Raw genomic sequence first — 72,089 nt, forward strand, 5'->3', positions numbered from 1 at the left:
CCTACTCCAGCTTCCTCTTGTTCCTCCTCCTGTTTACTCTTGCTTGTATTTCTAGACTCTTTACAGCCCTGTCTGCAGCCCGAAGGCGTTCCTTGTCTAAAGCAAGCATCGCTCGTACCATGTTAGAACCTATCTTCATTCCCATATTTCTAAATACCTTGTACCTTACAATGTTGCCATCATTAAAAGTCGCAACAGCATCATACACACCAAAGTGAAGTGTTTCTATTCCAACAAATACAGTCTTGGGGATTCTCGACCATATAACACTATTTACACTTTCATTGGGATTTTGAGTTTTTCCGTGAATACACTTTTTCAACAGTTCAGGTGCTGCTAAGTCTCTGAAAATAGGTTTTATCACCTCCATTATTGCATGAGGCAGACTATGCTTATGAGTGTACACTTCACCAGTTAGCAATCCTTTGTTATATTTACACCAACTGTCTTCTTCTTGGGACACAAGCTATGTTGGGGATTTTCATCGGTTGAAGAAGTATGAAAAAAAAGAGCCCAAACAGCCTTCTTCATTTCGTCGACACTTTGTGTATTTTGCCTAATAGCCATTCGATAATAGTTCTGTATTTTGTCAATTACACTGTCAGTTAACCTTCCCTTCCCATCCAACCGTTTACCATCACTGAGTTTTTGTTTTTTGTACGAAGCTTTCAGTCACCGAAGTCTTGTTCCCATTCGCTTCTGTACGTGTCCAATACACTCAAATTTCTGCACTACAACATCATCACCATAGGGCTTCAGTCCTTGAACATGTTTGAAACTTTTAGAATCACCGTCACCAAGGTAATTAACATATCGCACTTTATCACACGCCTCAGAACGCTGGAATATACTGGCAACACCAGCCACTTCCATTCCTCCACTACTGCCACTATAGTTAGCTTTGCAATTATTTTCATGTGTACCTTTATATTTTTGTGGACATCTACAATAATTTGATATTGCTGCTACATCTAAAACTTTCCCTGTATACGTACTGGTGGCAGATACTACACCATGAAGAGATGTGTGTCCCCGTTTATGCCAGGTATCATCGAACGCTGCAGTCAAATCTCTGTTACCATTATTTTCCATTACTGCCTCTTCCACAGCGTTCTTCATAGATTCTATACAGACATCTACTTTAGACCCTATTAATTTATTATAGGTCGTAAACTTGGTTGGGGGATTTGGAAGATTCATGATGCCACAGAAAATTGCACCTGCAATAGCACCCTTACTAACTGAACGCAAGGAATAAACAAATCTAATGTTGTGTTCGTAGATTTTGCTACCATTTTCTTCAGTTGCAGTTACTGCAACACTGTTCCAAAAGGTGGTCATGTATGACACTTATCACATTTCAGTTGTATTTCACTAGCAAGTCCTACGTGCTTTATTATGGAAAGTTCCAGGCCAACTTCACTACAATGAATACATCTTACACAGTTTGAAAAAATTCCTTTGAGAACCAACATATAAAATATTTCATTCACATCCGATTCGCCCATAAAACATTCATAGTTTTCACTCATTGAACCAAGCTTCTTCTGTGAAGTATTTTCTTTCCCACTTTGACTGCTATGGGCAGGTGTACTTGAGAGGTTAGGTTCACTCACTTGGTTATCGTCTTTATTGTTTACAGTAATAACACATACCTTTGGCTTTCCAACATTTCTCCTTTTCTTAAAAGCCTTCGGAGGATTTCTAATAACTTTACTTTTACTCATTATTATACTTCAACAAAACAGAGACTCAAGAAACAGAATTAATTACGAATATTTTCGAGATAACGACAGAGTAAATAAACATGAAACAATCAACAATCACACCAGCGATATATATTGAACCATCACAGGTTAGCCACAACACATACTTTATCTCACATCACTAAAATGTACCTGATGAACACGGACGTTAATAATAACACCATTTGACAGCAGTTTAACAGCGCCACAGTGGGTCACGCCCATGTAGAACACATTTCAAAAAAAATTTAAAAATAGTTGTAGTCTTCGGAATTGAATAAATTATATATCTATTAAAAGGTAATAGTCTGCAGATTCAGAAAACCCAAAAAAGTAAAAATTGAACTTTTCATGATTTTGAGCCTTTCCGGAGCCCCTTAACATGGTGGTGTTGCTGTCAGGGTTTCTCCGATCCATAACCCTAGGTAGCGGTCATCCACTGCAGTAGTAGCCCTTGAGCGACCTGAGAGAGGCAAGTCATCGACAGTTCCTGTCTCTCTGTATCACTTCCATGTCTGAACAACATCACTTTGGTTCACTCAGAGATGCTTGGACACTTCTCTTGTTGAAAGCCCTTTCTAGCACAAAGTAACAATGCGAATGCTATCGAACCGCGGTGTTGACCGTCTAAGCTTTGTTGAACTATAGACGACACGAGCCGTGTACCTCCTTCCTGGTGGAACGACTGGAACTGATCGGCTGTCGGACCCTCTGCGTCTAATAGGCGCTGCTCATGCATGATTGTTTACATCTTTGGGTGGATTTAGTGACATGTCTGAACAGTCAAAGGAACTGTGTCTGTGATACAATAACCACAGTCAACGTCTATCTTCAGGAGTTTTGGGCACCAGAGTGATGCAAAACTTATTTGATGTGTGTAGATGGTTGAAAGGGTGGCGACCCTATATGACCAAAAGAGCTTCAATCTTTATCCATATGTTGTTTACTGTCACTGGGTCAAATAATCATAATCGTGTGTTTAACATATGTATACCAAAGAAGACATATGGGAGCGACAGGTGGTAAATACTAAGACAGGTCTATGTGAGGTCTAAAACACGACATTCTGGGGAGTTAAGGTAGATATGGGTGACGTGTAAACAGTCTCATGTATTCCTGACAGTCAAGTCGGCTAACCGGCTATAGAACTGTATCCCTACGGTTTATGGTTGTTTCTCTAGCTAATCTAGACCATTACCTATTAAAGTTTTTCGTATATTTATCCCTAAAATCATTCTCGATCTTTTTTACTGGAGGGGGCGGGGGGGGGGGGGAGTAATACTAGATCATATCCTGAAGTCTTTTCTGGTTATGAGCTCTAAAATTGGAATACATAAGTGTGACATTCTTAGCCAGCTCTGTATATGGTGAGGAAGAGGGTACTTTTAATGGATTATTCGATAGTGCTTGGACGTAATATCTCGATACTCTTCTTAATAAGGGGCAATCAGGAATTATAATCTTTTACAGAACAATGCACAGTATATGTGGTATTCCATACTGCATATCCATATGATCGTCTGTTCGTCACAAACAAATCCGTATGAAAAATTCTAGTGAGAGTAGATCTGAGAAAGCAAAGGACAACTACACGTCTGCTCTGGAGGGTCTGGTTGGCTGCGATGGAGAATAAATTATGCGCTTCCTGATTGACTTGTAAAATTCGGATACATCTTACGTCTTTTAGATAAATGTGTACATGCTGTGGAAGACTGTTGTTTTAATAGACTATTCAGTAATGGTAGCAAGCAGTACCTTGATACTCTACTTAAAAAAAGACAATTAGGACCTCTAATGGCTTATCAAAAAAATCACAGCTTTTAACGTGAAAATCGATAACACAAAAGACCTATACTGGTGTACGAACTAATGGTGGAATTTAGAGTTAGTCAGCGGGATGACTTAAATCATCTCATCTGCTCACGTTATTTCCTATAGAATCAAGACTGGTAGACTAGCTTTCTTATGCTCTCGCAGATATTGTTGACAGAAACATCGTCTTTCCAGATGTGTCACGGTTGCAGTTCGCAGTTCTAATGTCAATATTGTGGTAGATATGACTAGACTTCGAATCAATAATTATTAATCACGTACATAACATGTATGTTTAGAATTACCGTGTTGTCTTACGTCAAAATACAAAAAACAAGAGTCTGAGACCTTTAACAAATTGGTTTAATATCTGCAAGCTACAACTATCGCAAGAGCTACTTCCATAGAAGTCTGTTTTGTACTGAGAGTCCAGAGCTTACATGCGTGTAATTCCAAAGTAATATTAGACATAGAAGAAGTCATCCGCTTAGTAATGAGTGCGTTACAGTGATAGTCGAGTCACTGTTACGAAAGTCGTCAGCAACCTCATAAATCACAATGGTTGATCATAACTCTTTTTTGTTAATAAGAAAGAACAGCCCCCCTGCAGTCACAAATGGTGATTTTTATTAAATGCACGATGCATTTCGAGCCCTGGGGGTTCATCTTCAGGTGTTTTGACAGTCTGCATCAACTTCACATTGCGTTTAACGCTGGACCTGGCAGGATCACATTTTTATATTACAAAATGCTACATTATGAAATATAATTTATAAACTATCATAAATCGAAAAATAACTTACTGTTTCTAGTAGTAGGTGCGCCGTTATGGAGAATGTTTATGTTCAAATATACATTTTCTATGAAACAGCACATTTGCAGGAACATTTTGACACGGGACATTTTCGAAGACTATTAAAAACCAGTCAAAGAACTTCGACCGTGAAGATGCTGCATTTTTACAAATGCACTGATATTATTTAGGTGTTACATTATTATTTATGTAGATATCCGGCAAGGTAGCCGAGAGCGCTAACACGCTGCTTCCTGGAGTCGGGTAGGCGCACTGGCCCCAGATCGAATCCGCCCAGCGGATTAACGGCGAGGGCCGGTGTGTCGGCCAGCCTGGATGTGGTTTTTAGGCGGTTTTCCACATCCCACTAGGTGAATACCGGGCTGGTCCCCACGTTCCGCCTCAGTTACACGACTCGCAGACATCTGAACTCGCTCGCACTATTCCGTTAATTACACTCGATGCAGACAGTAGGGGTGCACTAATTCCGTCTCGGGGGGTACGGGGTGGCGGCACGAAGGACATCTGGCCACACCTTTCTACTAACCTTGCCAAATCCGTTCCTAACAATGCCGACCCTTCGTCATCGCGGGACATGGCACCAGTGAAAGAAAGATTATTATTTACGTAGATGTCCTTAACATTACAAATATTTGAGAATGTGGTAAATGTGCCTATATTTTATGAAACGATCACGTTATTAAATACTAGTTTGTGTAGGAAAAAATAAACTTTTAAATGTACTGAAAAAAATTGTGACTGCTTTATAACATTTGTCCATTCAACGAGTTTTCAGAAGCTTTTTGCTTATGTAACGTTATTTCTAACTGCTGTAGCAGATCAATTTTCCTTACCCTTGTTTTTCATATGGAGTACAATTAAGCTGTCGTGGACGTCGCTTAGCCTGTGTCTTCTCTTCTCTTCTCCGTGGGTAACAGTGTATGAGTCTGTTTTGTGATACATCAGTCGTAATGTAACACTACATACGTTGTCAATGAGTTCCATCACGATGGCAAACATGACTCACCTCACTGCTTATTTCTCTCAGGCCGTTTTCCCCTGCACAGTGGACTTCTTGGCGGTGGGGCGCGGCTACGGGGAAGCGATGCCCCGACTCCTGCCGGACGCCGCTCACGACTCGACGCGCTCGCAGGTAAACGGCTGCAGCCTGAATATTCCCGCTCCATCTTCCGGCTTACGCTTCGCAGGTAGCTTTCCAGGGGATATAGCGCGTGCGTAAGTGTTTCCCGCGCTCCCTTACCTCCTGCGGCAGCTGTGCGCGGCGGAAAGTTTGAGTGGTATTTGGCGGAATCGTTACTGCAGCTCACAAAACGGACCTAGCAGCCACGACCAGCGTGCGAGAGAATATGTCGGAAAAAAATACAAGACAGGCAGATTTAGGTTTATCGCAAGACAATCCGTTTGCAGTGAAAAGCGTAAGCTGGATAAATTTAAAGATACTTTCTGGTGACGTGAAATGTTCAACTTCATAATAGATGTTTATATTGAAGATCCGTGGCAGTTTAATTATGCGTTAAGTATTCCGTAATCTATTTGCATTGCGAGTTTGCAGTAAGTTGTTGGATTTATGTTTATGTTGATGATTTGTAGCAGTGTAATTACAGACTGAGCTTTTCGTGGTAGTATTGCACATGTGTGCGAAATTTTCCCAAAATTAAATGGTACAGTTCAAATTTCACATTACCCACAACATTGCAGTCCCAGCCCTGCTGTAACGCCGGAAATGCATATCCTCCTATTTCCATCTATTGTACTGTAAATTTGTTTTCCTTATTTTTGTTACCTGAATATATGACATTTCTGTGTCTTTACATATATATATATATATATGGATTTGCGTCATTGTATAATTGGTTTGTTTCGTAAGTATTATTTGTATTTTTACGCTGGGTCTTGCCTAGGGAAAACTGTTATCGAACGATTACATCGATAGGTCGTGTGAAGAATCAAAGTCTGTAGGATCTTTGGTGGTGTCAACTTGGCCGCGTGGAGCGCGGGCAGAGGGAGTCTGGCTGGAGTAGCGAGTGGAGCAGGTGTGTTGTGTGAAGCTCGCGCGAGTTGCCGCGCTTTCTGGGTTTGGCAAAATGTAATTGCGCTCGACTTTCGATGATAGTTCCTGACATGGTGTCGCGGACGGGAAGCATTAGCTGGCGCACGTCAAGAGCCCGTTTCGTCTGGTAACCGTGTCGAGAAGAAGACGCGCCAACATCCAGCTTCTGCAACAGCGACGGCCGACAATGAGTGACTGTCGCCACCTCCTCCATCGACGGCTTCAAACCTTCAGTCAACCAACAAGGAAGACTGGAAGCACGTAAAGTTTTAGAACTGTATGGCAGACCTCAGCTTTTCAAACTTTTAAAATTGTTGCATCGCAAAATTACAGCAACTTAGCATGAACCTTTGTTGCTCGTTGTCCCATTGGCATTACCAAGCAGGGTCCCTCCCTTTTCCGGAATGAACCCGAGTGTCGTCGAAATTCAAACGCCAGCATCATTCCATTTCACTGCTTTAATTTCAAAGTTCAGTTAAGGTATTCATAGCTGGCTACACTATTTAGATTACACAGTCACAAATTAAGAGTGCGAGTTCTGTTACCGTATTTTAGCTTACCTGTGACTGCAGCTGAGCTTGGTACGTACTAAATTTTACTATTGCTAATTGTTCAGAATCATTTAATTCAAGATCAAAGTTAAATCTCTTATTTGTAAATTGCGTAGATTCAAGTAGCTTTTGAAATGATTGTTGAGGTAGTCCAAGACTAACCATATTTTACTGAATTTCGATGTGCCTCAGAAAGAAAGCTCACTATTAACTTCACTCACTAAATTAACTTTCGATTTTCCGGATTTATTAATTCTTTTGCTAAATTAAGTCAGATGTAGCGAAATCTATTACTTCTGACAAACCTTCAGTTTTCACACTACACGTGTCAACCTTCAGTTGCCACGCTTCTAGTGCTAATTACATGTGTACTAACCTTTCTTTTTCAGTTACTATAGTAATTGTCCTTAGGACTGGCGACCGTAATTTCCCCCAAATCTCAAATATCTAATTACCGCTAGTTAATTGTTAACGTAACGGCTGCACATTTACTTTCTTTATTAACTTTACCCCTTTTCAAAATTAATTTCCACCAGTTTCATTAGCACATTTCCTTTCATTTAGATGTAACCCTTTCCTCCCTCTTTACCGACAGATTAACTTCGGTGACGATTGCTTTTCCCAAATTTCCATTAGGTACACGCGGTTTAATTTTTCACTGTCATTAAGGTCGATAAGCGAGGGGGAGGTTACACTGCCTCTAAATTGATTAAATAAAGAATACGGGAATTGAATTGTTTCTTATGAATAAAAAATATATTATTATTATGTCCTCTGCTATGTAATCAACACCAAGCGATTACTGCAGGAGGCATGCAGTCCTGCGGTAACCCTTCAGTGGTCCTGGGGGAGAACAGCAATGGCGTTTCTGTTCGGAGCTATTAGCGGACGGTGTCTGAATAACCAGTGGAGATCGTGGAGCGGCCTACAGTTGTAGTTCGGTCGACACAGTAGCCATGTACATACCTGACGCAACGAACTGTGACAAATCGATTACTTCAAGGACAGCCCCGAGCCAGAAGCACTGTAACTTGCCGGTTGTGGTATGTGGGTGCTTGTTTATGATCTCTAGGTGAATTTTAGATGAAGCTTTTTCATGATATCAGCTATATGTTTGGATTTGTACGTGTGCATATAGATGTTTATGATTTTTGTGAATTGGCTCTGAGCACCATAGAACTTAACTTCTGAGGTCATCAACCCCTAGAACTTAGGACTACTTAAACCCAGCTAACCTAAGGACATCACACACACACCCATGTCTGAGGCAGGATTCGAACCTGCGACCGTAGCGGTTGCGCGGTTCCAGCCCAGAACCGCTCGGCCATCCCGGCCGGCTTTTGTGAATTATCTGTACATAATTAGGGCATGTACCAACAGGATAACACCTGCACTTTCCGCACAAACAACCCGTTTATCCTTTCTATGGGTAACTACGACCGCAACCATAGATGGAAACATAATAGACCAAAGACACTATTAGCAAGAAACTGAACACCTATGGTCCATAGCACGTGGAACCGCGCGACCGCTACGGTCGCAGGTTCGAATCCTGCTTCGGGCATGGGTGTGTGTGATGTCCTTAGGTTAGTTAGGTTTAAGTAGTTCTAAGTTCTAGGGGACTGATGACCTCAGAAGTAAAGGCCCATAGTGCTTAGAGCCATTTGAACCATTTTCCATAGCACGCTAACACTTCAGTACTGGCGAGCCCCTGCAGCACAGCTACTACTGGCAACCCCAGATGCTCGACCCACCGATAAACAGTCAATCGCAGGGAAACAGTACTTAAACAGCACGCAAACCAGCCACACACACCCATTACACTGTGAGCTGATCTATGACCGATCAACCACTGATGTATGCCGACTTTAAATTGTTACATGGACGCAGCAGCTGCAGCAGGCCCTACAACGAGCACCCGCAACGACAAACGTAACGATGCAAGATACCTCGCACTAACATAACCACACCTTGCACGCGCTGTCGCAGCTAGCAAGCCGCTACTGCCCTTATTACCATTCCTACTGTCACAGAGGTTTTTTCCCCTTGGCGCTTGCCTTTGCACTTTTTCCCTCTGCCCTTACAAACCGTTACCCTTCCATCGCTATCGTCCACTTTTTATCTTCTGATGGACCATGTCAATGAGTAATCCTATCCAGATGCATGGACAACATCACAGCCTGCATCCTGTGACTCACGATTTACGGAGGTGACAGTAGAACTTTTAAGTTTGGTCACCACGTTGGTGTGGGCGTGAAGCAGCCCCATCCTTTGTTAAGAAAAATCATTTTTTCCGGCCGATTTTCGAGAGGGAAAAGGCCCATGACGTCACAATTTTGAGCACCCTGTAGTGGTGGTATTGTGAAAGAGACGTCCTTACACACATACACATGCTCAAGCGATTTGAAGGAATTGCGTGTGGGGGGCTGGCGGGAAGTGGAGATTGTGTGTGAAAGTGTGAATCCTTCTTCCAACAGGATAACACTTGCACTTTAGCCAATTAAGGAGAAATAACTACCCTATATCCTTCTGCAACTCAGACTGAATGTTTCCTGACAAGTTCTAGATTTGAGCAGTGGAAAGTGGGGGTGGGCATGGCGAGTGGTATTGTCAACTAGGCCCCTGCTCAAGTCTCAGCCGGTATTCCACACTGTTATGCTAATACGCCTGACAGGTTTGAGTTGTCAACTGGCTTTTGTCAGATGGGATGGGGAAAATCCATGATGTTGAGCACCCTTGATGGCAGTACTGTGAATGGGCCAGTCAGGTTTACACACGTCAAGGCGAGCACACAGAATCTGGAAGGAGGTGAGGAGTGGGGGGCGGTGGAAAGTAGGAATGGGCTGGTATTGGAATTCTTCCAACAGGATAACACCTACGCATCCCAAAAACGGTGAAATAAAGAATATACCAAACTTTGTCCTTCCACACCAGTAGGTCAGCGCAGATTCAGCACTTCCTTCCAACTCTCAGTTGGGGGAGGGAAGATGATGGAAAGAGGGAGGGGTGGGAGTGAGGGGAAACTCATGACACCACTATTTTAAGCACACTCTGGTAGTAGTACAGTGAACTAGGTCAGTAAGTATATTTCCTATATAACCGTCACTCTAGAAACCGACGTTAGAGATTATATATTGGCACTCAATGATGAATCGGTTTAATTGGGGAAAACTGCTGTCAGTACCACACTGTAACAAGGTCATCTCTCACGGAATGAGACCAATTAAGCTGCATGCAAGGCTGCTAAGGACGAATTCGTGCGACAAATTACTGTAAGGTACGAGAAAACTGTGAACATAGGAACTGATTTGCAGGTAAACTTGTGTTTGAGCTACTGAGACATCACAAAGGTATTTCCTTTATCTGCCTTAGTTACAATAACTGTACCTACTGCCATCTTAATATTTAAGCTTTTTGGAATATAAACTTGATAATTTAATTTTTGTTGTTGTTTTGTTTCTTAATAACTTCTCTGGTTTGTAAGACTCAGGGGTAAACGTTGTGTGAATTATTTTTACACTCCTGCGTACCTTTACTCAAACTACTTATCAAAGAGTTAGTTTTATTACATTGTCTGTTTTCAACGACATTTCACAAGAGATTTTTTCTTTTCATCTGTAAATTTGAACAACATGAAAAAATTAGAGGTGAAACTTGATTACTCACAAGCAATTGCATAGTATACATTTAGTTAGCTGAGATATCTTTTGCTTCATAAGTCTCTCAAATTCCAGACTTCATCCAACATAATCTGTTCCTTCTTTGAACAGCAAAAGCAACAGGCAAATTGACCACAATGTTGATGTTGGCATTACATACTGAGCTAGACATAGCTTATTATAAGTAACTACTGAGTACTGGGTAAGATTTTAAGGGAACCAAGCAGCTCAGAAGGGAAACAATGTACCTTGTCTGACTGCGTAGAGAGTAAAGTAAGAGGTGGAGCATAGGGACCAGCCCAGCATTCACCTCGTAGGACGTGGAAAACCAAGTAAAAACCATATCCACGACGGCTGGCACACCGGTCCCTTGTCATTAATCTCTAGCTGGAATACCTCCCTGTCCCGGAAGGGGTCCCGTTAACACACGTGACTGCCCGGGAAGGTATATTGAAACTAATTTCCATATTTAGTTTCATGGTTTTAGTCCTGATCCCTCTGATAACGTTATTCGAAACACAGTGATCTCTATTGAAATGTAGAAGAAATAAGTATTATTGATCAAAACAAAATATTTTTAAACATTTTTAATGGGAACTGACTGCACTCTTGATGATCAGCATCGAACAATTACATGTCAATGAAACGTAAATAACAATTTCATTGGAGGCAATAAGGAACAAAAAGAGAAAAGTCATAATGACACATATAATAAAAGTCACAATAACGTACAGAAAGACTTATAACATAAACAGTGTACAGAGACACCAAGCAAAGCTCGAACGTAACTCAAGACACACACTTGTCGAATGCTGAACCGTGTAGGAACGCTACGCACAAAATAAGTGAAGCTTCACTCATTGTCCACTACATGTCCACAGAAGGAACCAATAAGGCTAGTCTTATGATAACAACGTATGAAAAAGCTTAGAGTAATCAAAGTATGCATTATAAAAGAAAGAGGGTGACAGTTTAAGTTCGTCAAAATTATCTGCTATAACTGTTAGTTACATTTGTAGAAAAAGTAATTAAGAAATAAATAAAAACTCAATGAAGATCAGACATAAGAATATTAACTGCTACCTATGGACAGTTCATGGAAATAGCAACAAAGGTGCAGAAGCGTCACTGACGCAAAGTTGAACGTAGACAATACCATCTGTTATCATGGAGATGGGTGGTGTGGAGTTCATCGATAAAGTTCATCTGTAATAAGGTAGATGGCAAGCCAATGATGTATTGGCAGGAAATAGGTAAGACTGTTGTAACTAATACAAACCAAGGGAATACCTTTATGACCTCTAGAAAAGAAGAGTATGGAACCAAAACCCTTCAACTTTTTTTTAAGAAAATGGCATCAGTGACGTTAGTAAACTGGAGAGTTTCAAACTAAAATTAAGAAGTTAATCGATAATAAGTAATTTCTTATTCCTGAGAAAAGAAAAGACTTCTTTAAGACCTCTTTAAAAATGATGAACCTATAATTAGCAAAGTGTAGATCATGCACTCGTACTTCAAATGATTACCAACATAAGTTGTCCACATTATTAAATTAATAGGTAACTTAATGATATTTTCAAATCTGTATGTATGAAAAGAAATTTAATATTAAGAACAGCTTTGAATTTAACTAAGCAGTTTGCAGTATACATATTCCAGAAGGCACTAGGTTCACCTCAGCAGATGTTAAGTACCTGTACACCATCACCTCAATTAAATATACCGTAGGTACTATTCAAAGTACTCTGTTAACACATAAAACAAAGAATCCAGGGAAATAGTAGAACTTATTGAATTGTTAGAAAGTACTCTTGTGTTTCTTTCAATAATAAGGTTTATGATCAAAACGATGGACTATGGGAAATTCTCTACTTGCGATTTTAGCAGACATTTTTGTTAAATAAACTGAAACGAAATTCTTTACGGAAAGTTCTGGAATTAGCAATAAACAGGAGACATGTAGATTATATACTGTTGCTAAAAAAGGGGATAGAGGCTTTTGCTGAAGTTTAAAATAATGGCCATCTAAAATTGTTATTTACTGTAAAACATGAAAATGACAAAACATTTAATTTCTTGGACCTTACTATTAAGAAACATGGTAGCAGACATTACTTTGCTATTTACGGAAAACCAACAGAAACTGTTGCTATCACAAAAGCTACGTCATGTCATCAACAGAGATATAGAAGACCATTCATTGTCTCAGGGATTCACATAATGTTAAAGTTCCCACTACATTTAGATGAAATTCAAAACTGAACTGCTATCACCAAACAATTAGTTAGGGTTAATGATTTTAATGCACATGAGACTAATGTTTCGTTCACCAAGTCAAAACAAATATTTCCAGATCCTCTTGCCACAACTACTTCAGAATTTCTTAAAATTACTCTGCCGGGTAATCTGTTTGATAAAATAAAGAAATAGTTTTAAAAATACGGTCATAACTGTACTATTTACCACAAATAATCTCCACAAACGAAGTCAAACATACAGCAAGTAGTCAGGTTAGGAAAAATTCTGGTGTCTCCATGGTTATTTGTAATGACTGTAACAGACAGGTCGTAACTTTCTCATCCAGTTCAATGAGCGTACAACTGTTTCTGCTAATAATAAATCACTGTTTGTTTAACACCTGATACAAAACAGCAATTCTGAAGGGTTCATCCAAGAGAACTTAGATATTTTACATCATACCCCTAAAGAGCACCTGTTGAATACCTCTGAAGAAATCGAAATTTATGCAAATTATAAAAAAACAGTAATTTAATTTACTAAATGAGTATTTGGATTTTAGTGAGGAACGTTTCTGCGACCTGTTTGATGATTTACTATAGTACTGCTCTTTTGCTCTTTTCTCTCTAATTTTTAATATTTTTATTCTCCATTTTGTTCTTCTTCTATATTTATGCATTTACTTTTCAAGCATTAAGATTGTGTATGTTTAACATCTGCTTTTCAGGCATTAAACTTGTGTATGTTTATTGGTCTTATTCTGTTTCAAGCCCTTTGAAGCACACCACTGAAAAAAAATTTTTGCCTCTTCAGTACTTATTATTAATATTTTAATAAGCCATCTCGGGGCATGTGGGGGTTGGGGGGGGGTTGTTTGGGGGGAAGAGACCAAACAGCTAGGTCATCGGTCTCATTGGATGAGGGAAGGACGGGGAAGGAAGTCGGCCGTGCCCTTTCAAAGGAACCATGCTGGCATTTGCCTGGAGCAATTTAGGGAAATCACGGAAAACCTAAATCAGGATGGCTGGACGCGGGATTGAACTGTCGTCCTCCGGAATGCGAGTGCAGTGTGCTAACCACTGCGCCACCTCGCTCGGTCGGAGCATGTGATCTAATATTTCGTTAAATACTTACACATACAATATTAGTCATTCTAACAGCAACTGATGTGGTATGTCACTTGACAAAATTTTTTCCCCTGATACGTTATTATCATAGAGTTCTAGGTCGACTACTGAAGCGACAGACACAGGTTGGCTCTTTGATGTTCTTCTCTTCATGATGATCAATGCCTTCTTTTGCCAGTACATCTTTGGCTCGTCTATGTTCTTGCCTCCAAGGTGACCGACGGCATCCGCTGCCAGTACATCTTTGGCTTGTCACCTGCCTTACCACAGGTAACATAACAACTCATGGTATCAGCTACATTCATCTTTGCATCGATCACGCTTCGATACATTACTGTTACTTCCATGTATTGCTCATAGGTGGCAGTTATGATTCCGAAAACCGATCTTTACAAGCTGTCTATGTATTTATTAATTATTTTGTATACAAATGTAACTAACGTTTACAGTGGATAATTCTGAAGAATTTTAAACTGTTACTTTATATTTTCTTCTTTTATAATACACCTAAACTGGTTAGTCTTGCGGTACTATCGTAAGACTAGCCTTATTGGCTCTTTCCAGTCTCATGCAGTGACGATAGGGGAGCTTCACCTATTTAACGCTTAGCATTCCGGCGCTATTCAGCATTCGGCGAGTATGTGTCTTGACGTAGATCTATGCACCACACGGCGTCTATGTATGCTACCTAAGGGTAGAAATCTTTCTTCATGTTATTATCATTTTTATTGTACATGTCGTCATCACGTATCTCATTCTGTTATTAATTCATCCGTGGAAATTTTTATTTACAGTATTGAGATATGTGATGGACTGATGATGACTGTCATGAGTAAATCCGGTTACCACGGAAATAAAATATTAAAAAATATGCTGAAGGTTGATTATTTCTTTAAAGTACAGCATATAATTTATAGCGCCGGTCGTTGTGGCCCAGCAGTTCTAGGCGCTTCAGTCGGGAATCGCGCTGCTGCTACGGTCGCAGGTTCGAATCCTGCCTCGGGCATGGCTGTGTGTGATGTCCTTAGGTTAGTTAGGTTTAAGTAGTATTAAGTCTAGGGGACTGATGACCTCAGATCTTATGTCCCATAGTGCTTAGAGCCATTTGAACCATATAATTTATATCGTGCCGAGCCTCTTTCTCATGAGATCCAAAGTTGCTACAGACACGTGCACATCTGTGTCCAATAAAAACCTGTGTTACCCTTGATCTAATAACCCACTAAGCGAAACTCCATCTCTGCAAACGTTTCAGTTGTGCTAAAATTTACTGTGAGCGCCGCTTCGCGTCCCTGCGTCACCTGTTGTTGTTTAAAGATACATTATTGTCATTCCGTATCTTCCTGTTCTACTCTATATTCTGACTGCAGTTCCATACCCCCTGCCCTAGTTTTCCATATTTTCCACATTGTGGTTGGCGCCAGTAACACCGTATGTGGCCTGAAGGTTAACGTAAACATCTGACGTCATCGGAAAAAGTCCTTTTTTTCAGGGAGAGTGATCAATGCCTCTGTTTCCTGTAGCGCTGTTGTAGTTCTTGTGGCTCCAGCTTGGTCTTTCGGATACTCTGCCCGTACGTCTCTTGATACAACAGGTGGGAGCTCCTGCATGAATTCGTGTAACGCTCTTTGTTCTACTTCCTGCACAAGGACCTGCACTGTGTCATCATTTCCCGTCAGCTCATACGCACTGACATTAAGTTTCCTTATTCCAGCAACGAAACTCTCGATAGATTCATGCTGTCTTTGAGACACGCTGTTTAATTGCTCCCAGTGGCGTCTACAAATAGCCATTGTACAAGGGTGTGTTTAAAAGTAATGCCTCCGAATATTTTATGCGAAATTCTTAAATATTTTTAAATAAAACCAAATTAATTAACATTCAACATCTTCATACTCAATATCTACATTATTTCTCAACATAATCATCATGGCGACGAACATATTTCTTCGAACGAGAGCTCAGTTTCTTGATACTGTCAACAACAATCTCACTTTTGCTTGCACCGCTTCATCAATGTGGAACTGAAAACCTCGAAATTGTTCTTGAAGTTTTTGAAACAGATGGAAATCGGATGGGGCCAAGTACGGAGGGTGATGGATGGCAGTGGAACCAAGGCGTCGGATTGTAGCAGATGTCGCAGTTCTCTTTTGTGGTCTGGCATTGTCACGGTGAGGGAGGGGGCTCTCCACGTGTGGACAAACTCTTCGAATTCGAAATTCGATTACAACATCCTGTTTCGCACGTGCCCACAGCGTTACGTTACAGACCGAAGTGTTACACGCTACAATTCGGAGCCCTCTAGGGAGAGAGGACTGCAAATACGTAGACATGAAGAATAAAGATTTAGTATGTTAATAACGTTTGTTTCATTGAAAAAGCTTTAAGAGTTTTGTAATAAAAAATTTCGGAGGCATTAGTTTCTAGCACGTCCTCATACTGTAACACTGTAACAAGCCTTTCCTCAAAACTTCAAATGTTCAATCATTTTATAATTCCTCATGGAACATCAAATATCTTTTCGCATTGTGAGTTAACGAGCGTTTCGCTCTCATTTAAATATATGGCCGAAAGAGTCAGCCTACTGGAATTGTGAAACGAATCCTGTCGTCCAGGATCGCGTGCCACCAAGTGCGCAGATTCAGTGGGGAAGTGGGGAAACTCATAGGCGCCTATTGTCTATTGAGGCCTAAGCGGTGTAGTGTGCGTGTGAGGCAGACGAGAACCTGCGTCATATGGGAACCCAATAGAAGGCATTTGTGGCCAAGGAGACATAGCAGTGTTAAATGTGGAGGACCTAAGATCGGACATAAAGGGAAACTATTTAATTCTGTAGTAATTCAGGGAATGAAGCCACAGTAATTTTATTCTGCCTTCCTCCATAAATTTTCATGGTGATCCCAATAAAATTTGAATATTGATCATATCTATAATAGTTTAGGATTTACTGTCAAAGTGAAATTAACAAGTTTTGTAACAAAGACCTGAAAGCTAAAATCTGAACGCTTTGGTCAATCTTAGCGATCGACATTTCATATAGAAGCGCATCATTAAAATGACAAATGTTGTAAATAATAACTCTGTAACTTTATTTGTTTAAAAGATATATTAAATTTTAACTATCAGCATTTTCAGTTAAGCATCAGATCATCATTTCCTCCAGACAAAACACATTGAACGATGACAGCATGACACTTTATTGAATCATTAGGTAACAGAGTACTTGTTTTAAAGTTCGGTGCATAATAGTTACTTTTGTTCTTTATTGATTTATCAGAAAGCACATTAGTGCAAGGCTACTGGCCGTGGCATTCAAAGCTAAGAAGGAAGTTGTATTGGTTTTATGTAAAAGAATTTAACGTTTATTATATAATGGATATTATTGTTACTTTATTTATAACGTGAAAGTGGTTAAGCTCTGATTATTTAAATATGTTAGAATGTAAAATAATGTAGAATAAGCTTTAGCCAATCAGATGGACGACTCCAGGAGAGAGAAGATGCTCGGCGCGCGGGAAACGCGGGCAGAGGCGGGGGGAAGACAGTTCTGGTCGAGACACCAAAGAGTACACTTCGGCTGGAGACACCAAAGGGTACAGTTCGGATTGAGAAGCGAAAGCGGACAGTAGGTCTTTAGGCAGCTAGGCAGTGAAATGACTTGGAAAATTTTGCGTTGAGTGTGGTATCGCGGCACTTGGTCTCTGGGCGGCGAGGAGCCGCGCGCCTGGTGTGAACTATTAACTTTTCGCATAGTTAACGAGGTGGAGTATCGAACTTTTAATTCGCGATGAGACTGAGAATGATCGAAATGTGCCAAATGGGTATGCGCTTGAGTGTAACAGTAACACTAAATACGACGACTTTCGCTATTACTTTTGCCGCGCGGAGTGGCCGCGCGGTTTGAGGCGTCATGTCACGGACAGGTTCAAATGGCTCTGAGCACTGTGCGACTTAACTTCTGAGGTCATCAGTCCCCTAGAACTTAGAACTACTTAAACCTAACTAACCTAAGGACGTCACGCACATCCATGCCCGAGGCAGGATTCGAACCTGCGACTGTAGCGGTCGCGCGGTTCCAGACTGTAGTGCCTAGAACCGCTCGGCCACTCCGGCTGGCATGTCACGGACTGCGCGGTCTCTCCTGCCGGAGGTTCGAGTTCTCCCTCGGGCATTTGTGTGTGTGTTGTCCTTAGCATAAGTTAGTTTAAGGAGTGTGTAACTCTAGGGACCGATGACCTAAGCAGTTTGGTACTTTAGAAATTCACACACATTTGGACTTTTGCTATTAGTTTTCTTTCAGAATAAGTATTATTCTAACCAAATCCTAACTGTGTGGCCTACATGATTTATGGGTCGTTAATTTGGTTCCAGATATTATTATTACTGTTATTATATGTTATATTAACTTTTTATTTCGCAAACTTGCCAGCAGTCAGACAATTTAACCAAAGGGTCACAAGTGTCTAATTTAGGGCGTGTAATGCGACACGTGCCGTTCAACCCCAACACGAGTTTGAGCCAAGACATTCCGACGAAGAGGAACCGCATGTGAGCCCGAAGATCTTTGGGATGTTAGCTCGCAGCATCTACTACTGAACGTCCCTTTGGTTAAAAAATAAGCTTCGCAGCAGTCAACATTTTGTCCACAAATGCTAGCACCTATTCCCGATTTACCAAAAAAAGGATAATTAGGCTAGTGACGCTATCATCTAGGACGGGTACTGGCAAAGTGGACGATGCTCCGTCCTCTTTTAATGCAATCTATGCAAGTCTATGTTGTCTGCCCTCATTTGAGCACCTTGCTTTGGTGAAAACTGAACCGCCTCAGTAGTTGTAAGCGCTAGCTTCCTTGGTTTGCTCATTGTAAAGCTTGTGTCTACAACAACACCACAAAGCTGCAGGTAAAAATTAATACTAGCGTCACACCACACTCTTGCCTGCCATCACTCCTTAATGCTTCACCTGAGCGCTAACCGTGCACACTCTCTGCAGTCTCTTGAGTAATACGCTGATCTTTTGCATTTAAAACGGGGTACCGGGAATGACTGCGCACACGCGGCACTACGTCCCATCAAGTTACTCTGGTTACAGCTAAATGGGGAAAACCAGCGTATTTCTCTAACATTACCCCTAAATTCACTCAGATCACTTTCTCCAGCTCTCCAATCTAATCGTCTCGCCGTTTCCAGTCACTCGAATGGAAATCAGTAAAACATAGGTTTTCCTCACTAACCAGCTGAAATCATGATGATGAAAAGTGACGCACGACGTTGCATGCATGCCATTGTAAGAATGTGGAGGGGTGTTGCAGACAGCCCGCATCTCGTGGTCGTGCGGTAGCGTTCTCGCTTCCCGCGCCCGGGTTCCCGGGTTCGATTCCCGGCGGGGTCAAGGATTTTCTCTGCCTCGTGATGGCTGGGTGTTGTGTGCTGTCCTTAGGTTAGTTAGGTTTAAGTAGTTCTAAGTTCTAGGGGACTTATGACCACAGCAGTTGAGTCCCATAGTACTCAGAGCCATTTGAACCATTTTTGTTGTTGTTGCAGACACTGTAATATGCCAGGCTTGTCGATTTAGGATAGCACGCAGAACTTCCACGCGCACTAGCCGTTCCTCAGTGGTTGCGGAATCAGAAATGCTCCACTTTCAAATACAATTCATGTTCATTGAGACACTCGTACAGTGGCTGTTGGTGGCGACTCTAAGGCGGCCGTTGACTCCCAGGCAGCTGTGACTACCTCAGCAAAATCACAAGGCAGTGGTGCGTGGTCTCTGAGCAGGAGCGCCGGCTTAGCTGAGTGCAGTCCTGATATCTGGCACCGACAACTTCTCAGCACGCGTGTGGAAAGCTCGTTGCTACGGGAGTCCGTGAACCGCTTGGCTACAAAGTCAAGACCATTGGGAGATAACCAGAGGCCGGATACATTTACCTGGAGGCGGCTCCAACTGGTTGCTGCTAGTTCAAGCCCCGGCAGTGTCAGGTCAACCAGCGGCTTGCATATCAGCAGCTACACCTCAGTGTCGGGATCAGATGAAGACAAGAATGCATCCAAGTCAGAATGGCGAGTATTTATACACTACTGGTCACTAAAATTGCTACACCAAGAAGAAATGCAGATGATAAACGGCTATTCATTGGACAAATATATTGTACTAGAACTGACATGTGATTACATTTCCACGCAGTTTGGGTACATAGATCCTGAGAAATGAGTAGCCAGAACAACCACCTCTGGCCGTAATAACGGCCTTGATACGCCTGGGCATTGAGTCAAACAGAGCTTGGATGGCGTGTACAGGTATAGCTGCCCACGCGGCTTCAACACGATACCACAGTTCATCAAGAGTAGTGACTGGCGTATTGTGACGAGCCAGTTGCTCGGCCACCATTAACCAGACGTTTTCAATTGGTGAGAGATTTGGAGAATGTGCTTGCCAGGGCAGCAGTCGAACATTTTCTATATCCAGAAAAGCCGGTACAGGACCTGCAACATGCGGTCGTGCATTATCCTGCTGAAATGTAGGGTTTCGCAGGTATCGAATGAAGGGTAGAGCCACGGGTCGTAACACATCTGAAATGTAACGTCCACTGTTCAAAGTGCCGTCAATGCGAACAAGAGGTGACCGATACGTGTAACCAATGGCACCCCACACCATCACGCCGGGTGATACGCCAGTATGGCGATGACGAATAAACGCTTCCAATGTGCGTTACCCGGATGTCGCCAAACACGGATGCGACCATCATGATGCTGTAAACAGAACCTGGATTCATCCGAAAAAATGACGTTTTGCCATTCGTGCACCCAGGTCCGTCGTTGAGTACGCACCATCGCAGGCGCTCCTGTCTGTGATGCAGCGTCAAGGGTAACCGCAGCCATGGTCTCCGAGCTGATGGTCCACGCTGCTGCAGACGTCTTCGAACTGTTCGTGTAGATGGTTGTTGTCTTGCAAATGTCCCCATCTGTTGACTCAGGGATCTAGACGTGGCTGCACGATCCGTTACAGCTATGCGGATAAGATGCCTGTCATCTCGACTGCTAGTGATACGAGGCCGTTGGGATCCAGCACGGCGTTCCGTATTACCCTCCATATTCTGCTAACAGTCATTCGATCTCGACCAACGCGAGCAGCAATGTCGCGATACGATAAACCGCAATCGCGATAGGCTACAATCCGACCTTTATCAAAGTCGGAAACGTGATGGTACGCATTTCTCCTCCTTACACGAGGCATCACAACAACGTTTCACCAGGCAACGCCAGTCAACTGCTGTTTGTGTATGAGAAATCGGTTGGAAACTTTCCTGATGTCAGCACGTTGTAGGTGTCGCCACCGACGCCAAACCTTTGTGAATGCTCTGAAAAACTAATCACTTGTATATAACAGCATCTTCTTCCTGTCGGTGAAACTTCGCGCCTGTAGCACGTTATCTTCGTGGTGTAGCAATTTTAATGGCCAGTAGTGTAGTTGCTCGCACGGTTTTGTTGTGGCAGCGTGGAGGTCTTGGTGATGCAGGCGACTCAGCACGAGGTAATTCAACCGACCACTGCGGCAGGCCGGGCTCTTGCACCGTCCTGTGTCAACAAGATTCGAGCCGTGGCAGCAGGTTTTCACAAGCAGCTGGCCTTCATGTCTTGCCACTTCTTGTGAAGTCTGTGTGGATGAGTGTTGGCGTAAAGCCAACATTTGAGAGATTTTTAAGCTGTGCTATAGTTTATCATATCAGGTAGTATTTCTTCTTGCATTTCGCCCCCAGGCATGGCAAACGTCGAGAAGGAAGGACTATGAGTAGCAGCAGGTTTGTCGATGCCATCAGAAGCATAGCCAGTATTGGGGTCTGGATACAGAGCTGGTTACAACAACAGTTCGTAAACTGTTTTCTCTTGTATATATTTTTCCAAGATGCGAAACTCATATGATCTAGCACCATTGACTTCTTGGAAGATATCCTCATCTTTTCCGCTGACATACGAAGAGATACTTATAAAACCTACTTAAACACAGATCCATGCGAATGAATGTCGTACTCATTATTCATGTAAAGATAAACCTCGTTATACATAGCTACAGTATGAAGTCGGATTTCTCACTGAAATACGTCAGCTGTCATTAAACGTTAGTAAATTCGTTAATGGAATTATTTTCTGTTCATTTGCGTTCAGAATATATTTGCTCTGTCCACTGCAGTGGTGTTATCTTGTACTGAGTGACAGGGTGAATAAGGGCCAAACGGCCTGTGATGCAATTATTTTGAGAGCATAACTACAAATATCGTGCTTCAGCCTGAGGCACAGCCCCTAGCCATCCTTAGCTCTACTTGCCGTAAGCCTAACGTGTCGTCTGAAGCTGTAGTTAAACTGTGTGGGTACCAGATGGACGTAGGTGTAATAACCTAGCCACCTGCGAGATGGTTCTGGCTATTCCAGCTTTCTTTTCCTCACGAGTGTAACGTAGACGGTAATAGCAGTGTGGCCAGAAACGTCAATAATCTCGTGCAATAGCGACAATCTCAGTCGACATCCGACCACTTAGTTCATGTTGAGTATTTGACCGACAATTTGTCCAGATTGTGCAAAGCAGAATCGGAAGACACCGCCTAAAAATAATGAACTGTCTTCGTATCATTTTATTTGGTGACGTTACAGCACATGAGAACCTAACAGGATTTGCAGATACACAGACAGACGGCAGAGGACTTATAAGGTCAGTTGAACGGAATGGGTTGTTTATTGAAAGGAGGTTATAAGGTGTACCCCAATAAAAGTAAATGAATGGTAGATTGTTGTAAAATAATCAGGTGATTTTAAAACAATGGGCGATCACCGAAGTGGCGGATTTAAACGTAGACATGCTGTAGCAAGAAAGTAGTTTGAAATAAGAAAAATATGTTAGCGTTGTATATAGAGTTCTGTATTAGGAAGCCATTTCTGCATCATTTTTGGAATGTAGGTATTTACAAGTGTGAAACGTGGACAATAAACAATTCAGATAAGAAAAATGGTTCAAATGGCTCTGAGCACTATGGGACTTAACATCTGTGGTCATCAGTCCCCTAGAACTTAGAACTACCTAAACCTAACTAACCTAAGGACATCATACACATCCATGCCCGAGGCAGGATTCGAACCTGCGACCGTAGCAGTCGCGCGGTTCCGGACCGAGCGCCTAGAACCACTCGGCCACTCCGGCCGGCGCAAAGGTGCTAAAACTTTTTTGGGTTTGTATAAAAGACAGTTGCTTGCATAAAACAGACGTACCTGAAATCCAGTAATTTTGTCCGCTTAAAAACCAAATAATGAATAACTACAACTGCATGCCTCCTCCTACAGTTGAGTCGTCGTAAGTTGATGCCTGACAGTTGCAGTCCGTTGGCGCGGCAGCTTCGCGCGCCTGCCTCAACCAATAACGTAACGCGATTTTGTAAACGTTTTTATAGCAACACCTCTGTCTCATCACAGCTCCTGTTTCCGCTTGCTGCCGTTTATACATCGCAGTTTAAAGCTGGCAACAGTGCTGTAAGCTGTCAAGAACGATCATCCGCCGTCTCTACGTAGGCACCATACTGACTGTAAGTCAACTGTCTCACTTATATGACAAATCTCATATTTAATCACACCCGATGGCGATAATCGGATTCTAAATATATGATGTACAATTTCAGTCCTACCAGATCCTACGCTTAATCTCAGTTGAACATTTTCGTAAGCCTTTATGATTATGAAACGTCCCCTTAGAACAATTATACATGACTGTGTTTAAACTGACACACAATATTTTTAGCGCAACGCAGTCTGACTTTCAATAATCCCTACAAAAGAATGGCCCTGACTAACATTAACCTATATCTTTCACAAATTACTTACCTCACAAAGATCTTCGTTACTCAAGCTACTGCAATACAGCGAGCGCCACTACTGCCAGCTAAATAAAAGATTCAAACTACTGAAGGCACTAACTACTGATAGGCATAGTTAGCAAATGAAAGATTTTGATAGAGAACAAAAAATGTATTTACCTTAATAGTGTTGAAAAGTCATAATATACATAGCAGTTCATGACATCCAGTCTTACAAATTTCAAAACTCCGCCATCTCTCTCCCCACATCCACCACTGCTGGCGGCTCACCTCCAACTGCTCAACGCTACGCGCTGTTCACATCCAGCTGCCCAACACTACAATGGCAGACAACAATGCAAACTAGCCACAGACTGCACACAGCACAACCAGTGATTTTCATACAGAGCGCTACGTACCGTTGCCAATAAGAAAACATAAACAGCCTACTTACATAGCCCCCATGCTCCCCACAAAAAATTTTACAAATTGTTTTGGGCAGTGGCCAATGCAGATTTGAAAAAAATTATCATAGTTACAATAACAAAGATATCGAATACACACACTTATTGATACAATGTTGGTCAAAAGCTAAAATTTTCTCACAGTCCATAAAGACAGTCGTGATCATTCATCACAGTAAAATTGCAGTGTTTTTCTCAAAGTCTGAGCAGTAACAGAAAATGCACACGGAAGCAGTGGATTTCCATGCAGTCTTGAAGAAGTAGTGTTGTCCTTCCAACGGAAAGACTGTGCTGACTCTCGAGATGCAGACAGGTAATGGGCCACAACAGAGCAAACCCACAGCAGAGTCATTCGAAGTTTTGAAGAATATTGGTAGGTAGGACATCACAGAGTAGACCTACTGTAGTCCTGGTAGAGATTACGGTATTGGTGGGCCACCAGAGGTGCAGACCCACTGTAGTCCTGGTAGAGAAACATAAACAGCCTACTTACATGATCTCTTCAGTTCTTTACAGGTAAGCTTAATGAATCTTATTAAAAATAGTCGCAACACAGAAAATACGCTCTAAGACAAAAAGACGATGTACCACGGAGCAGTTATGCAGATTGGTTAGAAATTGATTAGGGTACTCGGGGGTATTCCGTTCATTTGATCTGTGAGCTCTATACAATATTATGATATGAAATATTTTTAAAAAAATTGGCAATGTGATGATATTATAGTATGTTAATTGTGCTTACAATCCAGTATACAAAAGGTTGAAATTATTTCACACGAAGAAGGTGTTAAACAGCCTTCTGAAGAAGGCAGAAATCACAAAATATAAAAATGGTGGGGCTATTCCACCCAATCAAAAGAGACTGTTCCGCCCAGTATAAGAAGAAAAACCATAAGCACTTAGCGCAAGTAAACATTTTTGACCTTTTTGCACCGACAAACACTCCGTGAAACTATGTAGCACATACTGGAACTTTATCCAGAGTAGCTGCCTATAACGCTTGTTACTGATTGCTTCGCGTCTTTAAATTAAAAAAAAAAAAGTTCAAATGTGTGTGAAATCTCACGGGACTTAACTGCTAAGGTCATCAGTCCCTAAGGTTACACACTACTTAACCTAAATTATCCTAAGGACGAACACACACTCACCCACGTCCGAGGGAGGACTCGAAAACCTCCGCCGGGATCCGCCGCACAGTCCATGACTGCAGCACCCTGGACCGCTCTGCTAATCCCGCACGGCTTCGTGTCTTCCTCGGGCTAATAAGCAACTGACATTTTCCGTTTGAATGTGCGGACCATCTGAAAATAAACCAAGAAAACGCGTTCTCTAGAATTTCACTGCAAAATATCAATTAAACCAATAATTCGAGTGAGCGGAAATTGCCCCACGTCTACGGGACGGAATAACTCCATGTTCTGACATTCCGAAAGACGTGGCAAATCTGACCATTGTGGAAAAAGTCGGCAAATTTTGTTGAAGCACACAATGCAGAATCTGTGTTCTTATACAAGTGATTTGAAAAATTTGAAATTTCACGTCATTGTGCGTTTTACACTTTCATTTGTTAGGTTGTGTGGCCGAGTGGTTCTAGGCGCTTCAGTCTGGAACCGCGCGACCGCTACGGTCGCAGGTTCGAATCCTGCCTTGGGCATGGATGTGTGTGATAACCTTAGGTTAGTTAGGTTTAAGTAGTTCTAAGTTCTAGGGGATTGATGACCTCAGATGTTACGTCCCATAGTGCTCAGAGTCATTTGAACCATTTGTTAGGTTGTATTTTTTAACTGTATCAATTATGGATCATAATTCGCTTACCATTAGAGCTTGTTCTTCTGTCTGGTTAACAATGCAACAGAAAAAATCCTTACTACAGCGACATAAAGCGACACAGACATTCTACACTCCTGGTAATGGAAAAAAGAACACATTGACACCGGTGTGTCAGACCCACCATACTTGCTCCGGACACTGCGAGAGGGCTGTACAAGCAATGATCACACGAACGGCACAGCGGACACACCAGGAACCGCGGTGTTGGCCGTCGAATGGCGCTAGCTGCGCAGCATTTGTGCACCGCCGCCGTCAGTGTCAGCCAGTTTGCCGTGGCATACGGAGCTCCATCGCAGTCTTTAACACTGGTAGCATGCCGCGACAGCGTGGACGTGAACCGTATGTGCAGTTGACGGACTTTGAGCGAGGGCGTATAGTGGGCATGCGGGAGGACGGGTGGACGTACCGCCGAATTGCTCAACACGTGGGGCGTGAGGTCTCCACAGTACATCGATGTTGTCGCCAGTGGTCGGTGGAAGGTGCACGTGCCCGTCGACCTGGGACCGGACCGCAGCGACGCACGGATGCACGCCAAGACCGTAGGATCCTACGCAGTGCCGTAGGGGACCGCACCGCCACTTCCCAGCAAATTAGGGACACTGTTGCTCCTGGGGTATCGGCGAGGACCATTCCCAACCGTCTCCATGAAGCTGGGCTACGGTCCCGCACACCGTTAGGCCGTCTTCCGCTCACGCCCCAACATCGTGCAGCCCGCCTCCAGTGGTGTAGCGACAGGCGTGAATGGAGGGACGAATGGAGACGTGTCGTCTTCAGAGATGAGAGTCGTTTCTGCCTTGGTGCCAATGATGGTCGTATGCGTGTTTGGCGCCGTGCAGGTGAGTGCCACAATCAGGACTGCATACGACCGAGGCACACAGGGCCAACACCCGGCATCATGGTGTGGGGAGCGATCTCCTACACTGGCCGTACACCACTGGTGATCGTCGAGGGGACACTGAACAGTGCACGGTACATCCAAACCGTCATCGAACCCATCGTTCTACCATTCCTAGACCGGCAAGGGAACTTGCTGTTCCAACAGGACAATGCACGTCCGCATGTATCTCGTGCCACCCAACGTGCTCTAGAAGGTGTAAGTCAACTACCCTGGCCAGCAAGATCTCCGGATCTGTCCCCCATTGAGCATGTTTGGGACTGGATGAAGCGTCGTCTCACGTGGTCTGCACGTCCAGCACGAACGCTGGTCCAACTGAGGCACCAGGTGGAAATGGCATGGCAAGCCGTTCCACAGGACTACATCCAGCATCACTACGATCGTCTCCATGGGAGAATAGCAGCCTGCATTGCTGCGAAAGGTGGATATACACTGTACTAGTGCCGACATTGTGCATGCTCTGTTGCCTGTGTCTATGGGCCTGTGGTTCTGTCAGTGTGATCATGTGATGTATCTGACCCCAGGAATGTGTCAATAAAGTTTCCCCTTCCTGGGACAATGAATTCACGGTGTTCTTATTTCAATTTCCAGGAGTGTAGATAAATGTGTGACGCTGAATAGCAATTTCACTGCGCAGTTGGCAAGGATAGTAGACAAGGAACGCAAGACTTTCCGGGGGGGAAGGAGCGCCTGGTCCCCGGCACGAATCCACCCGGCGGATCTGTGTTGAGGTCCAGTGAAAGGGTAGTTTGTGAATGGTTTTTAGGCGGTTTTCCATCTTCCTCGGCGAATACGGGCTGGTTCCCCTTACTCTGCCTCAGTTACGCTATGTCGGCGATTGCTGCGCAAACAAGTTCTCCACGTACGCGTACACCACCATTACTCTACCACACAAACATAGGGGTTACGCTCGTCTCATATGAGACGTTCCCTGGGGGGTCCATCGGGGGCCGAACCGCACAATAACCCTGGGTTCAGTGTGGGGCGGCGGAGGGGTGAAGTAGACTGCGGTAGTCGTCGTGGGGTTGTGGACCACTGCGGCTGCGGCAGGGACGGAGCCTCTCCGTCGTTTCGAGGTCCCCGGTTAACATACAATACAATACATACAAACAAGGAGCAGGTAGGTACGGGGCAGAAAGTCCTTGCAAATTTCATTCCGTGTTCTCAGATGGGCCGTAATTATGCCTCGAAGGTAGCGCGTGAGCAGTATACGCAGATGTCAGCATTTGAGAGACGACGTGCAGCCGGCTGCTGTGGCCGAGCGGTTCTAGGCGCTTCAGTCTGGAGCCGCGCGACCGCTACGGTCGCAGGAACGAATCCTGTCTTGGGCATGGATGTGTGTGATGTCCTTAGGTTAGTTAGGTTTAAGTAGTTCTAAGTTCTAGGGGACTGATGACCATAGATGTTAAGTCCCATAGTGCTCAGAGCCATTTGAACCATTTTTTGAATGACGTGCAGTTGGGCTCAAAAAAGCCAGTTGGAACGATTGGTAAATCGCTCGACGATTGAATAGGAGCGATGCCACTATTCGACGATGTAGCATGATTAGGTGAACTAAGGCCGAGCATAGCGTCAAGAAGGCAGCGGTCGATCTAGACTGACGGCAGAACTGGAGCACTGAGCAATAGTTAGAGAGAACCGGATGCTACTTGGATCAGGTATACCGGGCTATTACAAATGATTGAAGCGATTTCATAAATTCACTGTAGCCCCATTGATTGACATATGGTCACGACACACTACAGATACGTAGAAAAACTCATAAAGTTTTGTTCGGCTGAAGCCGCACTTCAGGTTTCTGCCGCCAGAGCGCTCGAGAGCGCAGTGAGACAAAATGGCGACAGGAGCCGAGAAAGCGTATGTCGTGCTTGAAATGCACTCACATCAGTCACTCATAACAGTGCAACGACGAAGTTCAACAAAGATCCACCAACTGCTAACTCCATTCGGCGATGGTATGCGCAGTTTAAAGCTTCTGGATGCCGCTGTAAGGGGAAATCAACGGGTCGGCCTGCAGTGAGCGAAGAAAGGGTTGAACGCGTGCGGGCAAGTTTCACGCGTGGCTCATGCCACGACTGGAGACCGCCAGTGCCGACTTCATCTTTCAACATGATGGTGCTCCACCGCACATCCATCATGATGTTCGGCATTTCTTAAACAGGAGACTGGAAAACCGATGCATCGGTCGTGGTGGAGATCATGATGAGCAATTCATGTCATGGCCTCCACGCTCTCCCGACTTAACCCCATGCGATTTCTTTATGTGGGGTTATGTGAAAGATTCAGTGTTTAAACCTCCTCTACCAAGAAACATGCCAGAACTGCGAGCTCGCATCAACGATGCTTTCGAACTCATTGATGGGGACATGCTGCGCCGAGTGTGGAAGGAACTTGATTATCGGCTTGATGTCTGCCGAATCACTAAAGGGGCACATATCAAACATTTGTGAATGCCTAAAAAAACTTTTTGAGTTTTTGTATGTGTGTGCAAAGCATTGTGAAAATATCTCAAATAATAAAGTTATTGTAGAGCTGTGAAATCGCTTCAATCATTTGTAATAACCCTGTATCAGTGACCACAAGGGCCATTAATAGAATGCTCACGGGAAAGGGGCTCAGCTGACGGCGCCCCACGCGCCAACTACCATGATCTCTGTACACCAACAAGCCCTTTGACAGGGGTGTCGGACACGTTCAGCCTGGAATCTCATTGACTGGAGTAGCATTGTCATCAGTGACGAGTTCCGCCTGGAACTGAGTCACGATGACCAGTGAAAATGCGTCCGGAGGCGCCCCCAACAGCAGTGGGAAACCAACCCGACTGTGGCCTGCCACACGGCAGGCAACCAGGAGTGATGATCTGGGTACCATTTCATTTTATACCAGGACTTCTTCGGTTGTCATCCGAGGCACAGCGGTACGTCGACTATATTACGCACCCAGTTTTGTTGCCCTCCGTGACAAGCCGTACTGGGCTTACATTTCAGCAAGCTAATGGCCGCCCTCCCTCGGCGAAGGTATCTACCGATTGTCTTCGTGCTGGCGAAACTCCATCCTGGCCAGCAAGGTAGTTGGATCTCAGCCTAACTGAGAACGTTTGGAGCATTACGGGCGTGACCCTCCAACCAGCTCGGGATTTTGACGATGTAACGCACCAGTTGGACAGAATATGGCACGATATCGTCCAGCAGGACATCCAACAACGCTGTTAATCAATGCTACGTAGAATAAACTCTTACATAAGGGCCAGAAGTGGAGCAACGCGTTACTGACTTGCTCAGTTTGTGAAACTCGTTCTCTTCAATAAATCATCCAGTATTTCTGCAACTGTAATCATTTGTTTGTCTGTACATGTACGTCTCAGAATTACATTGTAAGTAGGCTGTTTAGGTTCTTATATTGGTAACGCCGCCGCCACGTAGCGCTCTCTGTATGAAAATCACTGGCTGTGCTGTGTGCAGTCTGTGGCTAGTTGGCATTGTTGTCTGCCATTGTAGCGTTGGGCAGCTGGATGTGAACAGCGCGTAGCGTTGCGCAGTTGGAGGTGAACCGCCAGCAGTGGTGGATGTGGGGAGACAGATGGCGGAGATTTGAAATTTGTAAGACTGGATGGCATGAACTGATATATATATACATATACATATTATGATTATTGAGCTGGCAGTAGTGGCGCTCGCTGTATTGCAATAGTTCGAGTAACGAATATTTTTGGTGAGGTAAGTGATTTGTGAAAGGTATAGGTTAATGTTAGTCAGGGCCATTCTTTTGTAGGGATTTTGAAAGTCAGATTGCGTTGCGCTAAAAAATATTGTGTGTCAGTTTAAGCACAGTCATGTATAATTGTTCAAAGGGGACGTTTCAACATGTATTGATTTCCGTCCCGTTCGGATAATTCCTTCGTGGTGCACCTTTTTTCTGTCTTATAGTGTGTGTAAAGAGACTTATGCGTGAGTCCTCATTGCAGCCGTTGCATAACACAGATAAATAAAATGTCGTGTGACTAGGCCCTCCCGTGGGATAGACCGTGGTCAAGGTGCAAGTCTTTCGCCGAAGTGGCGACTTGCGCGTCGATGAGGATGAAATGATGATGATTAGTACAACACAAAACCCAGCACCTTAGCGGAGAAAATCTCCGATCCAACCGGGAATCGAACCCGGGCCCTTAGGAATAACATTCTATCGCGCTGACCACTCAGCTACCGGGGGCAGTCAAAACGCAGATTATACGCGTCGTTAAATTATTTCGCTCTGTTGTGTAAAACGCAAGTGTCTGCCACCGTACGGACATTCACGTTAACAGCTTTTTCTTTTCTCACGAGGTCAGTGGTGCTCATCGCAGTAGTCTCTGCTACATGTCCGTCTTTCACAGAAAATGCTGCAACTGCTGCTAATAAAAAAAAGAAACGCCAGTTTTCTTTCTCCTTGATAACGACGTCCTCTTGAGTAGTCCCCGCCCGGAGATCTGTTTGCTGCTTATTTGGTAATTTTGTCGTTTACGGTCACTGCACAACTTGGGAACCACATGGAGCCCACCATTCATTATTTATTACTAGTTATCGTCCCTCCTAACGAGGACGGATGAAAGCAAAAGATCTGAGTTCGGATCCCGGGCAGATAGCAGGTTTTAATACGTCAGGAATTTTCGAAAAAGCTCCCACTCCGCTAAAAGTGGCGGGTGCTTCTGACAGGGTAATTGGTTGGAAACCTGAAGCTGGGAAGTGGTCTCCCGCACTCATCAGAGTGAGTGTGCACTCGGCGCGGCCAGGTGGGCGGTGAGCGAGCACCGGCGGCTCGGTAACAAATGGCGAATCAGGCAGGCGCGTGGGCCCGCTGCCCTCGTGCCACCACCGGCTGCACAAATTGCGGCCGGGCTGCGGCTGCCGCTGTTGGTGCCTTGGGGGGGGGGGGGGGGCGGAGGAAGGGGTGCGCGCGTGTCCCGCATAGCGACCAGGCTGTGCCTCACCACGCTCCACCACAGCTCTGCCTTCTCGCCTCGAGCTGGCGCTACATCTCGTTCCCATCATTTCCTGCAGCCGGTCCGTGACTGTCTTCGACAACTGAGCTGACGACTGTTGTGCGTCACGTCGCACAGCCCTAGAGACTTCGGGTTCGATTTGTGATAACGTTATCGATATAAGTTCTTTATTTATTATAGTGCCCATATCCAATTCTGTAACCGTTTACTGGTAAGCAGCTCTGCTGTTCCGGTCACAGGAGGATGAACTGAGCCCGACCAACCGTCGTGTCATCTACATCTACATCTACATCCATACTCCGCAAGCCACCTGACGGTGTGTGGCGGAGGGTACCTTGAGTACCTCTATCGGTTCTCCCTTCTATTCCAGTCTCGTATTGTTCGTGGAAAGAAGCATTGTCGCTATGCCTCTGTGTGGGCTGTAATCTCTCTGATTTTATCCTCATGGTCTCTTCGCGAGTTATACTTAGGAGGGAGCAATATACTGCTTGACTCCTCGGTGAAGGTATGTCCTCGAAACTTCAACAAAAGCCCGTACCGAGCTACTGAGCGTCTCTCCTGCAGAGTCTTCCACTGGAGTTTATCTGTCATCTACGTAACGCTTTCGCGATTACTAAATGATCCTGTAACGAAGCGCGCTGCTCTCCGTTGGATCTTCTCTATCTCTTCTATCAACCCTATCTGGTACGGATCCCACACTGCTGAGCAGTATTCAAGCAGTGGGCGAACAAGCGTACTGTAACCTACTTCCTTTGTTTTCAGATTGCATTTCCTTAGGATTCTTCCAATGAATCTCAGTCTGGCATCTGATTTACCGACGATTAATTTTGTGTGGTCATTCCATTTTAAATCACTCCTAATGCCTGCTCCCAGATAATTTATGGAATTAACTGCTTCCAGTTGCTGACCTGCTATTTTGTAGCTAAATGATAAGGGATCTTTCTTTCTATGTATTCGCAGCACATTACACTTGTCTACATTGAGATTCAATTGCCATTACCTGCACCATGCGTCAATTCGCTGCAGATCCTCCTGCACTTCAGTACAATTTTCCATTGTTACAACCTCTCGATATACCACAGCATCATCCGCAAAAAGCCTCAGTGAACTTCCGATGTCATCCACAAGGTTATTTATGTATAATGTGAATAGCAACGGTCCTAGACACTCCCCTGCGGGGAGTCCCGTAATTGCAAACTTTTTTATGGAGAAACTCGAAGAACAGGCCTTAGGTACTGCCAGTAAAAAACCAAATATATGGTTCCGATACGTGGATGACACGTTTGTGCTGTGGAGACATGGTAGGGAGGAACTAAGCCGGTTCCACGAACATCTGAACAGTATAAACTCGAGAATTCAGTTTACAATGGAGGAGGTAGACGGCAAGTCACGTTTCCTCGATGTGCTTGTTTTTAGAAACGAAAATGGTAGTTTGGGTCACTCAGTATACCGCAAACCCACGCACACGGACCGCTATTTGCACCGGGATTCGAACCACCACCCACAACAGAAGCGGGGTGTTATCAAGACATTAGCGGACCGAGCTAGAAATATTTGTGAACTTGAGTTGCTCGACGCTGAGATGGAACATCTCCACAATGCACTAATGAAGAACGGATATTCGTCCGCCGAAATAAAACGTGCGTTGACACAGCCACGCAGAAATCATACTGACGTACAGGCTACTGCAAAATCTAAGGTTTCCCTGCCGTTTGTTAAAAATGTAACGGAAAGAATAGGGAGGATCTTGACGAAGCGGAATATTACCGTAATTTACAAGCCCACCAGGAAGATATAGGAATACCTTAAGCCTGCCAAGGACGCTCGCAAACCTTTGGAAAAAGCTGGAGTGTATAGGATCCTATGCAGCTGTGGTGATGTTTATGTGGGTACCACTAAAAGAACTGTTTCTAAACGTTTGGAAGAGCACAAGGGAAATTGTAGAAAAGGAGAAACGGAACGATCAGCTGTTGCGGAGCATGCTTTCCAGCCAGGGAACCACAATATTCGTTTCGAGGAGACGCAAGTACTAGCGGCCACAAGCGGATACTACGAAAGGCCCTACAGGGAGGCAATCGAAATCGCTAAACACCCAAATAATTTCAGTCCAAAGGAGGAGGGTGTGAAATTAAACGGCATATGGATGCCGGTGTTAAAGAAGATGTGTACCACCCGTCCACTACTGGGTGATGGCAACGGCGATCGACGGCGACGGACAGCGGCCAATTGCACTGACGTTTTCAAAACACGTGACGTCACACCGCGACGCGGGAGCGCGCGGACACGGAATTTAGCGGCAGTCAGTAGCGAGCCAGTGGGTGTGTTGGACCTTCCATCGACCTACGGACCCCCTTGAAGATGTCTCCCGCAGTCGGAGACGAAACGTTGGGAATTGATACAAAATTCATCAACCGTCCACGGCATAACAGCCCGGATAATTACAATGGACACTATGGGACTTAACATCTGAGTTCATCAGTCCCCTAGAACTTAGAACTACTTAACCCTAACTAACCTAAGTACATCACACACATCCATGCCCGAGGCAGGATTGGAACCTGCGACCGTAGCGGTCGCGCGGTTCCAGACTGACGCGCCTAGAACCGCTCGGCCACACCGGCCGGCGCTTTTCATGGATTTCGGCTGGTAACCTTATTACAAAAGATCAACTACTAGTCTACAAGTAGCTTTCACTAGCTTCTTTACATTCACGCTTATATAAGGTAGTTGCATCTGCAAAGACGAAGCAGATGTAAAGTAATAAGCGTAGCAAAAACAAGAAATAGACTAAAAATTTGTTGTGCAACTGAGTCTGAAATATAAACTATAAATTTTTGTTATTTGCACAGTCGTGGAACCTATCGTGACAAGTACGTCAGCAATAGAAAAACGCAATTCTTTTCTCAGCTGAAAATGCGTTATTTCATTAGAATGGTTACTTCCATTCAATGCTACGACATTTTAGAGGTTCCTAATCGAGTCCTTATTTTGTGTTCTTTCGAGAGGATACACCTCCGCCCTTCACTTATTTATTAGTGTCATTGTTCTTGTCTGAACACTATTTTGTCATTTTTATTTAATACTTGGTTAACGGTAGTCGAAGTAGAAAAGAATGACGATGTGGATTCTATGATTTGAATGTGCATATACTATCCCAGCTGATCCTTATGACCTCATTTGTACTGTTTTATGATTGGGTGGTGTGTGTGTGTGTGTGTGTGTGTGTGTGTGTGTGTGTGTGTGTAGTCTGCATGGACATGTGGAGGACACTGTGTATAGTGCATGTGTAATCACTTGTAATCTTTGACCAGTCTGTTGCTCGCCTAAAGTAAACCGAAGAAGGTAGCTATTTAAAAGTAGTGGCGAGTCTGGACTATGGGTCTCCAATGTAGCAAGAGAATGCCCCATCACTGACCGGATGGAGGCCTCCTTTGCGGGCAGCTACACTGCGGCACTGTGGCGCTGGTTCCTTATCTGAACGGTTGACTTTGTTGTGTGGGCCAAATATTTTTTTGCAGATTCGTATAAATGTGAACTACTTAAGCCTGTAGTTTGAAATAATATTTCTTATTTTCAGGATAACCACTGCGAAAAACAGACTGGGGAGATAAAAATGATAAATGTGTGTGAAATCTTATGGGACTTAACTGCTAAGGTCATCAGTCCCTAAGCTTACACACTACTTAACCTAAATTATCCTAAGGACAAACACACGCACACCCATGCCCGAGGGAGGACTCGAACCTCCGCCGGGACCAACCGTACAGTCTATGACTGCAGCACCTTGGACCGCTCGGCTAATCCCGCGCGGCTGATGGGGGAGAGTTTCGGAATTTTGATGCATTCTTAGGCTGGTAAATCTGGAAACGTTACGATTCTTTGTTTTCGTATCAGTAGTCCGTCTCTGTTCGACGTGATTAGAAAATAATGTAAATGGTTGTGTTAGATGTAAGTTGAAGTATTATCGTGTGTTAGTTTCTAGATCAAAATTATTTAAGAAAGCCGTGTGCAGATTTTTGCACGCATTTCCTCAAGGGTGAATAAATTTACGTACAGCCTTAGTAAAAGTGAGTTGTGTCGACGAAGCACACCAGAAGTGCTTGCACCATTCTTAATTTCAGGACAACGTGTGTGCTGTATAGAGGTTGATGTGAAATTCATTTTTGCATCATTTTCAGTACATAAAATTTTTTGGTACAGTGACATTAAACATGGGCTTGATCTTTACCATACACGTGCTAGGATTAGCACAGACAATCACCCATGCTAATTGCTTCAGTAACAAAAAATTCATGTGATTGAGCTAATTTATATAAGTAATATCACATGAAGCATTTGAGTTTGCACTTCGTGAGCAAATTACGGGGAGTATGTTAGCCACTTGCCACATTGAACTGGGAGTTGCGCATGGCACCTCTGCAGATTAAAATTAATTTTGTCAGGTAAAATACCGTGTGTGGAATACTGAGAGCAGCCGGCCGGTGTGGCCGAGCGGTTCTAGGCGCTTCAGTCTGGAACCGCGTGACCGCTACGGTCGCAGGTTCGAATCCTGCCTCGTGCATGGATGTGTGTAATGTCCTTAGGTTAGTTAGGTTTAAGTAGTCCTAAGTTCTAGGGGACTGATGACCTCAGCAGTTAAGTCCCATAGTGCTCAGAGCCATTTGAACCAAATACTGAGAGCGTGGAGTAAGTCTGATCATGGTAAATAATGGCGAGTACAAAGAAATGTGTAGAAAATAACACCATATGATATGGTGCATAAGTAAGTGGCCACGATGACATTTGTATTGGGATTTGATGGGAAAAAGTACTGATAGATAGCCGGCCGAAGTGGCCGAGCGGTTCTAGGCACTACAGTCTGGAACCGCGCGACCGCTACGGTCGCAGGTTCGAATCCTGCCTCGGGCATGGATGTGTGTGATGTCCTTAGGTTAGTTAGGTTTAAGTAGTCCTAAGTTCTAGGGGACTGATGATCTCAGAAGTTAAGCCCCACAGTGCTCAGAGCCATCTGAACCATTTGAACTGATACATAATTCAATATTTTGGTGTGATCTTACTTTCAGATTAATTTCTAGTGATTCAAAAAAAGCTTCAGACGAGTTTTGCATGAAAGATATAGAAGTATAGCTTTCTCATTCGGCAGCCGATGATAATGAGATTGTTTTGGTGCATGAATATGAACGCTGACAGAGTGTGTGTTTGAATTAAGTTTTAGCACTCATGGTAAGGAGGACATCCCAAACCAATCCCCAACTATGCACGGTAGCTTTTAATTTTACGAGGCCAAGTATATTAGGATGGTTAAAGTTTAACTGTAATGTTAACGAACAATTATTATGACCTATGGTTACCAGTAAATAAAGCACGAAACAGACTGTGTTAGGCACGTACGAACGGTGGTAAAAATAAATTGAAATGAGTGAACTAAGATGGTGGTACTTGGCAGTTGAGTCAGTAGCCATTTTCTTCCCGCCATGCGATCGTCCGTAAGCAAACAGTATGCAATAGTGACATGAAAACTGTGGTATGACGTAAACCCGGAGGACAATTTTGCACTGTGATTTGATTAGAACTGAGTCAGTACAGTGGTGATACGGTATAGTAGCTCACAGTATTGATTCAGTTGCGCAGATTATAAGTAAAATTGCATGCCAGAATTTATAGGTCTATTGTTTAGGATATTATTAACAGAAAACGTGTTGTTTTCGATGACGCTATATCCAAGATGTCGGTATGATGCATGACCACTGGTACCACTAGTACAGATATTACTCGCTCGTCAAGTCACATATCTAGTGGTTATCCGCTACATACGTAGGAGAGTCAGGAGGGTAAACTCTCACTTTGTACCTACAGCGTACTTTCTGCTCGTCCTCCACCATTCTTTCTATCCCCTGTCACTTCTCCCAACGTCTCCTCCTCTCACTGCCCTCCCTCTCCCTTTATTACTGTCCTGTTATCTTCCATCTTTCCCGTTTTCCTTCCATTCCCCACTCTCCTCATCACTTCTTCACATAACTCTTCTTCCTCTCTTCCTCAGTCTCTCTCTCACCACTATTTCTGTTTTTTCCTCTCTTCCTCACCCTCCATCTGTCACCATCTCCCCCCTGGTTACGTCCTATCCCTTCCTTTTACATACTTCCCCATTACTTCCCCACCCTTTCCGTGCTCTCTTCTGAGTTCACTAGAGAATCCTTTGCGACACTGTTTCAAGCGCTCCACGCAGCTTAAAACTAAAAGATCATAGCTTTTGGGAATGAGGTAGAAAACCGAGAGCTGTGCTTTCATTGATGCGAGGCGATCTTTGATTGAGCCAACCGCCTAAAGGATGCCCACTGAACATGGTCTGCAGGCGTTATTCGCGCTAGCTTTAGTCATGTGGTCAATTCATTCATCAGCCACTGCGAGTCGTTCTTCAGATTAGGAATGCACACTGACCTTGCCTTCTGACCTGCCAGCGGTATCTCTGAGGGGCACCATCGCCCACAAACTGTTGGAGCTTCCAATAATCAGGTTGCACATCCTCTGCTGTAACCCCAATCTTTTAGGGAGGTCCACGCAGACGCAGTAAATGTGGCATACTGTGTTGACTACATGTTCTCTTAACAATGGGCAACGTCTCTTGCAAAGCTGTAAGTGGATGGCCGAATCATCAGAGATGTGAAAACTTTTGCACCAGCGTTTGCCCCAGGTGCACCAAGGCCGCCCCAAGCTCAAGCAGCAACCTGAAGCCTGCCGGCCGTTCTCACACAGCTTCAAGTTTCTTCCCTACACACAGGACTAAGAAGATATCGAAAAGTAAGCGGTCTAAAGAGCTTTAGCGTACAGTGACCAGCAAGAGCAGTGAAGGACTAAATTCATGCTCCATTACTGAATGACGTATGCTGTTTTTGCCTCAATAGCACTGTAAAAAGCAATGCTGGAACACTGATAACTTTTATAAATTTTTTGGAGCAGACACGAGGTCGGGAGGCCCCGAGAGTTCCGGCGCAGCTCTCGCGGCCTACAGACCTCGTCTGTGCAGTGGGGCCTGCTGTTTCACTTTAGCTAAGTAATATACAGGGTTATTACAAATGATTGAAGCGATTTCACAGCTCTACAATAACTTTATTATTTGAGATATTTTCAAAATGCTTTGCACACACATACAAAACTCAAAAAGTTTTTTTAGGCATTCACAAATGTCCGATATGTGCCCCTTTAGTGATTCGGCAGACATCAAGCCGATAATCAAGTTCCTCCCACACTCGGTGCAGCATGTCCCCATCAATGAGTTCGAAAGCATCGTTGATGCGAGCTCGCAGCTCTGGCACGTTTCTTGGTAGAGGAGGTTTAAACAATGAATCTTTCACATAACCCCACAGAAAGAAATCGCGTGGGGTTAAGTCGGGAGAGCGTGGAGACCATGACATGAATTGCTGATCATGATCTCCACCACGACCGATCCATCGGTTTTCCAATCTCCTGTTTAAGAAATGCCGAACATCATGATGGAAGTGCGGTGGAGCACCATCCTGTTGAAAGATGAAGTCGGCGCTGTCGGTCTCCAGTTGTGGCATGAGCCAATTTTCCGCGGGCTACGCGTGAAACTTGCCCGCACGCGTTCAACCGTTTCTTCGCTGCCTGCTGGCCGACCCGTTGATTTCTCCTTACAGAGGCATCCAGAAGCTTTAAACTGCGCATACCATCGCCGAATGGAGTTAGCAGTTGGTGGATCTTTGTTGAACTTCGTCCTGAAGTGTCGTTACACTGTTATGACTGACTGATGTGAGTGCATTTCAAGCACGACATACGCTTTCTCGGCTCCTGTCGCCATTTTGTCTCACTGCGCTCTCGAGCTCTCTGACGGCAGAAACCTGAAGTGCGGCTTCAGCCGAACAAAACTTTATGAGTTTTTCTACGTATCTGTAGTGTGTCGTGACCATCTGTCAATGAATGGAGCTACAGTGAATTTATGAAATCGCTTCAATCATTTGTAATAGCCCTGTAGATTTATGACTGAGTACTGCGGTGCTATAGTTTTATACCTGACATGGCCAAACTTTGGCATGCAATAGTTTAGTGTTAATAGCTTCTGAAGAAGGCCAAATTATTTTGGCTGAAACCTAGGTAAATATTGGTTTATATTTGCAACTGAGGCTGAGCGTTATATGTTTAATTATCACAGTTGCTGACGGGGCTGCACGATGTTAAAAATTCTTACATTTCTTTGTTCTGGTATCAACTGGGTTTAACTTTTTCTGTGAAGTTAACAGTCGTCGTTCAGCTTTATTTTCGATAGCATTTCACCCCATGTTCACGTGAACCAGAAGGAGTGCCGTAAATGTTACAAGTTTTACTCTTCTCTCAGTGTTATACTCCACAGATAAATGTGAAAGTTGGGGCAGCCAATTCTCGTGTAGGTAGCGAGAGTGAAAAGGGCTGCTGCCGGCCTGTGGCCAAGAGGAGAGAGCTATTGAATATGACACAGTATAACACTAATACAAACTATTGTGACGACCATAAGTAGGAAGGCAGAGTAGCGACACCTTGTCACTTGGTAAAGCCAGAAAAATCAATGTACTGATAGTAGCTTAGTCAGACACTCTTACCTGAACAGAATTGCGACATTAACGTAAGCAAGTGTTAGCGTTACACACACACACACACACACACACACACACACACACACACACACACGGACGCACGCACGCACCCCCACACACACTAAGAATACTACCTGTCTTCCATAATGTGTAACTGTATAGCAACATGAAGTGCGGTACTAAACAAAGCCATTGAAACAGAACTAACGCCTACAGTCGGACAGTTGTTATGTGAAATCAAAATATACAATTGGTAGCTGTAGACGGCAATAGCAACTATAAGGTGCTTTCAAAAAGAAACGAGACAGAGGATTTAAAATGAAAACCGCTGAAGGGATAGCAATTGCACTACATAAAGGACAAGGAAGACGACTGAGGCACCAAACTCGCCGGGAAAAGGGTGCGCATCCAAGTGACTGCAGAGCGAATACGTGCATGCTTCGATCGTTCACTGCACTGAGTAGTGCTTGGGAATAGAGAAATGGAGGCTTTAAAAGAAGGGCAAAAGGATGTAGTTCGTTTCCTTCCAGTGTGGGGAAATGAAATGCGTCGCAAAATGGCACAAGTGTACGGACAGCGCAGCATGTTCGTCACAATACCGACACTCAATCCAACCACTGCGGCAATGGCTGGCAACGTAACTCGCCGGTCTTCAATAATGAGGGCATCCACCTGCTGGACAGTGGTATCGTCAATGTGGGTGGCGTTCCAGAGCGTGCGTCATCGAGCAACGACATCCGATCTTTCCTGAATCGCTTCAGCCACTCCTCGACCCTTGAAATGGATAAGGAATGCTCTTCGTACACTTGTGACATTCTTGTTTTACAGCCTCCATTTCACCGTTTTCAGCGCGAATGAGTGAAGTGGACGCTCGATTCGTGCACATGCTTGCTCTGTTATGATGTGTGCATCCACGTCGCTCTAGTGCCGAGTTTGGAGCCTCCATGCTCTTATAAGGACCACAGCTTGACTGTAGGGAATGACATTACGATCACATCAGCAGTTTTCATTTTACTAGCTTGTTTTTAATTATGCCTGTAGCGAAATTTTTTTCTGTAAATTCTTTCGGGCTAGTAGCAGTGCATGCTTGCAAGTTTCTGTAGAGTAATGCTTTAGTGCTTTTTGATTTCTAAACTTTTTGCATGTTCTTGAACTAGACTAGTTTCAACATCAATGTTAACTCTACTATCATCTGATCAAGTTTGAACCAGCGACCTTTAAGTAACAGTCAGTAGTCCTTTAGATCCCTAACAATTTGTTATATTTATATATAAAGCAAAGTGTATATTTGTATGTCAGAAATCTCCTCCGAAACTCCTGGACCAATCTCAACCAAATTTAACACAGAAACAAGAGACCTCACAAATATCAACGCTGTGGGATTTATAACCTACCTAGCTCCAGTAGGAGTGGAGATACAGGCGAAAACATGTATTTTTTGAATCCCCTGTCGTATAGTTTGCCCTACATGACATACATGTTGTGTAGGAACAGTATCAACTTGCCACATCAATCTGCTTTATAGGGTAACCTACATGTCAGGGGCAAGATACGGTTTTTCAGGCCCCAAAATGAAAGCTGCCCTGTGTGACAGGCATTGGAGTAGTATTCAGCCTCCTTTATTGAACGGTATTGCAGGGCCTGCAAGTTCGAATTAGCATGGATTTGGAGCGCAATGGACAGAGGAGGGGATGGACAGCTGGAGGGGATGAGGAAATGGAAAGAGGAGGAGGTGCATAAGGCGAGTGGAAGGTGTATGGGGTGGTAGGCAGGTGAAAATGAAGACAGGAAGGAGGAGATAAAAGAGAGAAGGGAAGGAGAAACTGGTCAGGGGAAGGGGAAAGACAATATATGCAGAGAAAGAGAGTGGTGGAAATGGACAAAGAGAGAGGGAGTAGAGGAAATTAACAAAGAGAGAGGGAGGAGAAGATGAAGGGACAGAGAGAGTGGGAGGAGGAGATAGCCAGATAGAGATGGGCAGACAGACAGAGGGAGGAAGAAGTGGACATAGAGAGGGGGAGAAGGAAGTGGTTCAACATGTGTGTTGAATGTATATGCAGGCACAGGCGAATCCACAGGGTAAGGGCAAGTTAACAACATATACAACAAATATAGCGACCCTTGCAGCAGCAGCTGCAGTGGCTGAAGCTTGAGAAGCACCCCTCGCTTCACACTTTTGTCATCACAACCCAGACTTGCGATTAATTTTCCTACTTTTCGCTCTTGAAGCAGCCAAGTTCATGAATAGAAATGGATAGGGATTGTGACCGTTCCAAACTTTATGACATTCCTTGAAGAATACAAGCTTCTGTCAAAGGATTAGGTTTCTGCGTATTAATTTAATATCTAATAGCCCTAGTTCTCGCGTTTTCGTTTGCGTCGGAAAGTAAATCGGTTTTGTGACATATTACAAATTACTAATCAGGGGCGAAGTATTTAGTTTCACCTGAGTGTTTCGGTAGTTAGGTTTTTGAATCTCTGGGTATTAATCTAATTTATTAGACACAATTCCTGCGTTTCCGTCAGGGCCTACAGTAGAGTTGCGCAGCACCTTCCGATAGTCCGTTTATCTGCATAGTTTAGTTTTCCACAGTCTTTAGTATGGACAGGGACTGCGAGTGTTGTGTGCGGATGCGAGTCGAGTTGGTGACACTCCGCTCTCAGCTTCAGGCTGTGATGGCTTTGGTCACACAGCTTGCGGCTGCAGTGAATGAGCACCACAGTTATGGGCCAGCCGTGTGGAACCAACGGACCTCCAGCACGTCCGAGTCCTTCGATCGGTCATCACCCGTGGTCAGCCCATTTGCTCCTCGCACTGAGGCTGACCCCTCACGTGTAGTTGAGTGGGAGGTCGCCTCGGGGCGTAGCAGGCGGCGAAAGACTCCCCAGGCGGCCACACGTAACGCCTACCCGCTTTGTCAGATAAACAGGTTCCAGGTGCTGTCTGTGGCTGACACTGTCGCTGAGGCAGAAGCTGTTGCCTGTCCTGTTTCAGAGGAAACCTCTCAGCCTGGAAGATCCGGACAATCACAGAGGATGGGATTATTGATAGTTCGGAACTCCAACGTTATGCGTGTTATGGGGCCCCTTAGGGACATTGATTCTGGTCGTATATTAGCCCCAGGAACAATCAATACCTTCTCTGTTCGACAGCAATGGAGATACTATCGAAGACAGTGCTGCCAAAGCAGAGTTACTAAACATAGCCTTCGAAATGTCTTCACAAGAGGAGACGAAGTAAATATTCCAGAATTCGAATAAAGAACAGCTGCCAACATGAGTAACGAAGAAGTAAATATCCTAGGAGTAGTGAAGAAACCTAAATCACGTAATAAAAACAAGTCTCCTGGTCCAGACTGTTTACCAGTTAGGTTCCTTTCAGAGTATGCTGATGCATTAGCTCCATATTTAACAATCATCTATAACCGTTCTCTCGACTAAAGATTCGTACCCAAGGACTGGAAAGTTGCACAGTTCACCCCAATATTCAAGAAAGGTAGCAGGAGTAATCCACTTAATTACAGGCCCACATCAGTAACGTTGATACGCAGCAGGTTTTTGGAACATATATTGTGTTCGAACATCCTCAATTACCTCGAAAAAAACGGTCTATTGACAGACAGCCAACATGGATTTAGAAAACATTGTTCCTGTGAAACACAACTAGGTCTTTATTCACATGAAGTGTTGAGTGCTATTGACAAGGGATTTCAGATCGATTCCTTGTTTCTGGATTTCCGGAAGGCATTTGACACGGTACCACACAAGCAGCTCTTAGTGAAATTGCGTGTTTATGGAATATCGTGTCAGTTATGTGACTCGATTTGTGACTTCCTGTCAGAGAGGGCACAGTTCGTAGTAATTGACGGAAAGTCATCGAGTAAAACAGAAGTGATTTCTGGCGTTCCCCAAGGTAGTGTTATAGGCCCTTTGCTGTTCCTTATCTATATAAACGATTTGGTAGACAATTTGAGCAGCCGTCTTCGGTTCTTTGCAGATGACGCTGTCGTTTATCGACTAATAAAGTCATCAGAAGATCAAAACAAACTGCAAAACGATTTAGAAAAGATATCTGAATGGTGCGAAAATTGGCAGTTGACCCTAAATAACGAAAAATGTGAGGTCATCCACATGAGTGCTTAAAGGAATTCGTTAAACTTCGGTTACATGATTAATCAGTCTAATCTGAAGGCCGCAAATTCAAATAAATACCTAGGCATTACAATTACGAAGAACATAAATTGGGAGGTTCAAATGGCTCTGAGCACTATGGGACTTAACTTCTAAGGTCACCAGTCCCCTATACTTAGAACTACTTAAACCTAAGGACATCACACACACCCATGCCCGAGACAGGATTCGAACCTGCGACCGTAGCGGTCGCGCGGTTCCAGACTGTAGCGCCTAGAACCGCTCGGCCACACCGGCCGGCGTTTCCGAGCGCTAAACGAGATTAGAATAACATAGAATTGTGAAGGTGGTTCGATGAACCCTCTGCCAGGCACATAAATGTGATTTGCAGAGTATCCATGTAGATGTATATGTAGATGTAGGTCGCTTTCAGAAAAAAACCACGACATCTTGCCTACGACAGACGCAGGTGAACAGGTAGGTTCTGTCTAGTTAGATTCAGGCAAGGCGTTCCACAATGCATCAAATCTTTGGGTACTAACCGAAATACTATCATACGGAGTGTCCCCACAGTTACGTCATTAGCTAGAGGAAAATTTACTTAATAAAATGTAGTATGGTGTATTAGATGACGAATGTTACATAGAAAAGAGACATGAGGCGTCCCGTAAGGACTGGTAGCAGGATATCTAATGTATTCACTATTCACTCAAACTATTTATCAGATAGAGTCAACAGAGTGTGTGCTGACGATGGTACACAGCAAAGTGTCGTCATTGGACGCTCGTAAGGAATTGTATTAAGACTTGTACAAAATTCGCGCTTTATGATATAAGTGGTAGCACTTTTTAAATGTTGATAAATGTGAGATAGTGCCTGTAATATAGAGAAAGCACCCGATAGTATCTGATTGTAAAACTAGTGATGAACGTCCTGAACGCAACACAACATACAGCATAAGTAGCTGGGGCTCTAGAAGCGATACAAAATTGGAGGATAGCTTCAACTCAGTATTAGGCCAGGAGAGTGGAAGATTTAAATTTATTGCAAGGCTTCTGGGAAAATACGTTGGATCTGCAAAGGAAATCTGTTACAAGGCGGTAATGTGACCAATTCTGCAGTATTGTAGCAGTGTTTGAAGTTTCAAGTAATCATGGCAGCAGTCATCGAAAGAATTCAGAAGCCCGCATCCCGTGGTCGTGCGGTAGCGTTCTCGCTTCCCACGCCCGGGTTCCCGGGTTCGATTCCCGGCGGGGTCAGGGATTTTCTCTGCCTCGTGATGGCTGGGTGTTGTGTGTCGTCCTTAGGTTAGTTAGGTTTCAGTAGTTCTAAGTTCTAGGGGACTGATGACCGTAGCAGTTAAGTCCCATAGTGCTCAGAGCCATTTGAACCATTTTGAAAGAATTCAGAGACGCGCTGCTGCGGTTGTAACAGGTCGGTATCGCCCACACTAAAGTGTAACAGTGAGACGGGGACCGGCTCATATCGACGAGTTACGAGTGCGGCCAGAGATCTTGTTTCTTCGTCTTTGGTTGATCCATTTGGCGGCCTCCGACTGGGGCACACGAAGAGACGGCGAAGGCTGTTTACAACCAGACGCTTTTGCGGGAGACCTACTAAAACGTCCCCTTAGAAGAATTGTATACGAGACTGTGCTTAAACTGACACACAATATTTTTAGCGCAACGTAATCTGACTTTCAAAAATCCCTACAAAAGAATGGCCCTGACACATTAAACTATACCTTTCACAAATAACTTACCTCACAAAAATCTTCATTACTCGAACTACTGCAATACAGCGAGCGCCACTATTGCCAGCTAAATAAAAGATTCAAACTACGGAAGGCACTAACTACTGATAGGGATAGTTAGCAAATGAAAGATATTAATAGAGAACAAACAATGTATTTACCTTAATAGTCATAATATATATAGCAGTTCATGACAAATTACAAAACTCCGCCATCTCTCTCCCCACATCCACCACTGCTGGCGGCTCACCTCCAACTGCGCAACGCTACGCGCTGTTCACATCCAGCTGCCGCTGCCCAACACTACAATGGCAGACAACAATGCAAACTAGCCACAGGCTGCACACAGCACAGCCAGTGATTTTAATACAGAGCGCTACGTAAACGTCGTAGCTTTCTGCAATAGTTTCAAAACCTAAAGAAAATTTTCTGCTCATTTCAGTAGTGTCATCTACCTCAAACGTACTTTAAAAATCATGATCTCATACCAAATACATCATTCAAAGCTCTCATAGTATCACAATGGGTCCGAAAAAATATGAACAGTTCACACAGTATAGACAAAAATACAATTTCGTAAGTGTGGAGTAATCCAACTCTGTAATTGCGTAAACATGTGTCACTGACGTGAAAAAGTTTGTCTCTCTCAGTTAAATGATCAGATAGATGTGTAATTTATGTATTAGAGAAATATGGTACCGATGTGTAAAGTTGTATAAGCAAATACCATATTAGCTAGGGCTCCTTGTGCTTGCCAGACACATGGTACACAAAGGAAGCGTGTACCCCCTGAGGATTAATGTAATTATACCCTCAGGTGTTACAGATTACAGCAATGGAATGAAATGTATCACGGAAAACTTTCTTTGTAATTCAAAAATCTTTAAAAATAAATGTTTTAAGTACAAAATTAATCACTGAAATACGTGTCCTGTAGGCGAGCGCCACTATTGCCAGCTAAATAAAAGATTCAAACTACGGAAGGCACTAACTACTGATAGGGATAGTTAGCAAATGAAAGATATTAATAGAGAACAAACAATGTATTTACCTTAATAGTCATAATATATATAGCAGTTCATGACAAATTACAAAATTCCGCCATCTCTCTCCCCACATCCACCACTGCTGGCGGCTCACCTCCAACTGCCCAACGCTACGCGCTGTTCACATCCAGCTGCCGCTGCCCAACACTACAATGGCAGACGACAATGCAAACTAGCCACAGGCTGCACACAGCACAGCCAGTGATTTTAATACAGAGCGCTACGTAACGTTGCCAATATAAAAATCTAAACAGCCTACTTACACTACCTGTGGCAGATTTCACTGATGATTTACCACAACATCATCTAAATATCTGCAGTATTTCAGCCTGGTGACACTCGATTTTTTAAACCTTAACTAATGGTTTTGATTCATTTGAAACCCATTCGATTGTAATGTCCCTGGTCGTCCTTTAGTGAAGTAAAATAGAAACGACGGTGTTAGAGGCTATCAGTGTGTTGGGCAAAGGGTTTCTTATTTTTTAAGGCCAAACTGTAACTCATAACTTCTCCAGAAATTCGTTACTTTTAAGGCCACGCGCCAAGTTCTGTCTCTGGCGTTACCTGACCTTCTCTTGCGTGCAGAAACTGGTAATAAATGTATACTGAGGTTGTCATGCCCAGGGGTATACCGAGTGCTTCGTAGCCTATGACTATTTTCGGCACGATTTCATATTCCATAGACCGCTGATTTGGATATTTTGATTTATGTATTTACGTACACTACTGGCCATTAAAATTGCTACACCCGAAGATGACGTGCTACAGACACGAAATTTAACCGACAGGAAAAAGATGCTGTGATATGCAAATGATTAGCTTTTCAGAGCATTCACACAAAGTTGGCGCCGGTGGCGACACCTACAACGTGCTGACATGAGGAAAGTTTCCAACCGATTTCTCATACACAAACAGCAGTTGACAGGCGTTGCCTGGTGAAACGTTGTTGTGATGCCTCGTGTAAGGAGGAAAAATGCGTACCATCACGTTTCCGACTTTGATAAAGGTCGGATTGTAGCCTATCGCGATTGCGGTTTATCATATCGCGACATTGCTGCTAGCGTTGGCCGAGATCCAATGACTGTTACCAGAATATGGAATCGGTGAGTTCACACCCCATGCTGCCCGTAATCGCAGCAGGATGGCAGCAGACCGTACTATTCGTTTCGGACGTCTTCATAAGTATGGAAGTGTGATTGCGCATGTCAATCACATCGCGTTTGTGTTAAAAAACACATATGCTTTCGTTTTAGAATGTTTCCAAATATGTACATTCATGGGCCCCAGCCCTACATTGATACCGGTGAAAGTCGTTTTCCAATAGCTGTTATTATTCCAGAGATATTTTGGGTGGACAAGATAGCTGGGACACCCTGTATATTTGTCCAATGAGTACCCGTTTATCATCTGCATTTCTTCTTGGTGTAGCAATTTTAATGGGCAGTAGTGTATATGGCATGAGATATCAGACATGGCAATAACTCTGTTTTCTTTATGTTGAAATAAAGGGGTGGATTAGCGAGAGTGGGCCGGCCTTTGTGGCCGAGCAGTTCTAGACACTTCAGTCCGGAACCGCGCTGCTGCTACGGCCGCAGGTTTGAATCGTGCCTCGGGCATGGATGTGTGTGATGTCCTTAGGTCAGTTAAGTTTAAGTAGTTCTAAGTCTTGGGGGCTGATGACAGATGTTAAGTCCCATAGTGCTCAGAGCCATTTGAACCATTAGCGAGAGTGGCGTTTGAAATCTGTTAACTACATGCTCACCTGCAATTCTCGGGAAAGTTAAATGGGAATTAGTGGAAGAAATAAAGACATAGTTTTTGCGTAAGCCTGTCGTGAAAATTAGGAGACTGTATTTGAGGAAGAATGCCGAGATATTACGCAGTCACTAATGAGAATAATACAAGAGAGATTAGGACGCGTACAGAGATAAACAGTCATTCCCTCGCTCAACACAGTAATGGAATGGGAAGTAGAATTCATAATACTGGTAAAAATGAATTTATCGTGTGGCATTGTTGGCTGGGAGGCACCGTCCGGGGAAGTTCGGCCGCCTGGTGCAAGACGTATTTCAGGTGACGCCACATTGGGCGACTTGCTCGTCGGTGATGGAGAAATGATGGTGCGGACAATACAACAGCCAGTACACGGGAGGAGGAAATCTCCAACCCGGTCGGACATGGTTGACAAGCAAGTTAGCACTCGGCTAAGCAGGCGGACTTAATATTGGTAAGATGTACCCTTCTCCATGCACTGTACAGTGGCTTGCGGAGAATACATGTGGACGTAGGCGATTGAAAGAAAGGACTTCCAAGTCAGTCTTTGATCGAGTGACAGTACTCGATTTTTTACTGTTGTTCATGAAACAGACAGAGGAAATGGCTACGTGGTTTTTACTGCTATAAGAGTCTAAGAATCCTCACGATTGACGGAGAGCTACTGCTGGTTACACGAAGTGGCGAAGTTACTCAGTTGTAGATGGAGGGTTTGTTGGGATGCATGGAGTGTTGAATGGGTGGCAAGGAAGTGGTGCGGTCTGGATATTCAAGCAGGTGAATTTGAGAGAACGATTTTGGGATAGCAGCTGCTTGGAGCAAATACAGGTGAGGTGATAGGATGAATCCTTAGAGCACACCAAAGATTAGGTTTCGATAGAGAGGGTGGATATTGTGAACTGTTACAAAGGACGGATATTTATTAGAAATGAAGGAATTAGGTAGATGTACGACTGTTGACAAGAAAGTAATGCACGGCATTTTATTTTTCAACAGTTATTCATTGAACATAATGAGAATTACACACACGAAAGAATGGTGTTTCATCTACATACCCTATTTTCCCACGTAATCTCCATCCCGTTCTATGGCCTTTCTCCAACGCGAAGCATCCGCATGTATGCCCTCTCGGTACACACACTTTTGAGTATTCAAGAGTGCGGATAACTGCATCCACACCTCCTTTGCTGACTGACAGGCGCAGCGCCAACTGCCGAGTCGTAATGCGTGTCCTCGCGAATGACATCAGCTCGCTGCAACATGTCTGGTGCGACAGCCGTGAATGGTCTCCCCGACCGCTGTAAATCGTGGAGCTCCGCCGAACCGCCTTCTGATCAGGGGCGGTGGCAAGGGGGGGGGGCTATAGCCCTCCCCCATGGAGTATCGTATTACAGTGGATAAAATGACTTCAGAAATCAGTGCAGCGAATATACAGGGTGATTTAAAAAGAATACCACAACTTTAAAAATGTGTATTTAATGAAAGAAACATAATATAACCTTCTGTTATACATCATTACAAAGAGTATTTAAAAAGGTTTTTTTCACTCAAAAACAAGTTCAGAGATGTTCAATATGGCCCCCTCCAGACACTCGAGCAATATCAACCCGATACTCCAACTTGTTCCAAACTCTCTGTAGCATATCGGGCGTAACAGTTTGGATAGCTGCTGTTATTTCTCGTTTCAAATCATCAGTGGTGGCTGGGAGAGGTGGCCGAAACACCATATCCTTAACATACCTCCATAAGAAAAAATCGCAGGGGGTAAGATCAGGGCTTCTTGGAGGCCAGTGATGAAGTGCTCTGTCACGGGCTGCCTGGCGGCCGATCCATCGCCTCGGGTAGTTGACGTTCAGGTAGTTACGGACAGATAAGTGCCAATGTGGTGGCGCTCCATCCTGCTGAAATATGAATTGTTGTGCTTCTTGTTCGAGCTGAGGGAACAGCCAATTCTCTAACATCTCCAGATACTGTAGTCCAGTTACAGTAGCACCTTCGAAGAAAAAGGGACCAAAAACTTTATTGGCTGAAATGGCACAGAAAACGTTCACCTTAGGCGAGTCACGTTCATACTGAGTTGTTTCCCGCGGATTCTCAGTGGCCCATATACAGACATTGTGACGGTTGACTTTCCCGTTAGTGTGGAAAGTTGCTTCATCACTAAACACAATCTTTGAAACGAAAGATTCATCTGTTTCCATTTGAGCAAGGATAAAAAGACAAATCGATTCTTTTAATCTTATCAGCTGCAGACAGTGCTTGAACCAATTTCAGACGATAAGATTTAATAACTAACCTTTTTCGTAGGACTCTCCATACAGTTGATTGTGGAATTTGCAGCTCTCTGCTGGCTCTGCGAGTCGATTTTCCTGGGCTGCGAACAAATGCTTGCTGGATGCGTGCTACATTTTCATCACTCGTTCTCGGCCGTCCAGAACTTTTCCCTTTGCACAAACACCCATTCTCTGTAAACTGTTTATACCAACGTTTAATACACCACATATCAGGAGGTTTAACACCATACTTCGTTCGAAATGCACGCTGAACAACTGTCGTCGATTCACTTCTGCCGTACTCAATAACACAAAAAGCTTTCTGTTGAGCGGTCGCCATCTTAGCATCAACTGACGCTGACGCCTAGTCAACAGCGCCTCAAGCGAGCAAATGTACAACTAAATGAAACTTTATAGCTCCCTTAATTCGCCGACAGATAGTGCTTAGCTCTGCCTTTTGTCGTTGCAGAGTTTTAAATTCCTAAAGTTGTGGTATTCTTTTTGAATAACCCTGTATTACTCCAACAGATTCAATCATTTTTTTAATAATTATGTAGCAATATAGGTTGCAATGTATATTTATTTCATTAATTTAACGTATGGCTCTTAACATCACAGTAAAAATTACAGAAACAACACGACTTTAAAAAAAATCACATATGTCTAAACATAACAATAAATAAATGTTTGTATGTAAGGACACCACCAATTGTAAATTTGCACTCACAGAAGAGCAATCACAAACAGACGTCCAGCTTAGATAATATATAGTCGATTGCCTCTTGGGTCGCCATTAGGAAATCCTGTGGGTCACCCTCATATGCCCTTAGTGGGCATTCCTGCACAACGTGTTTGACCGTCTGTCTCTCAGCGCCACAGTCGCAAGCGGCCGAAGTAAGTTTACCCCATCTGTGTAAGGAGTCGGCGCATCTCCCACAGTTGGTTCTGATGCGATTAAGACTTGACCAAACTTTTCGAGGGAAATCAAATCCTTTTGGTTTACTAAAGATGCATGGCATACGGTGGCAGTTTACTGCTGTTCTGCTCTCCCGTTCCTATTTCTATCGGTCATTTATTTTAGAGTTGGTTTGGTGCAGCGCCTGTGCGGTCTTTAGTGGAGGATGCCTAGACCGGAGTCGGTTTCCTTGGATGTCGTGAGTATCTTCATGGATTTGTAATTGAGGGTTGGTGATGATTTTTTGAAATTCTCTAACCAGAGCGTGTTGTCGGCGCAGGTTAGGAGGGGCTATGTTACTGAGAACGGGCAGCCACACAGTAGGAGATGGCCTGATTATGCCTGATATAATACTCATTGTTGCATTAAGTTGGGTATCTACCATATGAAACTCAATAATGGACTGCCACAAGGCTCTGCCCTTGCGCCCCTTCTTTTCAGCCTTTACATCGCTGACATGCCTGCAACCAGATCGCGCAAATTTGGTTATGCTGACGACTGGGCTCTGGCAATAGCCCACAGAAATATAGAAACTGCCGAAGATATCCTTATGAGAGACCTAGGATTCTCAGCGAGTACTTTAGAAAATGGAGGCTACAACCTAGTACTACAAAGACGGAAAAATCTGCCTTCCATTTGAACAAGAAAATGGCCAACAGAGAAGTACATGCATATTTAGACGGGAAAATACTAAATCATAATAAACACCCAAAGTACATTGGGGTTACCCTAGATAGGACACTAACATTCAATGAACACCTGACGAAAACTGCAGCGAAACTTAAAACACGCAACAACATATTGCAGAAGCTCTGTGGCACCACTTGGGACTCCTCAGCATCTACCTTAAGAACATCCGCACCTGGCTTGGTGTATCCAGTGGCAGAATACTGTGCCCCAGTGTGGCTCAACAGCAAACACACACACATGGTAGATAGCCAACTTAATGCAATGTATATGAAACACATTCTAACAAAAGAATAAGAGAGACAAATAGCTTATGGGCGTCTTATTATTTATTAATACACATTTTTTACGCTGTACTCCAAAACAGTTACCAAAAACTACTTTAAGCAACGCCAAATTTTACCAATTTGTCGGTGGAGGACCCGAACTCTCCTTTCGTTAAGCGATATTCCATTCCACCAAACCACCTCCCCCCCCCATTAGGCCCCCCCCACCCCCCCGTGACCGACTTCTTGAATGGCCCCTGCTTCTGATGACCTCACACACCGTGCCCAGCGACTAACTGTACTCCTGTCTACAGCAAACGGTACGTAAACTTGGCACAAGCGTTCGTAAATGTTCTCCACAGTTTCTTTCTTCGCAGTGAGAAATTCAATGGCGGCACGTTGCTTGTGACGTACACCACCTACAGACGCCATTTTAAAATCGTCCTACAGCTACGCTACCTGTCGGAAGTGATGGAAACCTGGCGCTTCTCTCAGGAGACTTCGAGTAATACACACGTAACGTTTCGCATTTGTAACATTGTTTTTGGCTGAGAAAAAAAAAATGCGGTGCATTAACTTCTGGGCAACACTAGTAATACGAGGCACATATCAGTGGAATTGAAAGAGAAGCTCGTGAAACATCAGAACACTAACTACACACACACATAAAAAAACACAGAACCACATACAACGCCCTCATTGACATTGTAGCGAGAAGGAAGTGTTTCTCTGGGCGGTATCAATAACCCAGTGTCTAGCCGCTTTGGTAAGTCCCTCGTTGCACAGTAGTAGCGCTCAGTTGCCAGGTTCCATGTAGGTGGTGATCCTGCTGAAGTGGAGTGTTTAGGGATGCCAGTTGTTAATTGTCAACAGCGTTTGTACTATACTTGTTTTAATACAGAAATTGCTTTGTCACACACGTCACAGAATCAGAATTTGCGATATGGCGGCTCTGGGCTACGCCGTTACATTCGACCCTTTACAACACATTAACACAGCTTTCTGACTTTACATAATCATAGACACTACGCACGATAATTAATAACTTCACTTTCTAGCTAGTTGATCTATGTGAAAAGGGGTCCAACGTAATCTGGCTGCTCGACGTGAAGTAACTGTGAGAGCAGAATGGTAGTGGAGCTAGACGCATGGGACATTCAATATTACTAGATCCACAGTGTGAAGAGTGTGCCGAGAACACCAAATTTCACGCACTACATGTCACAACGGACAACGCAGTGGCCGACGGTCTTCACTTAACGATCAAGAGCAGCTTCGATTGTGTGAAGTTGTCAGTGCTAAGAGACAGGCAACATTGAGTGGAGTAACAACATAAATCAATGTGCTGGTCCTGGTGGAGGTATGAGTCCTCCCTCGGGCATGGGTGTGTGTGTTTGTCCTTAGGATAATTTAGGTTAACTAGTGTGTAAGCTTAGGGACTGATGACCTTAGCAGTTAAGTCCCATAAGATTTCACACACATTTGAACGTTTGAGATAAATGTGGGACGTACGACGAACGGATCCATGAGGACAACGCGACGAAATCTGGCGTTAGTAGGCTATGGCAGTGCCTTTGCTAACAGCATGACATCCCCTGCAGCGCCTCTCCTCGGCTCGTGACCGTACCGGCTCAATCCTATACGACTGGAAAACCGTGGTCTGGTCAGACAAGTCTGATTTCAGTTCATAAGAATTGATGGTGGGGTTCGAGTGTGGCACAGACACCACGAAACCATGGACCCAAATTGTCAACAAGGGACGATGGCGTTAACACACTGCTTTCGTCTTCACCGTTATTTCTCAGTTTACTTTGGAGCCTAGTATTACGTTTTTCACACGCCATTATTGTCACAATATTTCACACGACAACACAGAAAAACACAATTTGAAGAGCAAAAATAAGAGAACACATTAATATAGCACTGAAAATAATATCTAGTTAATTGCAAGCGCAGCTGCGAAATACTTGGTGCAAATCTAAATGCATGCCACATCTGTGTACAACAATGAAAAACTACAACTACAAAGGAAATTCTCTCTATAATTACGCGCTAGCAATAAACAAAAGCCACACTAATTACACAAACTACAAGAAAAAATCAGAAGATTTCAGTGAGGTATCCTCGGCTAAGGGTCGACATATGAAACGTCCCCTTTGAAAAATTGTACAGGACTGATCTTAAACTAACACACAATATTTTTAGCGCAACGCAATCTGACTTTCAAAAATCCCTACAAAAGAATGGCCCTGACTAACGTTAACCTATACCTTTCACAAATCACTTACCTCACAAAAATCATTACTCGGACTACTGCAATACAGCGAGCGCCACTACTGCCAGCTAAATAAAAGATTCAAACTACGGAAGGCACTAACTACTGGTAGGCATAGTTAGCAAATGAAAGATTTTGATAGAGAACAAACAATGTATTTACCTTAATAGTGTTGAAAAATCATAATATACATAGCCGTTCATGACATCCAGTCTTACAAATTTCAAAACTCCGCCATCTCTCTCCCCACATCCACCACTGCTGGCGGCTCATCTCCAACTGCGCAACGCTACGCGCTGTTCACATCCAGCTGCCCAACACTACAATGGCAGACAACAATGCAAACTAGCCACAGACTGCACACAGCAGAGCCAGTGATTTTCGTACAGAGAGCGCTACGTGGCGGCGGCGTTACCAATATAAGAACCTAAACAGCCTACTTACAATTTTGGGTGGACAATATAGCTGGGACACCCTGTATATTTGTCAAATGAATTCAAGTTTATCATCTGCATTTCTTCTTGGTGTAGCAATTTTAATGGGCAGTAGTGTATATGGCATGAGATATCAGACATGGGAATAACTCTGTTTTCTTTATGTTGAAATAAAGGGGTGGATTAGCGAGAGTGGGCCGGCCTTTGTGGCCGAGCGGTTCTAGGCGCTTCAGTCCGGAACCGCGCTGCTGCTACGGTCGCAGGTTCGAATCCTGCCTCGGTCATGGATGTGGGTGGTGTCCTTATGTTAGTCAGGTTTAAGTAGTTCTAAGTCTAGGGGGCTGATGACCTCAGAAGTTAAGTCCCATAGTGCTCAGAGCCATTTGAACCAATTTGTGATAGTTCAAGTAGGAGGCTGCTCCATAATGATGTGGGCTGTGTTTACGTGGAATGGACTGAGTCCTCTGGTCAAACTGAACCGGTAATTGACTCGAAATGATTATGTTCGGCTGCCTGGGGACCATTTGCAGCCACTAATAGACTTCACGTCTCTAAACAACGATGGAACTTTTATGGATGACAATGCGCCTTGTCGCTGGGCTACAATCGTTCGCGTTTCCTTTTTGAGAAGATTCTGTACAGTTCGAACCAATTATTTGGCGACCCAGATAAACCAACAGGAATCCCATCGAACATCTATGGGATTATAATCGAGAGGTGAGTTCGCGCACAAAATGCTGCATCGGCAACACTTCCGCAATTATGGACGACCGTAGAGGCAGCATGGCTCAACATTTCTGCAGAGGACTTTCACCGTCTTGTTGAGTCCATGGCACGCTGAGTTACTGCACTACGCCGGGAAGAAAGGGGGCCCAGTACCATACTAGGAGGTATCACATGACTTTGGTCACCTCATTGTATGTGCTCTGCTTCATATGTGTGAAGCTTTTTTCAGGCAGTGTCTTATTATAACCGCACCATCTGCAAAACGTATGAGATTACTATTAACATTGTCCACTATTAATATTGTCCAGTATTTTCCTGCCGTCTGCTTCACGTCTGCTGTGCAGCGAGCTACCTTAATTTAAGTATTAACTGTATTTTTCTTACTTGTCACTTCTTCTTCCGTGTGTATTTGCTTTTAGGAAGCTATTAATAGTGTTCTATAGATATCGTGTTTGTTTTGAATACAGTCAGAGAGAGTCCCTTTAGTCAACCATAGTGTCAGTAGTGCTAGTGTTTGTTTTCAATACAGTCCAGAGACAGGTAGTGCTATTTTCATTGTTTTCTACAAGAAGTGGCTAGCAACCACAGTTTAGTGAATAAACAGCCGCCTTTAGTGAATTAGTAGTCTAGTTAAAGGTTGATTAACTCTCTTTAGTAAATTGATTCCTTAGGATGGATAGGATGTGTGACTGCTGTGTACGGACGCAGGAGGAGCTGGCCACTGTTCGCCAACAGCTGAGCCTGTTGTGGCCGCGGTCAGCCGTCTTCAGGCTGCTGCCTCGGAGTGTAGCGGCAGTCGGGAGTCTGGTGCGTCGCAAGGTACACCCCAGGTGTTACATGCTTCATCCACTGTCCCTACTATCGAGACATCTTCGCGGGTACCGGGCGCGGTTGGGCCACCCTCTCCCCAAGGGGAGTGGCGGGTTCAACGGCGTTCGCGGCGCACGAGGCGAAGGGTCAATGTGGAGGCTGGCCGTGTGGCATCGCCCGCTCTGCCTGTGGGTGGACAAGTGGCTGCTCCTTCAGCAAGGTCCGAGCAGGCACACGGGGGGAGGGGTTTATTAGTTATTAGGGGCTCCAACGTTAGGCGGCTGATGGAGCCCCTTAGGGATATAGCGGGAAGGTCGGGGAAGAAGGCCAGTGTTCACTCTGTCTGCTTGCCGGGGGGTCTCATCCGAGATGTGGAGGAGGACCTACCGGCGGCGATAGAGAGCACTGGGTGCACCCGACTGCAAATTGTTGCTCATGTCGGCACCAATGACTCCTGCCGTCTGGGTTCAGAGGTCATCCTCAGTTCGTACAGGTGGTTGGCGGAATTGGTGAAGGCGGAAAGCCTCGCTCGCGGGGTGAAATCAGAGCTAACTATTTGTAGTATCGTTCCCAGAACCGATCGTGGTCCTCTGGTTTGGAGCCGAGTGGAAGGCTTAAACCAGAGGCTCAGACGATTCTGCGGAGATCTGGGGTGCACATTTCTCGACCTCCGCTATCGGGTGGAGAAATGTAGGGTCCCCCTGAATAGGTCAGGCGTGCACTACACGCCGGAAGCGGCTACAAGGGTAGCGGAGTACGTGTGGAGTGCACATGGGGGTTTTTTAGGTTAGAGAATCCCCTCCCTAGGCCCGACAAGACGCCTCCTGAGACGCGGCAAGGTAGGAGTAGGCAAAATGCAACAGGGAATAACAATATTAATATGCTAATAGTAAACTGCAGAAGCGTCTACAGGAAGGTCCCAGAACTGCTCTCATTAATAAACGGTCACAACGCCCATATAGTACTAGGGACAGAAAGTTGGCTGAAACCAGACGTAAACAGTAATGAAATCCTAAACTCAGATTGGAATGTATACCGCAGAGACAGGCTGGACAGTGAAGGGGGAGGCGTGTTTATAGCGATAAGAAGTGCAATAGTATCGAAGGAAATTGACGGAGATCCGAAATGTGAAATGATTTGGGTGAAGGTCACGGTTAAAGCAGGCTCAGACATGGTAATTGGATGTCTCTATAGGCCCCCTGGCTCAGCAGCTGTTGTGGCTGAGCACCTGAAGGATAATTTGGAAAATATTTCGAGTAGATTTCCCCACCATGTTATAGTTCTGGGTGGGGATTTTAATTTGCCGGATATAGACTGGGAGACTCAGACGTTCATAACGGGTGGTAGGGACAAAGAATCCAGTGAAATTTTTTTAAGTGCTTTATCTGAAGACTACCTTGAGCAGTTAAACAGAGAACCGACTCGTGGCGATAACATATTAGACCTTCTGGTGACAAACAGACCCGAACTATTTGAAAAAGTTAACGCAAACAGGGAATCAGCTATCATAAAGCGGTTACGGCATCGATGATTTCAGCCGTAAATAGGAATATTAAAAAGGGTAGGAAGATTTTTCTGTTTAGAAAAAGTGACAAAAAGCAGATTTCAGAGTACTTGTTGGCTCAACACAAAAGTTTTGTCTCAAGTACAGATAGTGTTGAGGATCAGTGGACAAAGTTCAAAACCGTCGTACATTATGCGTTAGATGAGTATGTGCCAAGCAAGATCGTAAGAGATGGAAAAGAGCCACCGTGGTTCAACAACCGAGTTAGAAAACTGCTGTGGAAGCAAAGGGAACTTCACAGCAAACATAAACATAGCCAAAGCCTTGCAGACAAACAAAAATTACGCGAAGCGAAATGTAGTGTGAGGAGGGCTATGCGAGAGGCGTTCAATGAATTCGAAAGTAAAGTTCTATGTACTGACTTGGCAGAAAATCCTAAGAAATTTTGGTCTTATGTCAAAGCGGTAGGTGGATCAAAACAAAATGTCCAGACACTCTGTGACCAAAATGGTACTGAAACAGAGGATGACAGACTAAAGGCCGAAATACTAAGTGTCTTTTTCCAAAGTTGTTTCACAGAGGAAGATTGCACTGTAGTTCCTTCTCTAGATTGTCGCACAGATGACAAAATGGTAGATATCGAAATAGACGACAGAGGGATAGAGAAACAATTAAAATCGCTCAAAAGAGGAAAGGCCTCTGGACCTGATGGGATACCAGTTCAATTTTACACAGAGTACGCGAAGGAACTTGCCCCCCTTCTTGCGGCGGTGTACCGTAGGTATCTAGAAGAGCGTAGCGTTCCAAAGGATTGGAAAAGGGCACAGGTCATCCCCGTTTTCAAGAAGGGACGTCGAACAGATGTGCAGAACTATAGACCCATATCTCTAACGTCGATCAGTTGTAGAATTTTGGAACACGTATTGTGTTCGAGTATAATGACTTTTCTGGAGATTAGAAATCTACTCTGTAGGAATCAGCACGGGTTTCGAAAAAGACGGTCATGTGAAACCCAGCTCGCGCTATTCGTCCACGAGACTCAGAGGGCCATAGACACGGGTTCACAGGTAGATGCCGTGTTTCTTGACTTCCGCAAGGCGTTCGATACAGTTCCCCACAGTCGTTTAATGAACAAAGTAAGAGCATATGGACTATCAGACCAATTGTGTGATTGGATTGAGGAGTACTAGATAACAGGACGCAGCATGTCATTCTGAATGGAGAGAAGTCTTCCGAAGTAAGAGTGATTTCAGTTGTGCCGCAGGGGAGTGTCATAGGACCGTTGCTATTCACAATATACATAAATGACCTGGTGGATGACATCGGAAGTTCACTGAGGCTTTTTGCAGATGATGCTGTGGTGTATCGAGAGGTTGTAACAATGGAAAATTGTACTGAAATGTGTCCGCCGCTCGTGGTCTCGCGGTAGCGTTCTCGCTTCCCGAGCACGGGGTACCGGGTTCGATTCCCGGCGGGGTCAGGGATTTTCACCTGCCTCGAGATGACTGGGTGTTTGTGTTGTCCTCATCATTTCATCATCATCCAGGAAAGTGGCGAAATTGGACTGAGCAAAGGTTGGGAATTTGTACGGGCGCTGATAACCACGCAGTTGAGCGCCCCACAAACCAAACATCATCATCATCTCTGTACTGAAATGCAGGAGGATCTGCAGCGAATTGACGCATGGTGCAGGGAATGGCAATTGAATCTCAATGTAGACAAGTGTAATGTGCTGAGAATACACAGAAAGATAGATCCTTTATCATTTAGCTACAAAATAGCAGGTCAGCAACTGGAAGCAGTTAATACCATAAATTATCTGGGGGTACGCATGAATGAATGATCATATAATGTTGATCGTCGGTAAAGCAGGTGCCAGACTGAGATTCATTGGAAGAATCCTAAGGAAATGCAATCCGAAAACAAAGGAAGTAGGGTACAGTACGCTTGTTCGCCCACTGCTTGAATACTGCTCAGCAGTGTGGGATCCGTACCAGATAGGGTTGATAGAAGATATAGAGAAGATCCAACGGAGAGCAGCGCGCTTCGTTACAGGATCATTTAGTAATCGCGAAAGCGTTACGGAGATGATAGATAAACTCCAGTGGAAGAGTCCGCCGCTCGTGGTCTCGCGGTAGCGTTCTCGCTTCCCGAGCACGGGGTCCCGGGTTCGATTCCCGGCGGGGTCAGGGATTTTCACCTGCCTCGAGATGACTGGGTGTTTGTGTTGTCCTCATCATTTCATCATCATCCAGGAAAGTGGCGAAATTGGACTGAGCAAAAGATTGGGTAATTGTACGGGCGCTGATAACCACGCAGTTGAGCGCCCCGCAAACCAAAAACATCATCACATCCAGTGGAAGACTCTGCAGGAGAGACGCTCAGTAGCTCGGTACGGGCTTTTGTCAAAGTTTCGAGAACATACCTTCACCGAAGAGTCAAGCAGTATATTGCTCCCTCCTACGTATATCTCGCGAAGAGACCATGAGGATAAAATCAGAGAGATTAGAGCCCACACAGAGGCATACCGACAATCCTTCTTTCCACGAACAATACGAGACTGGAATAGAAGGGAGAACCGATAGAGGTACTCAAGGTACTCTCCGCCACACACCGTCAGGTGGCTTGCGGAGTATGGATGTAGATGTAGATGTAGATCACTACTGGTTAAAGTATAATGTGCGGTACTGCCTTAGGTAATAATCTTAATAGCTTCATCAAAATGTATCAAGGAATGGTGGATGTGTCTTCTACGCGGTAGGTATACAGACAGTCTCTACTGTGGTTAAGAGGAATGAGTCGGTTGTTGGTGAGGAATTGGTGACGCAACGCAGGCTCCTGCTCTGTGGGCCACTGGAAAGTTTACGATTGCTTCTATCGAGTTCAGTGTGTGACTGACGTGAGTCCTGGAGTCTGTGATGGGACAAATCCTCGTTACTAGATGAATATTGCTAGTATGCAAGATTGCGTTGTGGAGAGCGAGCGCGCTACATGGTGCGCGATTCGCGGAAGCGCGTGGCGCGCCCGCACGAGATATGCAACGGTCGGTGGGATGGTCTCCGCCGCCGGGCGGCCACGTGGCCCACAGCTTGGGGCATTGTTTGGTTTTTCGCGCATTACGCGAAAACTGTGTAACTTACGGTGAGGAGCGATGCGGAAGTGGATTGTGGTCAGCAATATGCACCTTCTGAAAGATCGATCATTATTTCAAGTCACGAGACGCAAAAGTTATAGTAACCTCAAAATCGGTTAATATCACGAATACTGAAAGATTAATAGTTATAGTAAATAACAATTTACAGGGAGCAATCATTAAAAACGTTTCGTCATAGCGGATCGAGTGCCGTAGTCATATGTTAAGATTCATACATAATTAAGCCCGTAAAGAGCAATAAACAAAGTTTGAGGGAAAATTGTTTATAAAATACAATAGAAAATTCATGACGTAAAGAACGGCATTGTATAATATATTTTGGGTGGCATCACACTTATTTTAAACTAGTTAAGTTATACTATGCACTTAAGTTGCAATGGTTTTCATTGTTTGCAAATTATTATTAACATTTATCGCCCATAATTAATTAATTATTATAGATATGAAGATTTTGAGCAGCGCAATGTGGAGATCGCTATAGTTTGCGTCTAAAAACGGTGCTATATGCAGTTCTATGTTAAAACTTTGCAGCACAGATATCAACAAACAAATTTGCGCTAAGTGGCGAAATTTTGCAAAAACAAACTTGATTTACGGGCGATAGGGTAATCCTAGAAATTAATGTAACATAGTAAATGAGATGTACCTTTTAGTGCGGTTCCAATGGTGTACTTATTTCTGTCGAGGGATGTATGTATCAAAATTTGTAACCGTAACTAGTGAGATTGGTACTTGCATAACCAGGGGATAGACATCCGAGCCTATTTACGCGAGCGGCCATCTTGGCCAAGGGGTCAGTCGTTGTTCAGTCGTTTTGGTGGGTGGGTGGTGAGTGAGCCCCACTTGAGGGCGGCCCATGTGATCGTTTGAGAATTTTTTTCGCGCCGATTTGTTTCGACAAAGAGTATTGTTTAACAGTGCAAGTGGGCATGTACATATTTGGTAAACTGGAATTGCTACGATTGTTTGTGTGAGTACGAATTACGAGGTATACTTCGGCGTAAGTGAAAATATGGCGATCTGTGATTTCGTGCCAAAACTTCTAGAACAAAGAGGACAGTGGGACTTGTGGTTCTGTTCGAATTGATTGAGTAATTTTCGTTTATAGCAGCTTACATTACTCCTATTGGGGGCTCGGAGTCAAATTATTATTAACGAGAAACTGTAAACCGTCTCACCAGTGCTAATTTAATTGTGTGAAAGAAAAGGACATCTACATCTACATCTACATCTACATGATTACTCTGCAATTCACATTTAAGTGCTTGGCAGAGGGTTCATCGAACCACAATCATACTATCTCTCTACCATTCCACTCCCGAACAGCGCGCGGGAAAAACCAACACCTATACCTTTCTGTTCGAGCTCTGATTTCTCTTATTTTATTTTGATGATCATTCCTACCTATGTAGGTTGGCTCAACAAAATATTTTCGCATTGGGAAGCGAAAGTTGGTGACCGAAATTTCGTAAATAGATCTCGCCGCGACGAAAAACGTCTTTGCTTTAATGACTTCCATCCCAACTCGCGTATCATATCTGCCACACTCTCTCCCCTATTACGTGATAATACAAAACGAGCTGCCATTTTTTGCACCCTTTCGATGTCCTCCGTCAATCCCACCTGGTAAGGATCCCACACGGCGCAGCAATATTCTAACAGAGGACGAACGAGTGTAGTGTAAACTGTCTCTTTAGTGGACTTGTTGCATCTTCTACGTGTCCTGCCAATGAAACGCAACCTTTGGCTCGCCTTCCCCACAATATTATCTCTGTGGTCTTTCAAACTGAAGTTGTTCGTAATTTTAACACCCAGGTACTTAGTTGAGAGGAGGAGGAGGAGATTAGTGTTTAACGTCCCGTCGACAACGAGGTCATTAGAGACGGAGCGCAAGCTCGGGTGAGGGAAGGATGGGGAAGGAAATCGGCCGTGCCCTTTCAAAGGAACCATCCCGGCATTTGCCTGAAGCAATTTAGGGAAATCACGGAAAACCTAAATCAGGATGGCCGGAGACGGGATTGTACCGTCGTCCTCCCGAATGCGAGTCCAGTGTGCTAACCACTGCGCCACCTCGCTCGGTGTACTTAGTTGAATTGACAGCCTTGAGAATTGTACTATTTATCGAGTAATCGAATTCCAACGGATTTCTTTTGGAACTCATGTGGATCACCTCACACTTTTCGTTATTTAGCGTCAACTGCCACCTGCCACACCATAGAGCAATCTTTTCTAAATCGCTTTGCAACTGATACTGGTCTTCGGATGACCTCACTAGACGGTAAATTACAGCATCATCTGCCTAACCTAAGAGAACTGCTCAGATTGTCACCCAGGTCATTTATATAGATCAGGAACAGCAGAGGTCCCAGGACGCTTCCCTGGGGAACATCTGATATCACTTCAGTTTTACTCGATGATTTGCCGTCTATTACTACGAACTGCGACCTTCCTGACAGGAAATCACGAATCCCGTCGCACAACTGACACGATACCCCATAGGCCCGCAGCTTCATTAGAAGTCGCTTGTGGGGAACGGTAAAAGCTTTCCGGAAATCTAGGAATACGGAATCAACTTGAGATCCCCTGCTGATAGCGGCCATTACTTCGAGTTAGTAAAGAGCTAGCTGCGTTGCACAAGAACGATGTTTTCTGAAACCATGCTGATTACGTATCAATAGATCGTTCCCTTCGAGGTGATTCATAATGTTTGAACACAGTATATGCTCCAAAACCCTACTGCAAACGCCAATAAATAGTAATGGAACTGTGTCATCAAAAACTGATTTTGCTAAAATATCCGCCTTGTTTTTGTTCCCTAGCATAAACTGTACTCATGCATATTAATTCAAAAACTATAACTAATGCGCGGGTGTGGAACAGTGTACTACTAATGCACCAAGTGTGAAAATCATCCCCTGATACTTACGCGAGAGCCAAAATTTGCAATATAATTTTTCAACCAACATTTGTATATGTGGTGTCACCGCCAGACACCACACTTGCTACGTGGTAGCCTTTAAATCGCCCGCGGTCCGTTAGTATACGTCGGACCCGCGTGTCGCCATTATCAGTGATTGCAGACCGAGCGCCGCCACACGGCAGGTCTAGTCTAGAGAGACTCCCTAGCACTCGCCCCAGTTGTACAGCCGACTTTCCTAGCGATGGTTGACTGTCTCCATACGCTCTCATTTGCCGAGACGACAGTTTAGCATAGTCGTCAGCTACGTCATTTGCTACGACCTAGCAAGGCGCCATATTCAGTTACTATTCTAAACAGATAATATTGTGAAACATGTACCGTGAAGAGCGCCGTTCATCATTAATGGATTAAAGTTAAGTATCGAACCAATTACGTCCGCTCTCTGAATTCTAATTCCTTGTCATGTTCCAGACCTCACGTCAGTATAGTTCTTCCCTCCTGACGTTAGCCTGCGTGAGCTAAAACGCGTGCATTTCGGCCTCCTCTAGTAACATGGTGTTGGCTTTTCAGCCAACCCAACAGTATATGCACATTCGTGTGAACGCTTCAACCGCACTTCTTATTTATCGCCCCGTCGCAAGTTCAAAAATGGTTCAAATGGCTCTGAGCACTATGGGCCTTTACTTCTGTGGTCATCAGTGCCCTAGAACTTAGAACTACTTAAACCTAACTAACCTAAGGACATCACACACATCCATGCCCGAGGCAGGATTCGAACGTGCGACCGTAGCGGTCGCGCGGTTCCAGACTGTAGCGCCTAGAACCGCACGGCCACCCCAGACGGCCGTCGCAAGTCGACGTGAAAAAATGTACACTCCTGGAAATTGAAATAAGAACACCGTGAATTCATTGTCCCAGGAAGGGGAAACTTTATTGACACATTCCTGGGGTCAGATACATCACATGATCACACTGACAGAACCACAGGCACATAGACACAGGCAACAGAGCATGCACAATGTCGGCACTAGTACAGTGTATATCCACCTTTCGCAGCAATGCAGGCTGCTATTCTCCCATGGAGACAATCGTAGAGATGCTGGATGTAGTCCTGTGGAAAGGCTTGCCATGCCATTTGGAAATGGCGCCTCAGCTGGACCAGCGTTCGTGCTGGACGTGCAGACCGCGTGAGACGACGCTTCATCCAGTCCCAAACATGCTCAATGGGGGACACCTTCTAGAGCACGTTGGGTGGCACGGGATACATGCGGACGTGCATTGTCCTGTTGGAACAGCAAGTTCCCTTGCCGGTCTAGGAATGGTAGAACGATGGGTTCGATGACGGTTTGGATGTACCGTGCACTATTCAGTGTCCCCTCGACGATCACTAGTGGTGTACGGCCAGTGTAGGAGATCGCTCCCCACACCATGATGCCGGGTGTTGACCCTGTGTGCCTCGGTTGTATGCAGTCCTGATTGTGGCGCTCACCTGCACGGCGCCAAACACACATACGACCATCATTGGCACCAAGGCAGAAGCGACTCTCATCGCTGAAGACGACACGTCTCCATTCGTCCCTCCATTCACGCCTGTCGCGACACCACTGGAGGCGGGCTGCACGATGTTGGGGCGTGAGCGGAAGACGGCCTAACGGTGTGCGGGACCGTAGCCCAGCTTCATGGAGACGGTTGCGAATGGTCCTCGCCGATACCCCAGGAGCAACAGTGTCCCTAATTTGCTGGGAAGTGGCGGTGCGGTCCCCTACGGCACTGCGTAAGATCCTACGGTCTTGGCGTGCATCCGTGCGTCGCTGCGGTCCGGTCCCAGGTCGACGGGCACGTGCACCTTCCGCCGACCACTGGCGACAACATCGATGTACTGTGGAGACCTCACGCCCCACGTGTTGAGCAATTCGGCGGTACGTCCACCCGGCCTCCCGCATGCCCACTATACGCCCTCGCTCAAAGTCCGTCAACTGCACATACGGTTCACGTCCACGCTGTCGCGGCATGCTACCAGTGTTAAAGACTGCGATGGAGCTCCGTATGCCACGGCAAACTGGCTGACACTGACGGCGGCGGTGCACAGATGCTGCGCAGCTAGCGGCATTCGACGGCCAACACCGCGGTTCCTGATATGTCCGCTGTGCCGTGCGTGTGATCATTGCTTGTACAGCCCTCTCGCAGTGTCTGGAGCAAGTATGGTGGTTCTGACAACCCGGTGTCAATGTGTTCTTTTTTCCATTTCCAGGAGTGTATATGTGTCTCTGGCCAATATTGAATAACTGAATGCTGCTAGCGGACAGGATGAAGCCATTTATGCTGGAAACCACAATGATGATAACCAGCTCGTGCCAGCACCGTATGCCGGCGATCGTTCGTAACGCCGCCGCCGCAAGGGCTCGAACTGACGGCAAGACGGAGCATCCCGTCGGCCGTGCCGTTGCGGACAGGCGCTGTCCGCTCGCGCTTTATGGAAGCGCCATCTGCCGGCCGGGCCACGGCGCCAGCGGCCGCGCAAAATGTGTAAATCTGTCAATTTCTATACGCCAGCGGGCGCCGCTTACCGGGCGCAGCCGGGCGGCGGCTAGCGTGGCCGCGGTGGCGCACAGTGGCCGGAGCGCAGTCGCTTTGATCTGCAGCCGATCGTCTGCGGGTGCGGTGCGGTGCGGTGCGCTCTGGAAGGCGGCTCCCGCGACGCCATGACGCGTGGGCGGCCTTGACGGGGCACACTCCGCACTGCTAACGCCTGCCGCGCTGACCTGCCAGAGGCCGGCACCGAGGGAGCTGCGCATACCTTCCTCTCTTTCTACTGGCAAGTTTGATGGGCCGCTCACCTCTCCTGTGCCAACCTCTTCATCTCACAGCAACACCTGAATTACTTAGGAGGTATCTAGAACTACACTGAAAAGCCAAAGAAACAGGTGCAGTTTCCCAATCTACATCTACAGGGTGTTTTAAAAATGACCGGTATATTTGAAACGGCAATAAAAACTAAACGAGCAGCGATAGAAACACACCGTTTGTTGCAATATGCTTGGGACAACAGTACATTTTCAGGCGGACAAACTTTCGAAATTACAGTAGTTACAATTATCAACAACAGATGTCGCTTCAAGTGATGTGAAAGATATAGAACACAACGCAGTCTGTGGGTGCGCCATTCTGTACGTCGTCTTTCTGCTGTAAGCGTGTGCTGTTCACAATGTGCAAGTGTGCTGTGGACAACATGGTTTATTCCTTAGAACAGAGGATTTTTCTGGTGTTGGAATTCCACCGCCTAGAACACAGTGTTGTTGCAACAAGACGAAGTTTTCAACGGAGGTTTAATGTAACCAAAGGACCGAAAAGCGATACAATAAAGGATCTGTTTGAAAAATTTCAATGGACTGGGAACGTGACGGATGAACGTGCTGGAAAGGTAGGGCGACCACGTACGGCAACCACAGAGGGCAACGCGCAGCTAGTGCAGCAGGTGATCCGACAGCGGCCTCGGGTTTCCGTTCGCCGTGTTGCAGCTGCGGTCCAAATGACGCCAACGTCCACGTATCGTCTCGTGCGCCAGAGTTTACACCTCTATCCATACAAAATTCAAACGCGGCAACCCCTCAGCGCCGCTACCATTGCTGCACGAGAGACATTCGCTAACGATATAGTGCGCAGGATTGATGACGGCGATATGCTTGTGGGCAGCATTTGGTTTACTGACGAAGCTTATTTTTACCTGGACGGCTTCATCAATAAACAGAACTGGCGCATATGGGGAACCGAAAAGCCCCATGTTGCAGTCCCATCGTCCCTGCATCCTCAAAAAGTACTGGTCTGGGCCGCCATTTCTTCCAAAGGAATCATTGGCCCATTTTTCAGATCCGAAACGATTACTGCATCACGCTATCTGGACATTTTTCGTGAATTTGTGGCGGTACAAACTGCCTTAGACGACACTGCGAACACCTCGTGGTTTATGCAAGATGGTGCCCGGCCACATCGCACGGCCGACGTCTTTAATTTCCTGAATGAATATTTCGATGATCGTGTGATTGCTTTGGGCTATCCGAAACATACAGGAGGCGGCGTGGATTGGCCTCCCTATTCGCCAGACATGAACCCCTGTGACTTCTTTCTGTGGGGACACTTGAAAGACCAGGTGTACCGCCAGAATCCAGAAACAATTGAACAGCTGAAGCAGTACATCTCATCTGCATGTGAAGCCATTCCGCCAAACACGTTGTCAAAGGTTTCGGGTAATTTCATTCAGAGACTACGCCATATTATTGCTACGCATGGTGGATATGTGGAAAATATCATACTATAGAGTTTCCCAGACCGCAGCGCCATCTGTTGTTGACAATTGTAACTACTGTAATTTCGAAAGTTTGTCTGCCTGAAAATGTACTGTTGTCCCAAGCATATTGCAACAAACGGTGTATTTCTGTCGCTGCTCGTTTAGTTTTTATTGCCGTTTCAAATATACCGGTCATTTTTGAAACACCCTGTACATTTATACTCCGCAAGCCACCCAACGATGTGTGGCGGAGGGCACTTTTCGTGCCACTGTCATTACCTCCCTTTCCTGTTCCAGTCGCGTATGTTTCGCGGGAAGAACGACTACCGGCAAGCCTCCGTGCGCGCTCGAATCTCTCTAATTTTACATTCGTGATCTCCTCGGGAGGTATAAGCAGGGGGAAGCAATATATTCGATACCTCATCCAGAAACGCACCCTCTCGAAACCTGGACAGCAAGCTAGACCGCGATGCAGGGCGCCTCTCTTGAGTTTCTCCATCTTGCTCGGCTGTACAAAAGCTGATAGCTTATTGGCTGCGTGATTTGGCTATATTTGAAGTTGTGATAATTCTTCCGTAACATCCCCTCACATGCCAGTGCATACACTGTCACAATGTCAGATATAAGGAATCGACGTATAATAAGCATTAACGTCGTCACATTTGTTTGAATATAGGGATGCTAAGGTTTCGTGAGCCTTAGAATGAAATTTTACGAGCAACACTTGTAGCAAAATGAAGTAATCTTAGTAACTTCACTTTGTCTAAACAGTATCAGTTGTGGAGAACGGTTTCTGCGGAGAAAAAGTATGCGAGGGTTTCATTTGACCTGCGTTGTGTGCCGACTTTACATGAGCTACGTTGACCAACAATAAGTAACTTTGACGAGTGTCATGTTTTAGTGGCCCTGCTGATGAAACAACTGGAAACCTTAGCTGAGCATTTATGGGCTGTTTTCAAACGTAAGTATTGAAATGTATTTGTTGCGGTTCTTTTGTAGCCCTCGTTTGTTTCATTGGTTTCTCCAATATTCCGAAGGGGTCTTACTGATACTCGAAAAACAAAGTTATCCTGGAAGGGGGTCGGGACTATGAATCCCTTGCACCACTGGCAGGGGCTCAAGACGAGATGTCGTTTGGCGTCGTTGCAGGAACGGACGCGGCGATGGCGTCGGCGTCCATTGTGTTCCAGTCGAGCTTCTCAACTTCGCCGACACTACAGGGCGCTCTGCACCCCGATATGGCCCAGTTTTACACGCGAGTCCTCTCGTCACCTTGTTCCTCGGGACCATCTACTCGCTAGTGGATATAGAAGTCTGTGAAATGCGTTGACATTAAGTTCAGTTAATGGCGCAGGTGGCATTTGGGCCCTGTTATAAGCAAAAATTCCTAATTTTGACAGCAATGTCCGATATATAGTGACTGAGACCTCTCACTGTGATGTGGGACGAGTCGGTATTGCAAATGTAGTAATCCTCAGTCAAGAACAGATCTACAGCTCTTTTTGCAGTGTATGATTACTAATACTGGATGTAGTTTTCGCTACATTCCTGTGTCTCTCCAGTTACTTACGGCCGTCGAAATACTCGTGGTATGACCCATTTAGTCATTATCTACACCTACTACTACATCCACATCTACATTTTTACTCCGCAAGAAACCCAACGGTGTGTGCCGGAGGGCACTTTTCGTGCCACTGTCATTACCTCCCTTTCCTGTTCCAGTCGCGTATGGTTTGGGGGGAAGAACGACTGCCGGAAAGCCTCCGTGCGCGCTCGAATCTCTATAATTTTACATTCGTGATCTCCTCGGGAGGTATAAGCAGGGAGAAGCAATATATTCGATACCTCATCCAGAAACGCACCCTCTCGAAACCTGGACAGCAAGCTACACCGCGATGCAGAGCGCCTCTCTTGTAGAGTGTGCCACTGGAGTTTGCTAAACATCTCGGTAACACTATCACGCTTACTAAATAACCCTGCGACGAAACGCGCCTCTCTTCTTTGGATCTTCTCTATCTCCTCCGTCAACCCGATCTGGTACGGATCCCACACTGATGAGCAATACTCAAGTATAGGTCGAACGAGTGTTTTGTAAGCCACCTCCTTTGTTGATGGACTACATTTTCTAAGGACTCTCCCAATGAATCTCAACCTGGTACCCACCTTACCAACAATTAATTTTATATAATCATTCCACTTCCATTTTCTAAGGACTCCCCCAATGAATCTATGCCTGGTACCCACCTTACCAACAATTAATTTTATATAATCATTCCACTTCAAATCGTTCCACACGCATACTCCCAGATATTTTACAGAAGTAACTGCTACCAGTGTTTGTTCCGCTATCATATAATCATACAATAAAGGATCCTTCTTTCTATGTATTCGCAATACATTACATTTGTCTATGTTAAGGGTCAGTTGCCACTCCCTGCACCAAGTGCCTATCCGTTGCAGATCTTCCTGCATTTCGGTGCAGTTTTCTAATTCTGCAACTTCTCTGTATACTACAGC

General features: G+C 44.7%; 1 non-coding gene across 1 annotated transcript; it reads right to left on the reverse strand.

Annotated features, from left to right (window-relative positions):
* Positions 1–23,102: 23,102 nt before the first annotated feature.
* On the reverse strand, positions 23,103–23,185 carry Trnap-cgg (transfer RNA proline (anticodon CGG)). Its single transcript has one exon. It is a non-coding gene; the product is annotated as a tRNA-Pro (tRNA).
* Positions 23,186–72,089: the final 48,904 nt, after the last annotated feature.

The sequence above is a fragment of the Schistocerca cancellata genome, chromosome 7, assembly GCF_023864275.1.
Source record: "Schistocerca cancellata isolate TAMUIC-IGC-003103 chromosome 7, iqSchCanc2.1, whole genome shotgun sequence".
In the NCBI taxonomy this organism is placed as follows: domain Eukaryota; kingdom Metazoa; phylum Arthropoda; class Insecta; order Orthoptera; family Acrididae; genus Schistocerca; species Schistocerca cancellata.